Source organism: Stenella coeruleoalba, assembly GCF_951394435.1.
Source record: "Stenella coeruleoalba genome assembly, chromosome: 18".
Classification (NCBI taxonomy): domain Eukaryota; kingdom Metazoa; phylum Chordata; class Mammalia; order Artiodactyla; family Delphinidae; genus Stenella; species Stenella coeruleoalba.
The window spans coordinates 25,571,064-25,643,152 of record NC_137164.1 but is presented as its reverse complement, the minus strand read 5'-3'; the positions used below and the strand labels follow the sequence as shown (position 1 = coordinate 25,643,152).

Here is a 72,089-nt window from a genome sequence, read left to right as displayed (position 1 = left end):
GCTTGATGTGTTCTGAAATGAAAATGTTATGTTTCAAAAGATACCCTCTTTCTTTTTCTCTCTACTTATATAGTCATATAAGATGAAAATTCTGTGGGGAACACTCCTGTATCCATGAATAAAATAAAATTCTCTAAATTATTTTAAAGGAAAGGATGTGTTTTCTCAGTCTTGAAGAATATCTGAGTTCATTTTTCTGAAAACTTGGCAGAAAAACAAGTACCAACTACTGAATAATCATTCAAATGACAAGTCTTCATTAGGTGGAATTATTGAAATGAAACTATTTCTGTAATTGTCATTCTCCTCTCATCCTATAAAGCAAGCTAAAATGAACAAAATACATTTAGGGTCTAGAAAGCAGGTGCTCAAAGCCAGTTAATGCTCCCAAGCTAGTAGGATACTAATTAGCAATTATTTCTGCCCAGTGATGCCCAGGCATGCTGGGTTGCTAAATTTTCCCCTTGTCTTTAACCATCAGAGTACACTCATATAATGGTGATAGTTCTTTCTAGGGTGCTTTGGAGAATATGTGTCTGTACAATACTAAATGTTCTTCGTCATCATCCTTGAGAAAGATAAATTGTGTGCAGATAAGGAAAAGCTGAAACAGGTATAGGTTTAAGAGAGGTTTTTAACAAATGGAACTAAGTTATAATTGAACAGCAGGAGAAGGGTGAAAAGCACTAAGAAGGAAGGATGCAAGTAGAAAAGAGAGGTGGTTTAGAAAGAGATGTAGGAAGAGATGTGAGGAAGAAACAGGCAGGAAGACTGCAGTAGAATTACTCTTTTCCTGGCCCTTTCTGCCACCAGAGTGAATCAAATTGTAGTTCATACAGTGAGACCTAATTAAACAAAAAATCTCTTTCCAGGAAACTTAGAGCCCTGATGTCTTTAGTAATCAGAATGCCAAGAGAGCATTATTGGTCTGAAGAAAAGCAAATCCAATACTGAGGAAATTCCAATGCATTTTCAGGATGTTTGTTACCATAATTCTCATTTCCTCCTTTAAGCACAATTTTCCTAAAATAAATAAATAAAGTCAATGAGTTCTTTCCCCTGGTCTAAAGGAAAAGCTTAAAAATGAGGTGGGGTAAAAAAATATCCTTTTTATTTGTAGGTTACAAAGCCCCTTAAATTGATACATGAAACTTCCAGGAGATTCACTCCCAGTGAATTCTCATGGCTCGCATATTTTTCTCGTGAAGACTACATGATTTTTACCTTTATTGAATCGAATTTAACAAATTATTTATTGAGTACCCATTATATCCAAGAGAGTATGCTATGAGTTACAGGGCAGTCAGGTATAAATAGTGCCAACCTTCAAAAATTTTACCATTTGGAAGGATGAGAATGGAGAATAAAGACAAGTAGACATGTTAACAAATAAGTCTAACGAAGACAAAATAATTTAAGATCCATAAAAAGGTACAAACAAAATGAGATAAAGTGTCAAGGAGGGTGTCTGTTCAGACAGCTAAAACAAAGTACCATAGACTGGATGGCTTATAAACAACAGACATTTTTTTCTCACAGTTCTGGAAGGAGGATGTCTGAGATCATGGTTGGGTTCTGGTGAGAGCCTTCTTTCATATTGTAGCCCGCCAACTTCTTTTTGTATCTTCACATGGCGAAGACGAGAGAGGAGAAGCAAGCTCTCCAGTGTTTCCTCTTATAAGGACACTAATCCCATTCATGAGGGCTCCACCCTCATGACCTTATCCAATCCTAATTACCTCCCAAAGTCCCCACCTCCTAGTACCATCACAATGAGTGGTAGAGTTTCAACATCAGAATTTGGAGAGGGACAAAAACATTTGGTTCATAAACAGAGGGAGAGATGATATCTGGTTTCTTTGGGGGGATTTTTTTCTATTTTCTATTGTCTTTTTCTTATTCATTTGTAGGGATTTTTTATTTATTCTGGATACTAATCTATCATGTACACAGAAAATACCTCTCCTAGTCCCTAGTTTGTTTTTAAACTTTGTTTATAGGGTATTTTGCCTTGTGGAGTCAAATTTATCTATTTTTCCTTAATAGATTGTGCTATTTGATCTTTTTTAGGAATTCCTTTCTTATCCCAAGTTCATATTTTTTCCATATTTTCTACATTTTATTCAACATGCTTTTCCTGGTAGTTTTAAAATTTTATTTTTCACATTTTTGTCTGGAATTCATTTGTATATGATGTAGTCATCTAATTATTGCTTTCCTTGCAGAAACTCAGGTGTCTCAATGCTATGTATTTTACAGGATATCTTTTCCCCCACTGATTTTGATGTCCCTTCAGTAATAAGCCAAGTTCCATGCTAAGTTATTTTCTCCAGTCTCTATGCTATTCCAATGATCTATTGATAAATTCCTCTGGTGTTTGTTGGGCTTTCACTCTACTTTGTTTACGTTCCTGTCCTAGTTTCTGTCCATTAATCACATGTTCTTCATTTCCTTTATTTTCCTTTGCCCATTTAGTGTTAAACAGTCTATGTTTGTTCCTTTAGTTATTATACCTAAATTTTGCATAGATAGATATAGATATATAGTTTAATTTTTTCTATCAAAGGCTAAAGTTAATACACACATCTGCCTTCCTTCCTAATTGAACTAGGACTTTTGCATACTTTAACTCCCTTCAGAATTCCCCCACCCAACTCCCCTGCTATTGTGCTATTAGTTTTGTTTGTTCATTTGATGTTTTGGTTCATTTTGTTTTAAGCACATATTATGAACAATATTATTATTCTCATTGATTATTATTATTATTATTATTCTCTACTCTTATTTAGATTTATCACCATAATTTGTTTGTTCCCTTTGCTACTAGCATCCCACTTCTTCCCCTGAATACATTTTTCTTCAAACTAAAGTATATCATTTAGTAATATTTTTAGTGAGTGTAATCTATTTGGGTTACTGTGAACAGTAAACCTTCTAACTCCTAGTCAGCCTAAAATGTCTTTATCTTACTTTCACTCTTCTATTTAATTTTTTGAACAGGTTAAACAAGCACCTGATACAAATTCAAGAAGTACAAAAAATCCTCAGTCTTAAATAATGGATTGGCTCATTATAGATTTCTAAATTCCCAATCATTTGCCCTTAGGACTTTGGAAGTATATTCCACTACCTTATGACAACTATTGCTGCTGAAGAGAAGTATGCTGCCAATCTTATTACTGTGTAATTATAGTTAACCTTGTCATTTTCCTCCTCCATTGGCTCTCAGGATTTCTCATTATACTTGATATTCTGCACTTGCACTATTAAAAGTCTAGGTGTGGAATTTATCTATCTATCTCTTTATCGATCTATCTATCTATTTATCTCTATGTTTTCCTACATCTTAGCCAGTCAGTTGTCCTATTTTACAGTTTCTCTGCTCAGGCCCCATGGGATTGACCAGCCCTAAAATACTTTTTAAGTTACTTTATGGTCTCAGATTCTTGTTCCACATAGGTGCTATAAACTTGGACCCTATTTATCTGCACTTGATGCTGCCCTGGAGTTGTGACCTGGTACAATGGTTTCCACCCCTAGCCTGAGGCAGCAAGCTTGTTTCTGGCTGCAGCCCCTGTGTAGTGAGCAGTGTTTTCTGCTTTTTGGGTTTTTTTCCCCACTATACAAGGATGGGAAGCACATTTCTAGCCCAAAGCCTCATATGGAGCATTCAATTTCTGCGACCCTCACCCCAACCAAGAGCCTGTGGACTTTACTCCATCCCCAAGATGGTGTTCAAAACATAGCCACTAAAGTCTCTGTTGGTTCCAGGCCTCCCTGAGCAAGGTGGCTTTGCTTCCTACTCACCACTTTGGGTTCCCTTTTTGTTTTAAGCATTAGAGAACCTCCTTTTTGATTTTAGGTGTGCCTCTATTAATTTTTATTTTTTAATGTTTTACCCAGCAATTTTTTTTTTTTTTTGCAGTACGCAGGCCTCTCACTGTTGTGGGCTCTCCCGTTGCGGAGCACAGGCTCTGGACGCGCAGGCTCAGCAGCCATGGCTCACAGGCCTAGCCACTCCGCAGCATGTGGGATCTTCCTGGACTGGGGCACGAACCCATGTCCCCTGCATCGGCAGGTGGACTCTCAACCACTGCGCCACCAGGGAAGCCCTACCCAGCATTTTTATTAATTTAGATTGGGAAGCATATTTTATTGTGTTCAACCTATTCTCATGTCCAGGAGGAAACACCTTGGTACTTAATGTCACCAGGATTGGAAACATGGGAACCACACGGGATCCCTCCCTCTTCCTCAGTCAGTCAGTTACAAATCCCTGTCTGTTCTATTCTTAAAGATCTCTCAATTTCATGCCCTCTTCTCTCCATCACCCTATTAGGGTGACTAAGACAATTCCTTAGTTTAAGCTACCAGACTTCCTTACCTAAAAATTTTCTTTGTAGTAACAAACCTTAAGGGCTCTGAGTTATATTTTAACTACTAAGGTTGTATTCTTTTTCATCCCCTAATTGTTCTTCTCATCCTTTCCAATCCTTCTTGTTCAATGGCACCAAATTGATACATACTTAAAATACTTTATTTCTGATTATAATAGTAATTATTATTCAATAAACAGTATTGGGACATTACCATTTTTGAATAAAATGAATAGTTTAGATCCCAATATCACATTGTGTGCAAAAATAAACTCTATTATAGCCTAAAATTATAGAAGCATCAAAAGAAAAAACACAATTTAAATGTCCATCAACAGAGGAATGTGTAGAGAAGATGTGGTACATATATACAGTGAAATATTACTCAGCCATGAAAAAGAATGAAATAATGCTATTTACAGCAACATGGATGGACCTAGAGATTGTCATACTGAGTGAAGTAAGTCAGACAGGGAAAGACAAATATCATATGATATCACTTATATGTGGAATATAAAAAACATGGTACATGGGCTTCCCTGGTGACTCAGTGGTTGAGAGTCCACCTGCCGATGCAGGGGACATGGGTTCATGTCCCGGTCCAGGAAGATCCCACATGCCGCGGAGCGGCTAGGCTCCTGAGCCATGGTTGCTGAGCCTGCGCGTGCAGAGCCTGTGCTCTGCAACGGGAGAGGCCACAACAGTAAGAGGCCCACGTACTGCAAAAAGAAAAAAAAAAAAGGTACAAATGAACTTATTTATAAAACAGAAATAGAGTCACAGATGTAAAAAACAAACTTACGGTTACCGGGGGGAAGGGGGGAAGGGATAAATTAAGAGATTGGGATTGACATATACACATTACTATCTATAAAATAGATAACTAATAAGGACCTGCTGTATAGCACAGGGAACTCTACTCAGCAATCCATAATGACCTATATGGGAAAAGAATCTAAAAAAGGTGCATATGTGCATGTGTATAACTAATTCACTTTGCTGTACAGCAGAAACTAACACAACATTATAAATCAACTATACTCCAGTAAAAATTTTGACAAAATAAAAAAAATTTCCTAAGCAAGATATAATACCTAGAAGTCGTAGAAAAATAATTATCGGATGTTATTTTATAGAAATTTAAAATTTCCTTAAAATAAAAGTCACAATAAGCAAAGTTTACCTTTTCAGTGCCAGATTGGAAAAGTTTTAAATGTTACCTATTAAAATGACAGAAGATTAATATCCAAATTATATAAAAAGCTTCCACAAATTAATAAGGTAAAGAGTTTCAATTTTTAAAATGGGCAAAAGATAAAAATTAGCAATTTATAATGAATAAAAATGGGCAATATATGTATGAAAGGATCCTCAGCCTCATTAGTAGCAAGGAAGATGACTATTTTTTAATAAAACTTTTGGCCCCCACAATTGGAAGAAATTTAAAATATTGATAATTTCAGTCACTAAAAGACATAGTAGAAGAGTGAATCACTGAGGCCATTCTGAAGTCATTTTTGACAATATTTTTCAAATTTTTAAATGCTATACTTTTGACCCAACAATTCTACTTCTAGGAGTCTTAAAGAAATACTCGCACATGTGCACTAAAATTTATGTACAAAATACCCTTGAAGTACTGCTAATAATAGCAATTTCCTACAATGAGGGAGAGGTTAAAATAAATTACATCTATTGTATGGAATACTATGAAACCATTAAAAAGAATGAGATAAACCTGTATGTGGAAAGAGTTCCAGGACATTGCAAATGTGAAAAAATATGTCACCAAACAAAGGCAAAGCATGATTGTATCCATGTTTTTTGTTTTTAATTTTTTTGCGGTACGCGGGCCTCTCACTGTTGTGGCCTCTCCCGTTGCGGAGCACAGGCTCCGGACGCGCAGGCTCAGCGGCCGTGGCTCACGGGCTTAGTTGCTCCGCGGCATGTGGGATCTTCTCGAACCGGGGCACGCACCCGTATCCCCTGCCTTGGCAGGCGGACTCTCAAGCACTGCGCCACCAGGGAAGCCCGTATCCATGTTTTTTAACTAACAAATTTGAGTCACATGCATATATATGAATGTGTGTGCATGTGTGTGTATACATATATGGATGTACATATGTATATGTGTGTGCATGTATACATACACACAAATTCATAGAAAGATAAATGAGAGACCAAAAAAATAAACCAAACTTATTGGGAGGGAATATAAGTTGATTTGGAGAGTGGTAAGAAAACCCAGGATGTTCTCTGTATATGTCTGAATTTTTTAATACTTTTAGTAAAAATATATTCATGCAATACATATAATATTTCCAGTAACCAAAACAGGCAGAGAATTTTGAAAATACCAAAACGAAGACAAAGAAGAAAATTAAAGTCACTTATAATCTCACAGTGACCTTTCCTAATGAAAATCTGATCTATTTACAGTCATCAATGGCTCCCCCTTCCCCACGAGATAAATGGCAAATGCCTTAGCATATAATAATTTTATCCCTGCTCCTTCCTAACTTCACATTCTATTTTCCCCCATCTAGTAACCTAACACCTGACCAGAACTTGAAATTTCCTGAATACATCTGCTATTCCTTCTGCCTGAAATATACTCTCCCACATTTGTCTGGCAAACTCTTGTTCACTCTGTTCCGTTTTCTGTTCAACATGAAACTATATCTGTGAATGTTTTTTTCTCTATGAGAGAAATACTCTCTATGAGAGAAATACTCTCTATGAGAGAGTATTAGCTTATCTCTTCTGATAGACCAACAGCAGATGAGGGAAGGGGTTCATTGGGGCCTGCCCTTGCTCCCCTACCTACCCTGTGACTAGTAGAGGCTTAACAGTGGGCCATACACTAGGAGGTAAATGAGTGCAGGCATGAAGGAAGGCATGTAAGCAATGGAAAAGCAATACAAGAAAATAAGGATGACTGAGCAGAGGGGGAGACTCAGCTTGAGACATTCTACATGTCACTGCCCTAAATCCAAATTCATCATTTAACTCAGTTTCATTATGTTCTCAAGCAACACCTGACACCTGCAGAGCAGAAGTGGAGAAAAGAGGGTGGGAGCAACAGCGAAGTTTGCCTAAGGATGCAGTGATGACTAAGGGGCTGACATCATTCTGGGCGGTGCCGAGCACTGACTAGGTGACTGGTTGCCGCTGGTGAGGAAGCAAGACAGGGAGTGAAAGCCCTGGGGCTGAGGTGAGGACAAGGGAGTGATGTAAGCTAGGAGGTGGGGGTTAAAGGCAAGCATTCCAGAGCATTGTTTCCCAACAGAGTTCCAAAGTATATAAATAGGTATTTATGCAGGCAAGAAAGTCTTCCATGGCCAGATGTTTGCGAAACACTGGATTAAATAAAGATAGAGATAATTCTTAGGGCAGGATTTCTCAGACTTGACTCTGGTAAACCGTTTTATGAACCTTCAAAAGCAGGATGCTGTACCAATGTTTACCAATTGTATTTGACATAGTGTGTTAGTTTTCTAGAGCTGCTGTAGCAAAGTATCACAAACGGGGTGGCTTAAACAACAAAAGTGTATTGCCTTGAAGTTTGGGAAGCTAGAAGTCCAAGATCAAGGCCGTCAGCATAGTTGGTTCCTTCTGACATCTGTGAGGGAGGATCTCTTCCACGCCTTTCTTTCCACTGGCTTCTGGTACGTTGCTGACTATCCCTGACATTCCTTGGCTTGTAGAATCACCCCTATCTCTGCCTTCATGTTCACATGGCCTTTCCCTCAGTGTGGATGTCTGTCTCTACATTTCCCCCTTTTATAAGAAAACTTATAAAAAGGGGAAATAGTCATATTAGATTAGGGCTCCCCCTACTACAGTATGACCTCATCTTAACTTGACTAATTACATCTGCAACAGTCCTGTTTCCAAATAAACTCACATTCTGAGGTACTGGGGCTTAGGGCTCCAACATATGAATTTTAGGGGGACACAATTCAACGCATAACACAGAGTAACCTCTTGGCATGGGATACGTAGCAGAACAAGTATCCCACTGTACTCAGTTTTGGTAAGATCTGCTAGAATAGATTCTATATCCTGAGGTTCTTCCAAAAGAGGGATAAAGATAGGGGCCCTCATTCACCGAGATCCAAGAATGCAACAGGCACTCCAGAAAAGGTGATACTGTGATGACAATTTTACAAATGATAAAACAAATTGTCAACGTTTAAGACACTTGCCCAAAGTGACTGAGCTGTGATTCAAAAACAGATCTGTCTCACCACTAAACCACTTTCCTCTCTACTTCAACTCGCTATTTCCCAAAAGAATACGAACATCATTAAAGCAACATTCTTGCTATGGAAATAATGGGATTATTTTTCCACCCCTTACTAATGCTTCATCCACAGAAAGGTGGGTGGGATTTGAAACAAAGCAAAGGCATTGAGGCTGCCTTCTCATCACTGGAATAAATCTGTTTAATACGAATGAAACACTCCCGGTTAAATGTTTACCTTTTGAACCCTACACTGAAGGAAATGGTTGGCTGAAGCTTTGGCTAATCTTTTAGCAAACTGTCAAATTAAAAACTTGGGTGCTTCTTGATGAGGATTTTAACTGCACTATTGATTATAGTACAGATAGAAACCATTTTCAGTCTTATCTTCATATGGTTTAATTGGCATTCAGAAGTATTTTAATTGAAACGTTAGACTTCCTCAGTAGAACTACCCTTTGTTTCCAGCAAGGCAATCTAGCTTTTATGCTTTTAATCGCCATCTGTTGTTCAATAAATGTCAAATCGTTCCTAATGGTCTCTCTAAGCATAGGGTTAGGTTTTTTAAATTTGCTTTTGTACTCAGTGTTCGTTATGGGCAAATGAGTCCTTGCCGTAAAAGAGTGCCGTTTCTCATGGTGCTTCAGTCCTGTTAGAAGGAAGGAGTGATTAGAAATAAAGAGACGAGAGAAATGTTTCTACTTTTTTTTTTTTAATTCTTCTCAGCAGTGGAGAGATTTAGAAAGTCTATAAAAATGTTTCCTCTTAGCAATGCTGGTGAGTTTAGTCCTATTCAAAGTGTGAAAGGAACAGAGACCTCCAAAAATCTTTGAGTCACTTGAACTGCCTGAAATGATAGAGGCTAATATATAACACGAGGTAGAAGAGGGAAAAAAATCCACTGGACACAGCCAAGTTCAAGATGTACCAAGGAGCTCTTGATTTCATAAACCAACAAAGACTTTTTTTTTTTTTTTTTTTAACACCTTGTGGGCTTTTCGCAGGAATAAAGCAAAAGTGAGGCAAGAACTCCATTACCCGGGACCCCCCCAATGGACTCTGACCTGAACCAGCATACTCTCCATAGGTCTAAGAAGAAGACGGCCAGTGACTTCAAATGATGTCAGTAATGAGAGGGACGGAAAGAACCTCCCTGGGGAGATGCAATAAATGATTGGAAAAGACAAGAATGTTTTTGCTCATCCTCATTAGCTTCCTGACACCCAGCCTCCTCCATGAAAGGTCATCTTCCAAGGTTAAGAAACCAAAAGACCAGCTCTTTGGAGCCCTTGAGATAAGGATTATGTGGCTACTGGGAAAGGGGAGGCGGGTTCTCACTGAGACTTGTGTGCCTCGGGACACAATCAGCTTGCTAACCAAGAAGGATGCTTGATTGCTTGGATCAGGATTTGAAATATTCTCCAAGGGCTGGGAGAAGTATATTCTAAGAGGTAATTAGAATTGGTTGAAATACAGGGCTATAAATGGGGGACTGGTGCGATTTTGCAAGAAACAGATCATAACTCAACATTCTAATGACTTTTTCTTCGGAGAAGGTCAGCAAAGCTATTAACAAGGGAAGTGGGCATGCAGAGTTCTCCATCTCAGACTGTGACTGAACTTTGAACAAAGTACCTCCATCAGGATTCTGAGTCTAATTACCGAAGCCGGCTGCCTCTGCTCAGGACCAAATGCTGAGGGGGACTAAATGGGTAGCCAGTCTGCTCACTGACCTCCTGCACATTTCTTCCCCCAGAGCAGCAATCCCCAACCTTTTTGGCACCAGGGACTGGTCTTGTGGAAGACAATTTTTCCACAGATGGGGGCAGGGGGGGATGGTTTTGCGATGATTCAAGTGCATTATATTTACTGTGCACTTTATTTCTATTATTATTACATTGTAATATATAATGCAATAATTATACAACTCACCATAATGCTGACAGGAGGCGGAGCTCAGGGGGTAATGCGAGCGATGGGGAGCGGCTGTAAATACAGATGAAGTTTCGCTCGCTCCCCGCCATTCACCTCCTGCTGTGCGGCCCGGTTCCTAACAGGCCACAGACCGGTACCGGTCCGTGGCCTGGGGGTTGGGGACCCCTGCCCCAGAGGGATCAGAAGAAAGATGCTGACACGTTCAGTTTTTCAGGCACAATGGCCAAAAACACAGCAAATTTTGACAAAGATTAAAGTGCCCCAGAGCCAGGTGGGATTTCCCACATGGACAAAAAATGATGAGGCTTTAACAGGACCCCCTCTTTCAACCTGTTCTCTGCTCTGAGACCTGGGCAAACATGCCAACATGCACCGTGTAGCCACAGTGGGATTTAGACAGGGGACCCGGCCCAGTGCTCCAATCTGGAAACATGGAAACATAAGACTGAGGAATTTTAGAATAAGCCCTGTTCCCCCATTGCTGTTTTATGTTATTTGTGTACACATCTCTAAATTGCTCATTACATTTAAACTGAGATCAGGGAATACGTCTATTTACTTTTGTTTCCCCACTCTGCATCCTTCAATATGCCAAATAGAGCCCAGAATCTCAACAAATATTTGGTAAATTAAAAAATAAAAATTATCACTATTTTACACCATACACAAAAATCAACTCAAAATGGATTAAAGACTTGAACATAAGACCTAAAGCCATAAAATTTCTAGGAGAAAACATAAGCAGTAACCTCACTGGCAATGGTCTTAGTGATGTTTTTGTGGGTCTGACTCCAAAAGCAAGGGAAACAAGAGCAGAAGTAAGCAAAGGGAGCTGCATCCCAAAAAGCTTCTGCACAGTGAAGGAAACCATCATCACAACGAAAAGGCCACCTACTGAATGGAAGAAGATACTTGCAAATCATATATCCGATAAGAGGTTAAGATCCAAAGTATATATAAGAACTCATACAGTTCAACAGCAACAACAACAAAAAACTACCCAATTTAAAAACAGGCAGAGGGTCTGAACGTACGTTTTTCCAAAGAAGACACACATGTGGCCAACAGGCACATGAAAAAAGCTTCAACATCACTAATTATTAGGGAAATACAAATCAAAACCACAGTGAGATATCACCTCATACCTATTAGAATGGCTATTATGGAAAAGACAAGAAATAACAAATGTTGGAGATGATTTGGAGAAAAGGGAACCCTAATACACTATTGGTGGGACTATAAATTGGTACAGCCACTATGGCAAACAGAATGGAGATTCCTCGAAATATTAAAAATAGATGTACCATATGACCCAGCCATTCCACTCTGGAAGAACAAGAAAACACTAATTCAAAAAGATATATGCACCCCTATATTCATTGCAGCATTATTTACAATAAATAGCCAACTTATGGAAACAATCTAAGCATCACTGATGAATGAATGGATAAATATATGTGGTATATATACACAGAGGAATACTACTCAGCCATAAATAAGAATGAAACCCTGTCATTTGTGACAAGGATGGAACTTGAAGGTATCAGGCTAACTGAAATAAAGCAGACAGAGAAAGATAAATACTGTGATTTCATTTATATGTGGAATCTAAATAAACAAAACAAACAAAATAAAACAGAAACAAGCTCATAGGTACAGAGATCAGGTGAGTGGTTACCAGATGGGAAGGGGTTGGGGGATGGGAAAAATGGATGACAGGGGTCAACTGTACAGCAGTGCATGGTAACTAGACTTGTAGTGGTGACCACTTTGCAGTGTACACAGATGTCTAATTATAATGTTGTACACCTGAAACTTATATAATAAAAAAGACATTATTCTTGGGAAGTAGCATTTTATATAAATTTTAAATGAACCTTCTTGATTTTCCAAATTTTCTTTAATATGAATTACTTGTCTAACCAGAAAAAAAAAAAAAGTATATATACCTAAAGATTACAGTACATAGATTCCAGTGTTAAAAAATAAATTAAATAAATAAAAATTACAAACTAGGAGTTTTCAGTGGGGGCCTCAGAGCAGCTGTGAGTTCCTTCCAAATTACCCTGCTCATCCCCAGTGACCCCAGGATTTTGGGGTGGAGGGGTATTCTCTTCTTATATCCTTTCTGCTTTCTCTAGAGATTTAGCATCTGTCCTATCCTTTTGTTTGCCTCCAGGTTCATCACTGACTCTGGATGAACTATATTCTAGGCCTCTCCTGCAAGCCCAGGGCCAAGATAACCACCGGAGTCGTTGGCAATAAAGCCATGTCTAGTTGCCGCTGTCCCTTCTCACTCCCCCATGGTCTCACCAAACTAAAATATTCGACCACCAGACTCTGGAATCAAAGTCCTGTCAAAGTCAAAATTGTGAGGAACAAGAGAGGAAATACGTCTTTAGACCATCATACTTTCCTTGCAGATTATTTATCACTCCCTCAATCATAATTATTCCTATCATGGCCTTTATTTATGTCTTATCATTGCCCAATGTATTATTTATGTCCTATGATTATACATGTCTAATGTTTCTTTAGATTCTAACATCACATCCTGTTACATTTATGTTGGACTTAACTCTTACTGCTCTCAGCTTTTAAAAAATTGGAGAATTAATGAGTGGCATCCTCTAGCTCAGCTCCCTTGTATCTGTGGTGCTGCCCAGCTTGCATTCCACATTCCCGGGGTACCTGTGTCCTTGCTTCAGATCAGCTGAAGTCTGTTTATTTCCTGACCCCTGGCTTTGGACACCAAACAGTTACACTCTAGGCTTGGTTCTGTGAAATAGAGGTAGCAGTGCCATGCCTTAATTATCCTTCAGAGATGTTCATTGTAAGAAGATACCAGAACAGTTTTTCCAGCCCTCCTGCTATGAAGAATTCTAAAGGTTAAGGCCTCCGGTAAACTGTGATTAGAAAAACATCAACAGAATAACGGTATAATCACCCGCTATATTTAGCAGGCTAGTGATTTCCAGAGTAACCTGGCATTTCTGCCCTGAAGCCTCCTTCAACCCCTCAGGAAGTCTTCTGGCCAGAATAAGTGATGCTCTTCTGGCCCAGCACTTGGAGCAGGGTTCCAGGGCTTGAAATATCTTGAAATATTTCAGCATCTCCCATAATAAAGGGGAGTCCGACTCCAAAAGCAAGAGAAAGAAAACGACTTACTATAAAATGGTTGGGTGAAATAGTGCTGGTTCATAAAACGAAACTGTTATATAAAATTCCAATGAGTCTTTTTGTTCCCTTCGGTATGTATAAGGTACAGCCCCATTTCTTCAGTTGCTCAAGACCATGTGGCATGGGGTGTTGGGAAGGGGTCATGTCTTTCACAGTCTGGGATTCCATTTCTGTGGTTTCTCTGCCCTCCATGACTCCCATTCTCTTCCTTCCTTTACCGTTCTGCTCTTCCTCCCCTCAAAAAATAACCTCCTTGTTAGAAGGTCTGTCATTTACACCTCAGGATACACTGGAATTCACTTATGGGAAGAGAGAAAAGATTATTGAAATAAAAATGGCTAAGACTTACTGAGCACTTCCCATGTGCCAGGAACTGTTAATAGATGCATCATCTCTATCAATTCAGGTAAGTCTCACAACCACCCAAGGAGGTAGTTTGCTATTATTTAATCCTCATTTTACAAATGAGAAAATTAAGGCACAGAGAGGTTAAGAAACTTGCCCAGGGTCACACAGCTAGTAAGTAGAAAAGCAGGGCTTTGAACCCAGGCAACTGACTCCACAATCCATGTTCCTAACCTCTAAACTATTCAACCTTTTGATAACTTTTTACCATCACCTCTCTCATTTTTTAGGGAAGATTGGAGCAGAATGAGTGTTGTCTGGCCCTTTAAAACTGCCTTTTGATCCCTGCGTTCTAGCTGAGCCTGTTTGTAACCAATGGATCACAGGCACCCAGAGGATGAGAAGGATGGAGGACTGCAGAGGGACAAGCTGGTCTTCAGATTATAAAGGGAAGCTGAGAGCTGCGCAGTGGGGCTTTCAAATCGCTTTTCTCTACCCCAGGGTTTCATCAGGGGAGAAGGGGCAGGGCTCCAGGATCCCGGCTTCCACCAGAGCAGCTCTGCTTCTGGCTGCCTCACACACTGGGTGTCTGGGTAGGATTTTGTTTGAACACAGAAATTCATGGCTCAGAAAGGTTTGGAAATCCCTGGGGATGGAGCAATCACCTAGGTGTCAGGTTCCTTAATTGCTAAACTCTCCTCACAGCTGATTCACACAGCGCTGTACTCCCAGGAGGAAAGGCAGGAGGGTGTTGACCAGGGCACAAGCTGGAGTCTGTCTGCCAGCACCGTCTCTGTGACTGAAGGCTGTCCTCGCCTAAAGTGGGGAGAGCGTCCCCAGGGGAGGTGGACACATTAGGAAGTTCTGTGACTTTATCTTCCACCCAGATAGGCAAGCCTGAAAAAATGATTAAGAGTAAATGGAAATCAGATGAATCTGTGAGAGCCTTCCAGCAAACACAACGTATTTGGATGTCCATTTCTTCCCTTGTCTTCCAAATTCCTAATTCAGGGACGCTGCTGTGTCCTCCTGTCCTCACACTATTTCTCTCTTCCTGTCTAAGCCCCATGAAATGCTTAAGACCCACAAACAGGTGTGTGTGTGTGTGTGTGTGTGTGTGTGTGTGTGTGTATACATGCGCCACCATGCACATAGAAGATTTAAACGAGGCCAGCTCCAGACTCCCAGTTGGAGTTCCTACTCTGGGTCCATTTCTTAGCAGGGCTTCTGTGGATCAGAGGACCAATATCCTCTTCCCAATTTGCATCCCAATTCATCACATATGTCATATTCAAGGCACCCTCAGATTTGCAGGGTTCAGAGAGGCCACAGAGCACAGTGGTCAGTGCCAAAGCTGGACTCAGATCCCAGTTCTATCCCTTACAAGCCGGGGACTTCAAGAGTCTTCCTAACTGAATCTGCCTGTCCCAGGTTTTTCCATCTGTAAAATGGGAATAATAATAGTGCCTGTTGGTAGGATTGTTGTTCTAAGCATAAAGCACTTAGTACAGGGCCTGGTGGCAAGAGTTCAGTCAGCATGAACTATCTATAGCTATAGAAGCTCTCACCAGCCCCCTGGGGCCCTACTCTGTCAGCTCAGTCCTAATTCCACCCCTGCTCGGGTCAGATCTCCTGACTACTATTGCTGCAAAGTACAGACAGCCACAGTTACAGAGGAGGCACAGCAGCCAGCCTTCCTGGAGTCAATCAGAAGTTACAAGGTTCCTAGAGGAGGCTGGTACTTCATTAGGCTTTCTTCCTAGCATAACTTAAAATTGAAAACGCTGCCTGAAGCATCTCGTGATCAGAATAAATATTCTTCATTCATTCACCACATATTTATTGAACACATCTTAAAAATAATAGCCAACTCCATATCAACACACCCTGTATGCACGCTGTACTAAGTGCTTTCCATCCATTTCCAACAACGCTGTAAGGGAGGTACTGATAGTCTGTCCATTTTGCATATGAGGCTCAGAGAGGCAAGGTAACTTGCCACAGGTCACACAGCACTTGGCAGAGCTAAAATTTCAGCAGCTTGTGTTTTTTCTCTCCTCTGCCCCTCTCATCTGTGAAATGGGAGGCTACAAACCTCAATTCCTTTTCCACTAGCTCATAGAAGAATCCCCGGGATTCCATCTACACAGCACACTGAAACCAGAAGGGAACGAACGATGTTGGAGTACACATCGCTCTTTAGCCACACAAAATCCAGGCTTCAGTTTAAACTTTGCACACAAACATCCCAATCTCTGCCACCACATTCAGACAAAACATGTGAAGAAAGCCTTCCTTGTTTGCAAGCAATACAGATGTAATTGTGATAAAAATTGTCTTGGGTGTGCCTGTCTTAGCCATTTATTTTCTAAAAATCTGGGTAGGTATTTTGGGCTGCTCAAGCAAAGAGAAGCTTCAGAATCCTTTTTTTAGAGAAATGAAATCCTTTGTTTATTGTAATTAGCAAGGAGTATTTTGTAAACTGAGCAACAACACTAGGCCCAAAGCACAGATAGTGTAATTACAGAGGATTCAAAAGGTCTCTAAAAATATTCATAGTGACATCAAGTCAGATCATGCTGTCCCACCTCCATCTCCCCAACACATTCACAAGGACGCCTGGCTTGGGAAGTTAGCTACACAATTTCCATTCAAACTCAGTGCAAGTTATATAGCTAACATTCCATGCAATGCTTTGAAATTTTTATTAATAAAAATCCATAGAGCCAATCTTGTGGTTAAAAGCATTTTTAGTACAGAAGCCGAGACAGGAGGAGCCCCGAGGGGTCCCTGCAACGCAATGCTGTTCGGACTTTTCCTTATGGGCTCCTGGTCCACAGTGCCCCCTCTCGGCAAGTAAGGCCGCTCATAGAGCGTCGGGCATCCCAGCCTTCTGTCGGCCCAGATGCCGGGCTGACCGGAGGCTCCATTAGGACCACAAATTTCCGTGGGGGCCACGCGGTGGGCCCAAGGAGCATGCACCCTGGGTACTGGCACTCCTGGTACTGGGGGCATGGCTTTGCCTTTGGCTGGACTTGAGACTTGGGACCTGTTCCTGGACCTCCCTGAACCTCAGTTTCATCATGGTTTAGATGGTGACAATAGTACTTACCTCATAGGGTAATTGCGGGATAAAAATGTTCTTATGACAAATGATGATGATGATGGTGATGATGATGAAAACAGAAGTGAAAGGAAACTTTGGGAGGCGATGGATATGTTTATGGCCTCGATGGTTGTGACGGTTTCACAGACGTATATTTATCCCCAAATTCATCGGGTCTGTATACATTAAATATATCCAGCTCTTATACGTCTGTCATACCTCAATAAAGTGGGTTTTTTTTAAAGGAATAAAAAATAAATAAAATACATAAAAATACTTGGTAAATGTTCACTCAATTTAAGTCTTCTTGGTTGCCTTCCCCGTCTATGTAATTTTCCCTTCTTTTCCTAATGGAATTAAGAATTGAAATGGTTGATTAACTAGCTTGGCAATAGTCTTCAGCAAAATTCTGAAAAAGGTGAAGCTGAAAGAAGAATGGTGAGCTAGCTGCAGAGAATTAAGAATTCATCTCGCCTATAGCTTCCAAAGGAGGAAAAATCCACACAGGAGGAGGGAGGGCTGGGCCCTGAGGTTGGCCTTCTCCTTGGGATTTGAGGGCTCTGTCCACTGCCTGCCCCACTGTTCTCAGGGGCCGGTATTTCCCCTTTGTACTCCAGCCCAAACATGGACCCTCCCCCAGCCCCTTGAGATAAAGCAGAGACCTGGCCACAGCATTTTTAGGAGATTACACTAATGGCTTAGGGATCAAAAAAGATAAATCAACAAAAAGTAACAAGCAGCCAGATCATCTGATTTACACCATGTAGTTTATCCATCTTTAGTAAGTGGCCCCTATGGGGATGCCTGCCTTCCCGGCAGTCCAGCTGCCTCCATGTTGTGGAGGCCACATTTAGCCCATGCCATCCTATAGGGATCTCATGAATTTCTACACCAGAGATGGTTGACTTGTAGCCCACATGTGTCATGTTCTCCCTATACTGCTCATAGCAGACATCACCAATCAACCACAGAACTCTTCCTCACTGAGAGCAGAGTAGATTAGGTACTCTAGGTGTCAACTACCAATCCGTCCAAATTAAACCAGCTTGCTTTACTCACTCCTGCTTTACACTCCTCAAAGTCCTTATCTAAAAGGCCAGAGCTGGAAGAAAGCTAGAACATTCCTTTTCCTGCCTGCCTAAAGCCCACCTTCCAAGTTCTGGTTTCCTCTGAGGACCACCTTGTGTCAAGTGAATGATCTGCAGGAAGAACTTATGCCAGAGATGCTCACACCAGCCACAGAGATGCCCTTCTAAACTCACCAACTCAAAACACACATTCCTCTGAAAGTCAGTAAGATAAGGCTCTTCATAGGAGTCTCCTCTTGTACTTTCCACCTAACTCCCAGGTCCAGAATCAAAAACACCAGATGCCACAGTACTGGCTCAAGATGGACATCTTTATCATGCTGTCATTATTCCTCTATGGTTATCCTCACTGGGAACAGAGGAAACTGCAAGCCACTAGCTGGTGAAAAGAATTACTTTGTGCCCCATAGTATATCTCCTCAAGTTTCCAACAGGAGGAAAAATTTTCTTCCCTAAGACTAGGTGAGCCCCTATTTAGGGATATGGAGATGCCAATTCTGTGGGTGCAGTTCCACCAGGGCCCCAGCTGGTGCCCGAGAATATGAAAACTCTTCCTTCCTTTACCTCAACTTTACCCACATACTGGTTTTGGGGAGAAGAACCAAAAGTCACTGAGGGCCAGCATTTTACTTATGTCATTAAATTTTCACACTGACTCTCTGAGATATGTATTCTTAATGCTCATTTGACAGATCAGACAGTTGAGGCTTAGGTTATAAATCTTTCCCAAGGTTACACAGTTTGAAACAGGCACAGTACGTCTTCGAAACCCATGCTCTTCCTACACCACCCTGGCCGTCATGTCAAACCCCAGAAGGTGTGGTCAGAGGCCACACACAAAGCCAGACTGGTCCATGGCCAGGATCCTATTGCCATCATCCTTGGCCTTAAGAGGTACAAGAAGAACTCTGACCCCTGAAAGAGGACTTTGATAATATTGCTCACCTAAGTATACTGGGGTAGTTCACAGAAGCAGCTGGCAATGACCAAATGCTGAAATCTCTCGATGACTCAAGGATCCTAACTTACTGCCTCTGTAGTCGTCCACTCGACGCTGGTACATGAGAACAATGGCTTATGACCGTTCTTTCAGACCAAAGATTCTAACCACAACCTGCCTTCGCTCCCACCACCCCGATCCAAGCCCTATCCTATCTCTTCAGGAACAGTGCAATAACTCAACTCATCTCCCTGCATCCACTCTATTCCACACCCTCGTCCCCACAGTCATCGAACTCCCTGCTTGAAGAAGCCAATGGCTGCTCTTAGAATAAAATCTAGGCTCCCTGTGATGGCCTCCAAGCCTCTACCTGCTCTGGCCCCTGCCTGCTCACCTTATATCTTATTTATTTACTTATTTAACCACTTTTGTATCCGTTTCCAGTAGAAAGTTTCTGGTGGAAAAGGATATCTTTCTGTCCTGTGCCCTTCTGTAATCTCAATATCTAGCAGAGTGCCTGCCTTATGCTAAACACTTAAAAATACTGGTTGAATATCTGAATGAATGTTACCTGTATCATGTAGAGGAATACAAAATCTCCCCTGAAACAGCTTGCTATATTTGTTGGCTTTAAGGGCCAGAAAGCTCTCATGACCTAGAAACCAGAAGACTTGGGTGTTAGTCTTTGCCTTGCTACTTAAATTAACAACATGAGTCTAAGGAAACTCCTTAACTGTCCTTGGCCTCAGGTTCCCCGTCTGTTAGTTTTACCCTTTCCCATGAACTGATGTTATGATCCTATTCATTCAGCAAACTTTATTGGATGACTATTTGCAAGGTCGGTACCAGTTACTGGCAAGGCCAAGATGAGCAAGACACAGCACTAGCCGAGAAGGAACGCACAGACCATTTGGGGGCAGAGGTGGAGGTACGTCAATAATAAGCATGATATCTTACTATGTGTTCTAACAGAAAACCAGTGGAGATATAACGTGCCACAAAGGAGCAAGTGGTCGGTTCCATTTGGTGCTCAGAGCAAGGACCACTCTTTTTTTTTTTTAAACATCTTTATTGGAGTATAATTGCTTTACAATCGTGTGTTAGTTTCTGCTTTATAACAAAGTGAATCAGTTATACATATACATATGTTCCCATATCTCTTTCTCTTGCATCTGCCTCCCTCCCATCCTCCCTATCCCACCCCTCTAGGTGGTCATAAAGCAACGAGCTGATCTCCCTGTGCTATGCGGCTGCTTCCCACTAGCTATCTATTTTACGTTTGGTAGTGTATATATGTCCATGCCACTTTCTCAGTTTGTCCCAGCTTACCCTTCCCCCTCCCCATATCCTCAAGTCCATTCTCTACTAGGTCTGTGTCTTTATTCCCGTTTTGTCCCTAGGTTCTTCATGACCTTTTTTTTTTTTTTTTCCTTAGATTCCATATATATGTGTTAGCATGGAGAACAGTATGGAGGTTCCTTAAAAAACTAAAAATAGAACTGCCATACGACCCAGCAATCCCACTACTGGGCATATACCCTGAGAAAACCATAATTCAAAAAGAGTCATGTACCACAATGTTCATTGCAGCTCTATGTACAACAACCAGGACATGGAAGCAAGCTAAGTGTCCATGGGCAGATGAATGGATAAAGAAGATGTGGCACATATATACAATGGAATATTACTCAGCCATAAAAAGGAAGGAAATTGAGCTATTTGTAGTGAGGTGGATGGACCTAGAGTCTGTCATACAGAGTGAAGTAAGTCAGAAAAAGAAAAACAAATATGGTATGCTAACACATATATATGGAATCTAAGAAAAAAAAAAAGGTCATGAGGACCACTCTTGAACGGGGCTTTGACGGTGTAGAACTCCTCCATAGGAGGGTCAGAGTTATGCACGGAGCACGCGCAGAGGCTTGATGCGCATGCCCAAGGAACAGGAAGTGGTTCTAAATGGCCGGTTAGGGAGCGTTTGGAGTGGCACAGGTGCAAGATGAGGTTGGACTAGTAAACTCGAGCATGGAGCTTCTGTGCCAGATTAAGGAGTTTAAATCTTACGCTGATGGAGAGGGGTTTTAAGCAGAGGCATGACCTAACTAAATATGTATTTTAGAAAGATTACTCCGAGAGCAGCCTGGAGGGTGGATTAGGAGGGAAACACAGTGGGAGCAGGGACTGTGGAGAGCAAGCTGTAATCCAGGCAAGCAGGGTGCCCTAACGTGTTGGAGAGAGCGAGAGAAGAGGTAGAACACGCATGAGCACTGGAGATCCGCAAAGTCCCGAAAGCCTAGGACAGTTGAAGTTTTCAGGCTTGGGGGATTGGTTGAGGCCATTTTCCCAAACAGGGCACAGAGTGGGAGGAGCCTGTTTAGGAAGAAATATACCAAATTTCTTTCTGAATCTGTGAGTCCACTCCTGCCAAAGCACACTTGGGCAGACGTTGTGGCCGCGCTCTTGTTGTTTTAGGGTGGCTGCGGGAGCACTTTTACCAAGTCTGTGTAGTTTCCATGGCTTGTCTCCTCTCAGGCAGGAGGAAAGCGAGTTACGATCGCCTCTTTCCTCATGGGGGTGCAGTGAGGCTTTGTTTAGCTATTTCGAGAGCAGTGCCACATCCAGATGAAAGGAGGTCTGTTAGTGAGGAGCAGAAGAGGGAGGACAAAGAAATGTCTAAAAAGCTGCCTGGGGCTTCCCTGGTGGCGCAGAGGTTGAGAGTCCGCCTGCCGATGATGCAGGGGACACAGGTTCGTGCCCTGGTCTGGGAGGATCCCACATGCAGCGGAGCGGCTGGGCCCGTGAGCCATGGCCGCTGAGCCTGCGCGTCCGGAGCCTGTGCTCCGCAGCGGGAGAGGCCACAACAGTGAGAGGCCCGCGTACTGCAAAAAAAAAAAAAAAAACTTTCTGAAGGGTAAGAGACAGGCTTGCAGGGGGTTCCTTCTGGCTTTATAATGATATTTAAAGATCCAGAGATGAAAAACAAAAGGTACGGGTAGCAGAAGATATGGATTCGTTCTCTCTCCAGATGGATTAACATTTGCATTGTTTTTCCCAGATGTAAATGGTCAGGATTAAAAACCTACCATGCTTCTCCCGCAAGGGGACAGGCACATGGAGGCAGTGGAGACCCAGGGGGCTCCTAAACAGACAGCTGTCAGGTCATCAGCCCACCCTGGGCGGTGCCGTCTGCAGAGGTGTGGGGCCTGGGACCAGTCAGGCTTCAGGCAGGAGATGCAGCCCTTCACCAGCCCGGGGGCCATCGCGGGCCCCTCCACCCTTACAGAGCACCAGGGGACGGCTCACCAGGCACCACACTCCAGATGCCTGGAGAAAACAAAAAGAAGTTTGCTTGGTACTGAGCACCAGATGGTTCCCCTTCAGATAAGACTTTCCAGGTGTCCACAACATCCTTTATCTCTGCTCATCCCTGAGGCAGCCCCTTCCGACTACACCTGCCTCCTACAAGCTGCTCCTCCCCAGGGGCTCTGGGAAAATGGGTCAGACCTTGCGAGTTCTGGAAAAACAACTTCTGCAGGTTACCCCTCTCTAGAAGCAACGGCACCCTCTTCTGCCTGCCTGACCTGGCTTCTTCAAACTCACTCTTTTCCTCTTCACCCTTCCCTGCCCCGTCGCCAGCACTTGAATCTTACACATCCTTCAAGACCCTGACAAATCACAGTTGCCCCCAAAGCCTTCCTAGATCCCCCAGTAGGACTGTGTGTGTGTCTCTCTCCTTGTCCTCCTGTTGGGCTTTATTTGAAATAACCCTGAGTTAAATCTACTTGCATTATAGTTGCTGTGGTTCAAAGTTTCTCTCACACTCTTTGATTTCGAGCCCTTGGAGTGCAGGGCTACAAGGGACTCATCCTGTTCACCTCTGAGTCCTGCCACTTTGAAGATGTTCAGTCAGTGTTTGTTGTGTCCATTTGAACAGGTGAGTAGAAGCTGCATGTTGTACTGCTGTCATGAGGAGAGGACAGTGTTCTCCAAATGAGTCTGTTTCTGCTAGAGCTGCCTGGATTTCATAACCCAGCATTATTGCAGGGGGACTTAGGGATGGCTGGCAGGAGCCATGGTTATAGGTCCGGGCACATCCACTGACCAGGCCCGCTGGTGGTTGGAAGGGGCAGCTTCGTGCCCCTGGGAGGAGTTCTGGCTCAGGCACGATGGGTTGAATCTGGGCTCCCTCTACCAATGTGAAGCCCTGGAAAAAAAAAAAGTCTTCCCTTCTCATCCTCAATTTCTTCATCTATAAAGTAATGATAGTCATTCCTTACCTTGCAGATAATTGTAGGTGCACAGTGTCTGGCACCTAGTAGGTATGCAATTAGTTCTCTGAATGATTCATTCATCATTGATGGAGAATAGTAACTAAAAGAAGGCACAGCCTGAAGACAGGGGATCTACAGCCCATGAACAAGGCTGGTTCTTGTGATACAGGTTAGTGATAATATCTAGGTGTCGATGCATCTATTACCTGGGCTGCTAAGACCTGAATTCTGTCCTGGCAACCCTGGTGCCCCCAGAATTACTTTTCTGAGCCTTGACTACACCAGGTCAAAGCTGTGGTTCCCACAAAGAGTTATCACAGTAATAAACCACCACAAAGCTATTGAGTCTTTTATGAAATGCTAACATATTGCACAGCCCTGCGCTCAGCCCCTAGTAAGCAAACCGTGAATAAGGGTTAGCTTTTACTAGGATCTTTTTTCCCTCTAGACTTTAAGCTCCATGGAGTCAGGAACTGTGTGTATTTTGTTCCTCACTCTGTACTCAGATCCTTAACACAGAATCTAACAGATAGGAGGGTCTCAATGACTAATTACTGAAGAAATGAATTAAGACCTGTCTGGCATATTTTAACTCTAAAGCATGGAGGCCATGATGATCTATAATGTTTATTTCATTCTATGACATTTCATGATTTCTAGTCAGATCGGGGGAGCACCAATTCAAGTCAGAAGTATTTCAGCTGCTGAATCTGTGATTGCATTGTATCATGAATAAAAAATCAACATTTTTCTTCTCTTTCTCAATCTAGTTATTATCTCTGTGCAATAATTGGGGATTGGGAGAAATCCTATGTTCCTTCTTTTTTAATGTTGACCAACAAATTTGTGGACTTGAATGCATGTTAATGATCAGTACTGATTAACTTGATTTACAAGGCTGTGCAGATAACTTTTGTTGGGAATTCTGCAAATTTTCTTGACCACGGCCACAGATAGCCAGAGAACAATGTGAATGCCTGACCGCTATGAGTTTCCCCTGAACCAAAGACGCACATTTCTGACCCTGCCCAATCTCATGGCTCCAAGAGTGGAAAAAAAGATGGACGCTACAATTCTTAATGTTCCAGGCCTTGTGCAAGGACTTAGCATTTGTATCACAGTATTTCTTGTGGCCCACCAAATAAATATTCCGTGCTCTTCTTCTGAGCACACTTCCCTTCCCCCTCAAGGTTGGGTTTAGCCACGTGACTTTCTTTGGACGATGAATGACGTTTGAGCAGAGGCAATGCACGTCACTTTCGATGAAGTATTAAGAGCCAGCCTGTTATTTTCACACTCACTTTCCCTTTGCCAGGGCAACGTGCCTCCTTCATGGAGCCTCCTTCAGCCTGGGACCCAGAGTGAAGATGACCTGGAACAGAGTTCCCAGCTGATTCTCCCTGAGTGGGTGACAGTAGCAAGATATACCTCCTTGAATGAAATAATGCCAATTGCAGCAACATGGATGGACCTAGAGATTATCATACTAACTGAAGTAAGTCAGAAAGAGAAAGGCAAATACCATATATCACTTATATGCAGAATCTAAAATACAACAAAAATGAACTTATTTATAAAACAGAAACAGACTCACAGACTTAGGAAAAAAACTGATTATCAAAGGGGAAAGGGGGTAGGGGAGGGATAAAATAGGAGTTTGGGATTAATAGATACAAACTAATATATATAAAATTACCAACAAGGTCCTACTGTATAGCACAGAAAACTATATTCAGTGTCCTCTAATAAGCCATAATGGAAAATAATATGAAAAGGAATATATATATATATGTAACTGAATCACTTTGCTGCACACCAGAAACTATCACAACATTGTAAATCAACTATACTTCAATTAAAAAAAGAAAAGAAATACATCTTTGGAGGCTTAAGGCACTGAAACTTGGGAAGTCATTTGTTAGCTCAGCATAACCTGAACTATCCTGACTGATGCAATATGATAGTTCATTTGATCCTCATTAAAAAACAAATCTCAGAAGCTGTGTTAGGAGATGATTCTTCTTGAGTTTCATGCATTTCTGCACGTCTTACAAGCAAAGCAATAGATCCCTTTGTTCCAGAATATCTTCTCAAGGATATTTGTATAGCAAGCAGAGGAAAGGGCAGGCATGCTTCCTGCCCATTATAAATTTAGGATCCCTAAGCCTGGGGTCTCTTTCTTATAACACAGCTCTCTGTGTGTGCAGGCACCCATCTGAGCCATTTGCAAGGGAAACTTTTACAAATATGGTGATGTTCATGTTTTGCTGTGCCATGAGTAATAAAGTCAGTGTATCTGACCCAGAAGTCCATGTCTTCTGCCAGCATCTTTAAAACTGTGGCAGACTCACATGTTAGCTGAAAGTAGGGTAAAGTTTTAGACTTTTCACAGTTCTTGACAGCCAGTATTAGCATCACCATTTTACACACGACTAGACTGAGCCTCAGAGAGAAAGTTACCCAGAGTCATACTACTAATAACTGCAAGGTACCGTTTTCTCCGTTATTCCCCATTGCTTGCCATGAAAAAACAAGATTGTAAGTATCATTCATTCATTCCTATACAGTGTATTCCTGACTTCATTTACTCACTTATCCAATTAATGTTTCTTTTAAAACTACTTTATTTCAAGCACTATGCTAGGATGCTGTTTTCTAGAGTTCTTTAAAACTTAGCATTGAATAATCCGAACATACCCAGTTTTAATGCCTAAAGTAAGAAGTTTGATATTGTCGTAATCTTGGTATATACTGTACCCATTCAGCTGTCTTCCCCCCAGCAAGCAGATGACCTGGAGAGTGTAGCAGGGTCAGGTTTCCCATAGTTTAGTGTCAAGAGTACCTTTTGCTCACTGTTGCAGTGATAGGTCTGGAAGCTCTGGAGATTTCTGGAGGAAGCATAGAGTATGTGTAGAGTCAAAGATCTTTGGATCCTTATAAATTACGTGCCGCTCACCAAAGGCACTCGGACCCAAGGAGGGGCTCTGCTCCACTTCCCTGTCCTCTCCTAGCCCTGCAACTTGGTCAAGAGAAACTGGGGCTTAGCATAACTAAGCCACATAGAAGTAAGCACTTCCCCACCGAAAAGCCTCAGGGTGTTAGATCTCAGGAACATTGAGCCAGAGCCTCCCATCCACTCCCTAACTTTAAGTCATCCTTTTCTCGTGGGACTTACTAGAAAGGACTTAGGCCAGTAGATCTGGCTTCAACTTTTGACTCCAACTCTGATCTACAACTTTAGGGTTTATAGTGCAGGTTTTTTAACCTCTCTAAGCTTCCATTTTCTCATCCATGAAGTAGAATAATAATAGCTAATGTATAAGATTTTTATGAAGATTTGTAAGTAAGATCTTATATGTAAAGGAGAGTGTCTTGCACATAGTAGCAACTCTCATTACCATCATCATTTAACTGAGTAGACAGAATATCCTTTTAAACAAAAAGAAAATTAGAGACTAGGTGCAGAGCCGCTGGCTTAAAGCCAAAGAGGGAAGATAAAGCGTGATAATTGCCTCTCCAGGGAAAAGCAATAAATCCAGGCAGCTGTGCAACTCCCACTCTGTGGCAGCATGAGAGGGGGGCTGTGTCAGAGAACGTCTGTCTCAGCACAAGCGTCCCCCATGGACAAAGCACTCTGTGGGGTTTTGTAAGGGGCAGAGGGAGCAGGCACTGTCCTGCCTTCCAGGAGGTTATTATCTACGGAGATTGGGACAAAGGGAGGATGAGATAATAAGAGGTAGATAATAAAGGTTGGTAATCTCTATTATCTACCAAGATTGGGACAAAGGGAGGATTAGAAATCATTGTATTATGACAGAAACTGAGAAAAAGGAAGTAATGTGCACAAGTGTTCATGGTGGGTGAGCTTTCGTGCTGGTGAAAGGACGTTAAGACAGGCTTCAGATAAAGGTATTTGGGATGGGCACTAATAGATGAAATTTTGAGAAAGACATGTGAAAAGGAAGGGCAGTAAAAGCCAAGAGGAAATGATGAATTGGACCAGGATGGTGTCAATTCAGGAACGGAGAGCCATGCGGTTTGGCTGGAAAGTGTTATGGGGTAAGCAGGAAATAGAGGCTACACAATGGATGACCTTGAGAGTGTGCTTAATCTGGGCCTCAATGAAGAGTGGCAGCTTCGGAACTATGTTTAAGGAAGATTAATCTGGCAACTGGGGGTAGGACGCATTGAAGGAGGAAGAGGTTGGCAGCAGAGAGATTGATTAGGTAAGGATGCAGCGCCTGAGGCACAAAGAATGGGCACCCTGGATGGGGGTGGGGGGTGGTGAAGGCCAGTGAGAACAGAAAGGTTGATCCCAGAAAAGGTAATGATGCTGGATCCAAGGAAGAGAAGCTGAGCAATACCTAAGCCATGTGGCAAGCAGTCCCTGTGCTGGACCCAGAGATGTAGCAGCAAAGCACACCTGTGACATGGTCACAACCCACCCTGTGGAGAGAAGATGTGCACCTGCAGAGCTCTGCTTAACAGGGAACAAACTGGTCAAGGATTTGGGGGGTAAACTTAAGCAGTGACTTTCTAGCAAATGAGGGGCATTAGCCAAAGAGCAATAGACTAAGCAAAGGACCCATGGACTAGACTTCTGAAAGCTTCTAAAGGTGGACATGATGGAGGATGCCATTCATTCCACTGATCAGAAGACTGGATTAGATCGGCTGAGGTCTCAAGGTCAGCTCGGGTTTGGGTAACTCTCCAAACCGGGACACACGACTTCCCTAAGAGGAGATTCCAAAGGACCCTCGAGCTGGGGACATTTCCAACTCCCATATGCAGCCCAGGAGCAGAAGGAGAAGGAAACTGACTCTTGATTAACCAAGGATGTTAGTTAAGTATTTGATTGCCCCTCTCACAGAATCAGCCCAGTGGGAAATGTCAACATGGGCAGCTTTGGAGAATGAGTTTTACGAAGTAAAGCACAGCTTCTTTTTCCAGAGCAACTTGGGAGTTTGGATCAAGATTCTGACATATGTTTATGTTTTGACCCAATAATTTTACTTCTCAGAATATCTCCTAAGTAAGTGATCAAAAGTGCAGACAAAGATTCACAAGCCAGGATGTTTATAAAAATAAAAAAAAATAGGGAAAACAAACTAAATTGCAACAATAGGGAAATAGTTAAATTACGGTCTATTTATAAAACGTTGTGTAGACATTAAAAATCATGGATTTGAAGAATAAGGGAAGATGTTTATAAAAGAATGCTAAATGAAAGAAACAGCCTACTAAATTATACATACATTACAATGCTCCACAGGGTGTTGAGAAGCAAACTCTCAGGGATCAAACTGAGGCAGCTTCCTTCTTTGTACTTTTAGGAACTTGCACATTTTTCTACAAATATGTATTAACAACAGCAATAATAATAACCTTTACTGAAAACTTACTATGTGCCAGAACTTTATGTATATACCAACCCACTTAATCTTCATAACTCTATAAAACAGGCACAGTTATCAAACCCATATTACAGCTGAGGAAGCAGAGGCTTAGAGACTATGTTCAAAGTTATCTGGCCAAGAAAGGGTGGAGGCAAGGCTTAAAGTCAGACCCCTGGCCCCCGTCTCCCTACACTGATTTACCACTTACCTCTCCTCCACGCTCAGCAAATATATAGGTGTGTGTAATGCTTCTAATTAAAAATGTCCTTCTTTTTCCACTGCATTTTACTGAATAAGATAGTGTAGGGTGTTGAGTAGAGGAAATCATGACCCTCAGGAACTGGACTCTGGTTTCCTGCCAAGTAATTCACCTTTTATGCCAGTGTCACCAAAACACTGATGAGTGGAACTTCTTTTCTGTGGGAGGAACATGGATTATAAAAGGTCAAAGAAAATTACTTTCCACTGTTAACAATTAGCTAATTCAGTAAATTATGTTCAGTACTTAACACTAGGACTATTTGTTAGCGTTTATAAGTAGACTAAGAACAAATAGGAATGTGGTTTTTACTTTTGAATAAAATGAAATGGGAAAGAGCTGCCCATTTTCCCCTGGGAAACCTAAAAGTCTGTTTATTTCAGAGTCAAAGCAATGCCCTAGGATGCTTACCTGGACCTAGGGTCCAGCCCAGACACTGACCAGCTGTGTGAGGACTTGGGTGTGTCATTCACCTTCTCTGGGTCTCAATTTCTTTATCTATGGAACAAAGGAGTTGGTCTAGATTAGTGGTCCCCAACCTTTTTGGCACAGGGACAAGTTTCATGGAAGACAATTTTTCCACAGCTGGGGAGATGGTTCAGGAGGTAATGTAAGTGGTGGGGAGCAATGGGGAGCAGTAGGGAGCGGTGGGGAGTGGTGGGGAGCGATGGGGAGCGATGGGGAGTGGTGGGGAGAGGTGGGGAGCGATGGGGAGCGATGGGTAGCAGTGGGGAGCGGTGGGGAGCCATGGGGAGCCGTGGGGAGCCATGGGGAGCGGTGGGGGGTGATGGAGAGCGATGGGAAGTGGTGGGGAGCAAAGGGGAGTGATGGGGAGCGGTGGGGAGAGGTAGGGAGCGATGAGGAGCCATGGGGAATGGTGGGGAGCGATGGGGAGTGGTGGGGAGCGGTGGGGAGCAGTGGGGAGCGATGGGGAGTGATGGGGAGCGATGTGGAGTGGTGGGGAGTGATGGGGAGCAGTGGGGAGTGGTGGGGAGCAATGGGGAGTGGTGGGGAGCGATGGGGAGCAATGGGGGGTGATGATGGAGAGCGATGGGGAGTGATGGGGAGCAGTGGGGAGCGATGGGGAGCAAAGGGGAGCGATGGGGAGCGGTGAGGAGCGGTGGGGAGCAATGAGGAGCGGTGCGGAGCGATGGGGAGCAGTGGGGAGTGGTGGGGAGTGATGGGGAGTGGTGGGGAGCCATGGGGAGTGGTGAGGAGCGGTGGGGAGCAATGGGGAGTGGTGCGGAGCAATGGGGAGCTGTGGGGAGCGATGGGGAGTGATGGGGAGCGATGGGGAGCGGTGAGGAGCGGTGCGGAGCGATGGGGAGCGGTGCGGAGCGATGGGGAGTGGTGGGGAGTGGTGGGGAGTGATGGGGAGTGGTGGGGAGCCATGGGGAGCGGTGAGGAGCGGTGGGGAGTGATGGGGAGCGGTGAAGAGCGGTGAGGAGTGGTGAGGAGCGGTGCGGAGTGGTGGGGAGCGGTGGGGAGTGATGGGGAGCGGTGGGGAGCGGCAGATGAAGCTTCACTCGCTCGCCCTGCTGCTAACCTCCTGCTGTGCAGCCAGGTACCTAAGGGCGGCGGACCGGCATCGGTCCACGGCGGGGAAGTTGTGGACCCCTGGATTAGATGATGTTTTGGTTCATTTCTTGCTCTGATTGTCAATATTTCTATGACGCAATCAGGATAGAGGATAAACCTATATCTGAAAAGCCAGGAGGCTACCAGGCACAGGAATCCACCCCTTCCCATGACCTTCCTGCTCTCGAAAGCAGGACCTCTTTCCCTTCCATCCTAGCAGCCCCAGCTGAGATTACAAGCCTTAACCAAAGCTTGATGTGCTTATGCAGCCAAAGTGGGGTGACGCTAAGGAGAAAAAGTGAGATCAGGGCGGGTGGAGAACTCTTGGGTGCTCTAAAGATGGTCAGATCACATTCCTACCCCGTGCTTCCTTTCTGGAACTGCCAAGAGCACTGCGTTCTGATTTCTTTGTTTTTGGTTTCTTTTTTTTCTTTTTTTCCTTTTTAAGCACCATCTATGGGGGAATGAGGGTTCATAATCCCAAGGATCACTGAGCTAATTTATAAAATGAGAAAAGAAGTTGTTTTCTGTGCATGGAGCGTGATTTTCCCCCTGACGCTGTACACAATGGGTGGCAGCGCCTGGCTTGCTTCTCCTCCACACCAATTGATATTCTGCTCACGGCACAGAACACAGAAGAGTCAAGGCCAAACCCAGATGATGCACAATAGAAACAGGCCAAGCGCAGGCCATTTTCTGGGGGACAGATCCTATTATCCTTAATGTTTGGGGACAGGAGAACACAGAAAGAGCAGCAGGCAGTGTCTTTAAGACAAAAACACCCTTGTTAACTCTCTACAGGAGCCATCTGCAGGAACCTCAAAGCACCAAGACGGAACTCTGAGCTGCAGGCCTCTGCTACACAAAACAGTCTCCCTGCTCCCTACCCGATGTCATTCCCTCATTCAGCAGCAATTATTACACATTGAGCCAGCCAGGGGTGGGCACACACAAGCCCTATGCAGTATACGAAGTTGGATGATTTGGAACTAAATAAAGGATTGACTGTGGGCAGCCTCCCTTAACCAGAAGAGCACATTTTCCTTTTCTGCGAGCCTCTCCTGCTCAAATTAAAGGTTCTTTTTTAAAAAATTGAAAGATAGTTGATTTCCAATGTTGTGTTAGTTTCAGGTGTACAGCAAAGTGATTCAGAAATATATAGGCATGTATATATATACATATATATACACATATATATGTATTCTATTTCAGATTCTTTTCCATTGTGAATATTCTTATTCACAAGATATTGAATATAGTTCCCTGTGCTACACAGTAGGTCCTTGTTGTATATTCAACCTAAAGGTTCTTAAACACTAGAGCTGGGCTAAGGAGGAGAAGTAGCTGGTGACACCATTTATTTTCTGACCCTATGGGTTAGACCTGGAGCTAAGGGCTGGAAAATATTTTGTCAGTTCATTCTCAAAAAGAAAACTGAGATGCCGAAAGTTTAAGAAATCTGACCAAGGTAACACAGCTAGTAAATCATGGAGCTGGGAAGGTTTGAACCCAAGTTTGATTGCCCCCAAACCAGATTAGCTTCCTTTAACAGATCACATACACTATCACCTCCCTTCCATATGTTAAGTGCCTGCTATATAGCAGATACTATGCGTGGAAGTGTGTGTGTGTGTGTGTGTGTGTGCCCATGTATGTACACAGATCTCCAAACACCCTGGGAATTGAACACAGGTCAGTCTAGCAGAGCAAACTGCCTAGAAGCCCAGCTCTGCCCATCTTTTCCTAATTTTAAGAAACCTTCTCCCCAGTGGAGGCAGCCAAGTCACATTACCAGCCTTCACTTCGCCACTGGAGCTAGGAGCCGATGTGATGGTGACTTACCTCCACTTTGCGTACCTCTGTCACAGGATACCCCTACCACATAGCCACATCTCCAGCATATTCCACCCAAAAAAGTCCCATTCAGGCCACCAGGCCATCAGCAGACCAGCCCACCAGGGCCGTTTCCCTGATGCTCCCCCCTGTGGCCACCAAGATGAGCATTGGTGCTGAGTGAGCCTCAGGGGCCTAAAGAGGAACCAGGAACCCCGAGTTCCACCTCATTCTGCATCGCTGTAAAGCCTGATTTCTTTCAGGCTGGCCATGGTTTTTTTCCAGTCGACTCATGTTTTTGCTTGTCGCTTCATTGCTGTATGAAAGTAGAAGCATGTGTCTCTTTGCTGCTTCCTCCAAAAAAGTAAAAAAAAATTTAAATGAAGAGATTAAACAAAAGAGACAAAACAAATGATATTTTCCCATGAGATACCTACAGATAGGGTGACTATATGATTGCTCACACTAGAACCTTCGAAGAGTGAAAGGGGGCCCACTAGTCACAATTACAGCAGGGCAACAAGCGTAAACCGACCAGCCCCAGCAAAACAAGATGTTCAGGCAGAAAGTAACTCTCAGCGAGCAGCGTCTATATCTCCGCTCTTTTCTGTGCAGCCTGGAGCATATTGGAAGGTGGTCATAGTGGTGGTGGTTGTTTTCAATACTATCAATAAAAAAAGAAAAAAAGCAGGTGTTTTCCCAAGGGGAGGTGGTCAGCAAGTGTAGGTAATATGTGTGTTTCCTGCCACTCTCTCTCCTTCTCCCAGCCTGTAGACTGTCAGAGACTCCCCCATATACACGTAGCCCCACCTTCAAAGTCTTCAGGCTCTCCGTTATTCAAACTTTTCAGGCAAGGTGTAAATAAAACAAGCCATTCTGAACATATTCTCTTTGCCAAAGCATTTGCATTTTAACTGAGAACAAATCCCTAAGGCACGGAGTGACCTTCAGCAGCCGGGTCCTTGGAATCCTATGAGGCAGGAAGATGCCTACCCAGGTCTCTGATCAGGTGAGGTTGATTCAGAATGAAAAAGCACCTCCTCTTCTTCTCTTTGCCGGAGGGCTTAAGGGGAATAACCTGGCACTCACGAGTATTGAATCCCTAGAATTAACTGGCTCTGAGTTTTGTCCATTCAGGATTCATCGGAGGCAGATACTGGGAACACATGATGTGCCGGGCTGGCATCCTCCCGCACGCAGGAGAGGGCCAAGGGAAGTGTCACCTCTGAGATGCCCCATCGGTGCGAGGCCCACTCCAGAATCTCCTGTCTCCTATTGACAAAAATGAAGTTTCTCTCCCTGCAGGCAGTGATGACAGCTAGGCAAACCTGAGCTCTGCTGCTGGCCGGGTCTGTAGCCAAACGACAGCGGAACAGCACCAAGAGAGAGCTTCCAGGCTACTTCTTAACTGGGTGCACGGAATCCAGGGTCTACTAAGAGCCGTTTACATACCAACACCATTAAGTTGCGTCGCTATAGAACTACCCACCAGATGCGTAACAACCTTATTTACTGGTCTGTTTGCAGCTGGTTGTACCTTCTCCGGGATCATGCCCCATTCGCTCAAATGGCTGTTTCCCCATCTGCTTAAATGAGAGCGCACGCTCTAGCCCCGAGCCATGGGGTCCCATGTGCTCCCACACGATGCCCAGGACAGGGTCAGGAGGGAAGGCAGTGTAGCCATCAAATGACTGCAACCATCTGATTTTTATTAAAAACAACATTTAAAAAGAACAACCGTTCTGTTGCCACCAGAGTATTTGATTTTTCTGCCGGGAGAAGAAAAGCTCTCCAAATGTTTTATTCAGCAGAAACGGGAACACTGTTATTATAAACTTTCTTCCCCAAACAAATTCCCTGAGCTTATGCTGCCAGAATCCCTCCTCTCCAGGGCAGTTCTGCCTTCACTCATTGACTCCTGAGATCCTGCTAGAAAATCTGCCACCCTGGCTCCAGCAGGCAGCAGATCGTCTCAGGGGGGGCTGTGGATCACAGCTGCATACTCACTGCATACTCATACCTGCCGGGATTCTCTTCAGGAGCAGATCAGAGCCTACGGAAGGCCCTGGGGTGTCCCTATTTGCACTGTCACCTCCGAAGTCTGGATAAAGCATCACCTCCCAAAAGCAGCCCATCAGCCCAAGGACCCCCTAGGTCCGCTGGGGGTAAATATCAGCCAATACTTCAGGGATGATGAACAGGGGAAAATGTCTTACCCCAAATTCTGGAAGTTTCTGGATGGTACCACAAATAGAAGAGATTCTTATTCTTACCCTCGAAAAGGAACTGAAGAGCCTAAGCCCTTTTTAGGGCACTGGTGGGCCCACAAGATGGATTCACCATGGGTTACCGTTCCAATGTCTCTGATAGAGTTTGGCATAGGAGCTATAAAGTTGTAAAAGTCAGGTCCCCTTCTTAAGCTCATTCAGAGTGAGCTGCTGGAGCGGAAACTCTCCCATTACGGTGGCATCAGGCAACGCTATCACTAGGTGTGAGCATAAAAAAAGAAAAAATTTAAACGGTGATGAATGACCGGGGACGAAGGATGTGCTGAAAGAAATAGTCACCAGAGACAAAATGGGAGCAGCAGAAATAGTGTAAGCAGTGGTCACCGAATGAGGTTGCTGTGCAGACACTGTCTATTGGCACTGGCATCAATTCCAAACTTTTCTATCATCTTCCCTGTGTCACAGGGGAAGGAAGAATAAACTGCATTTCCCAGCCTCCTGTGTAGATACAGTTCTGGGCTCTTTTAGGGTCAGTGAACAAGATCCACTTTGGAAGGTGGAAGCTTTCCAGGAGTACAAGGGGTTAAGTGGGCCCCAGCAGAGGTGAGAGTTGGCAGCAAATGGACTCCATGTTGTAATGTCTGGTACCAGTTTGAAGGGGGGTGGAGACGACACCAGTGGTTTCTGTGGCTGATGTGGTAGTAGATGTGGTTTCTTGATCTCTGTGTGGTTGGTAGGAGTGTGACCTCAAAGCTAAATGCTAAAATGGCAGCTTCTGGTTGTCATGCCTCCAGCCTTCCCAGTGATTTTGTAAAGCACCTAAATCCTTTTCTCCTTGCAATACCTGAAGTGGTGAGGCAGCCTGGCCACCCATTTCCTTTTCTCCTATGTACCCAGCTGGGCTCTATATCTCCTAGCCTCCCTTGAAGTTGGGCGTGGCCCTATGTCAATGGATGGTGAACTATCATGGTGCATCACAACTGGATACCCCTTTCAGACCGGAGCCAAACAACTTCCACCTAAGATCTTGCACACTCTTCTCCCTTCTGCTGGTCTGATGCAGACAAGCACAGTGACCTCAGAAGCTATGTGTGAAGATGCTGGAGACACAGGAGGGAAGGAAATGAGTCTGGGTCCCTGAATCACTGTTTGGAGGGGAGTCATCTTGGAAGAGAAGCTCCATCCCATCATAGTGGCAACTGGTATGCAACTGGTATGTTAGGGGGGAAAGTGGTATGGTAGATGAGGAAGATGTTATGGACACAATCACCAAGGATGAAATGGTGAAAGCAGTGGTCCCCAAAGTGAGGGAGGAAAAACCTGCTCTTATGCTAAGTCCCTGGGATTATGAGATTTATCTAATACGGCATTAGCAGCACCCCAGTTAAAAGAGGCTCTTTCTGTTTCTGCACTAAACTCTGACTGATAACAGCCACCAGGGTGAAAGTCAGAGTAAGTCACTGGTAATACTGACATGAAAACATTATAGGCCACAACCAAAAAGAAAAGAAAACAAAAAAAAACAAACAAACAACAATAGGTAAGCTGGCAGAATCCAACTAAGAAAAGAGAGAGTTGGAGGTCAGTATAAATTTCCTGGGTGGAAGCTCAGGAATGAAGTTCCTTTGATCATATAAACCCCATCACTCCATCCTCATCCTCCACCACCCACCACATACACTGAGCACCAGAAAAAACACATAGAAGCCCCCAAATAAACCATAGGTCTTTCTTTAATATTCTTGAGGGGCTGAAGTCTGGGGAATCATCCTCATAGGGGAACTCCTTGTTCCAAGGTGTCCAGGGAGGGGGCCCAAGAAGAAGCCTCCCCTCTGGACAGAGTGAAGGCCATCTTTCTCCACAATGGACCTTGATTCCAAGGGCTGTTGCCTTTGAATGCATTCCAGGAGCGGATGCAGATCTCAGAGAAAAGTGGGCACATCCCAAGCTACAGATGTGAGGCCTGGCAGCTGAACTGACAACTCAAATAGCATCTCTCATGAAGGAGCCAGGCCAGCTGGTCTGTTCCCCTGGCTGGGAGCAGGCCTCAGAAACGTGCCTGCCTTTCATTTTCTGATGTGTCACAATTTACCCTTTTGTTGTTCCAGAACATTCTGGAGCACAGAAGGCTAATCATCCTTCATGGTGAGACACCTGCTGGAGGTGGCTGACAGCTTAAGCCCAGTACCTCCCAAACATCATCCCGAAGGTGGCCACACAGTCACCCTCAGTCCGTTCACTGCCATTGCCCTTTCACTGCTTCACGAATCAAGAAGAGAGGAAAACACACTCTTGAGGCTGGCAATGACAACAAATCCCCAAAAGATAAATGATTTTATTAAGAGTGAAGCACAAAATAAGTACCCATGCATGTTTTGAGAGGACGGACGTGCTTGTTGACTCCAGCAAAGCCAGTAGGAGAACATGTGCATCTATTTTGGTCCCATCCAGGGCTTGATGAAAGCCAGCCTTCATTTAGGTTTTCAGTGGCTCAAAAGCCAAGGGAAGCAGCCTCAGTGTCTGTTGCTCACGTCAGTGTGTCTCTTGGAGTCAAAAGATAGAAAACGTCAACTCTGAGGATCAATCTTGGAGCTGAGCACAAAGAGAGGATGTCCCAATGGATGGAACTCTTCCAAGCCAAAATGGTACCTGCTTAAAGAGTTACTACTTGCCACAAGTCTGATAGCGGAGAGGATATAAACTCTGGTCCCAATAAGCTTTATATCTCGTCAACTCATTGAGCACTTTGAACCTAAAATTCAATATGAGAAACAGGGATAATAACTCTTTTTTTGAGGGCAGAGCGTGAGCTGAACACTGAACTGCGTACTTCATATACTTGGTATCATTGAATTCACCCAAGAGGACTCCGAGGTAGGTGGTTTTATCCCGTTATACAGAAAAAGACATTGAGTGTCAGAAAAAATTAAGGAACTTGCCCAAAGCCATACCACTAGTGAGCACCAGAACCAAGAGTCAAATCCAGTTTTACTTGACTCCATATCCTGCCCTCTTACCCACTATGCATCATTCTTCTGTTTCAGGACCCACCTGGGTCGAGATGCTTATGGCACAGGGGTCGAGATTAGAGAACAAACATTGAATAAAGCTGGTAGCAAGGGAACCTCCCAGTCTGGGGAGTGATGCCAGATGGGCTTGACTGACCACTCCCATGGCAATTTCAGCTCACTAGGGAACACTTGTAAAAGCAGGAGCTCACCAGAGCTCTCCACAATCCCCTATCTAACCTCCCCCCAGATAATAAAATGTAGGGAAGCCTGAGAGTCGCTGATAATGTCCAGTTACCCTCTGCAGTAATTTGAGCCCACTCGTTCTCTTTTTCAAGAGGAAACCTGAAGAAACCAAACTCAAAAAGCTTCCTGTGTGTGATTCCACAGAGATAGAAAACAGAGCAGTGGTTGCCAAGGGCTAGGAGCTGAGGGGCGGAGTGGACCACAAAAGGCACAAGAGAAATTTGGGGGGATGATGGAAATGTTTTATATGGTAATTATCCTAGCTATTACACAACTGTATACATTGGTCAAAATTCATTTAATCATACACTTAACATTGGTAGATTTTACTGCATGTAAATTACATCTCAGTAAAGCTGATTTAAATATATATACACATTTTTTTCCCAAAAGGGTGCTAGCTGATGAACCTTGAGCTAAAATTCCCATTGTGTAGCTACATTGCAGTAAACCCTCGGACCAGAATCCCTTGGTTGTTCAAACTTCCCAGCGGGGAGATTTCCTACAGGCAGCCACTGCAGGGTGATACACCAGGTCCAGTGGCAAGAAGGTTTGGAGGGGAATTTTCATGCAAACGCTTCTGTAGAAGTTTAAATAAAGAGCTGATTGCTAGAGCTATCTTGGCTTCCTGTCTCCTTTCCTGAATCTTCAGAGGTCATACTGTGTACTTGGTAGAAACATTCATCTGGAAAATTGCCTAGAGCCAGATTAAATATAACATCACTGTTTTTAACTTCTATGTCACATGATATACCTGTCTTTATCTTCATATCTTGTTGCATTTTGAAGGCCATACCTGTCTCTATGCTCAGCCCTGAAAGATAGAAAAAAAGTCTTGCTAAAAATACTCAGAAAGCTTGGCATGGATTAAAAATAAGCCTTTCAGTAAAACTCACTCCACTATCTTACCTCTCCTTTCAGCTCTAGGTCACTTGTGCCCCGACACATTCTTTTTGGGGAAAGGTATTCTTTCCCCAGTGTGGCCAGTTAGTCTCTTTGCTTTCTATCCAAGACCTCCTGTTTGGGGAAGATCTGGAAGCTTCAGACCCATGTTGATAGCTCAGTTGGAAAAGGAACATAAGCCACACAAATATAGTCTAACATTGGAAATAATCAGATCAGTCATGCAAATTAATGAGTACATAAGATCACATCCCAAAAGAAAAGAGTGCAGGCTCATACAACAAAAGCTGCCAGAGAGAATGGATTTTAAAGGGAAATGAAAACTAAAGAGCCAGCCCTGACTTTGGAGTCTTAAAAGGTATTGATGTTCTTCTCTGCTCTTAGGTGTCCTGGCGCTTGGGAGGTAGCCATTCTCTGAACCTCACAGCAAAGTGTGGACTGGTAAGAGGGGTTTTTTATAGTAAAATAAAAGTGAAAAAACACAAGAGACAACACTTTTTCAAACCACATTTTAATCATTTATTAAAAGGGGAAGAATACAGCATTTAAGGAGCCAGTCCTATCAACGAAGACTTCTGAACATCAAACGAAAATAGACCAAGACCGGATGATAAAGCCATTCAAAAGCACAGAAGCACACACACCTGCAAGGTTTTCAAATTGCACTGATTTACTACATACTTTCAACTTTTTTTTCACATTTCTTCCTCAAAAAAAATTGAAATTTAATTTTCTTACAAGTTTCAGGCTTAAAGACAAAAATTGCATGAAGCCATTGATGTGACTTAATACAAGTCTAACGTATGCTCTAAGGGCTTTACTATAGAACCAGATAGGCTATCATTTTATCACGGCCGTTTGCTTTTCTTATGGTCTTAAGAGTCGTGAAAGTAAAAGTTCATAATGAAACAAAAGAAAATTAGTTTTGTTTATCTTATATCTGTTCCATTAAAAACTGGTTAATTTTTTTTTTTTAAGTAGGAGTTTGGGGGAGGTGTGAGAGAAATTGATTGGTAAGTCTGGTTCTAATCTTCTGAGCTGCCTTTGGAATGAAGTTATGAGGTAAGAGTCTTCTACTGACTCTTATGAAGGTCAAAAGAGAAAAGAAAAACCCAAGTACCTCCTCTGCAGATCCATCTGGGACTGATTAGATAATTTAATGCCTAAAAGGACCTTTCTCCAGAAAACTCAGAGCATTTCACAGATAGAATACAAGCACACTGAATTTACTTATCCGATACATACAAAACATCGTTCCACATGCTAGTAAGAAAAACAAAGTTGGAGATTTGGACCCTCAAAGAGTTTCAGATATTAATCTGCCTAATTAAGCCCCAGATTTCTTTCAGGTGTGGAAGAATTAACCAAGCTATATGGAGGGGAACTGGTCCTTGAGCCCTCTCTTTTGTACAAAGAATCCCCAAAGCCATACAGAGTTCTCTAAGTTCCTTAATTTCCAGATGTCACCTCACCGAAGGCTTCCTTAGAACCATGATGCTCCAAGACCTCTGACAACCCGCCCACCCTGAAATGACCTTATTTCAGTTGAGAAATGCATCCCAGGAAGCAGGTGGCTTCCAAGAGAACTCATCCAATCAGGGCAATGTCCTAAGTCTCTAGTGTGGTAGAACTCTGCTCCCAAACATTACAACTAAGCAGATACACTTTTGAATCCTGAGCCCCCCCCCCCCGCTTCCTCATCCCTCACTCCCCCACAGATACCTAAATAAGTGGAGAAGACCATTTTTTGTCAAAAAAAATTTTATTTCTCTCCACCCTAACACATAAAAGTTTACTGGGGTATCTGTTGGAAGACAAGATCATAATTCAGAAGGTAACCATCATTATAGACAAAAAGTTTCTGCTCGAAAGGATGATAGTTAATACTCTGCAGTTTTTCCTTCACCTTCTGCATTAAAATGTTAAGTTTACCCTCTTTCCCTGTGCTTGTGTCATAGTAGTAGAAAATCTCTTCTGTTCTGGTGTTCAGAGTACGGGTGGCATACAGAACCCCACACACCATGAATGTGTTAGTAACAGATGGTTTATACTGCTTGGTATGCCAAGTGTTTAGCACCTCAAGTGTGGTGTCGTTGAGTTTGCTAATCACCATGTTACCAGTGCTGGCTTCAGTTGCATAAGTCACCCACAATCCATTCTCATCCACAGCCAAGTCGATATCTTGCCAATCAACATTAGCATAAGAAAAGCGGTTATTATAGGCAGCATCAGGGAGAGTTTGAGTCAAAGCAACTGAGGCAGTGGTCAGGTTAACTTTGGCAATGTTCGGGGTGTTGTACCAGTTGACATACATGTTATTCTTATAAACTACTATACCACCACCTTGGCCATAGGTTATCCTGTTCTCTCGGGCATTTGTGAACAACAGCAAATCATCCAGTGTATTGTAGATTCTGTAATATTGCAAACGTCTCCCATCAGTATCCAAAGGTGCCACCCAGTACCGCCCTTTGCCTGGGTACTGAGGAGAGTAATCCCGACCCCAGGCGCCGTACAGATAGCTAAATCCTCTCCAGTTGAGCTGAACTATAACCGGCCTGCTGATGTTCACCACACCGCCGTGAGCACAGCTCCCTAGAGGAACAAGCAAATAAAAGGGCATTCTTAGAGAAAATGAATGACAAGATACAAACAGTTTAATATCCTAAGAACCAAAGGAATCCGTAAACATTTTTCTTGTCAATGTTCAATGACAACCGTGGTCCTGATGGAGAAGAGGCAAAACCTACTCTTGGTTTCTGTCTCAATGCAAACCCGCTGCCAGTTCTAGAGAGCACTACCTTCTATTTACATGAATGAGCTTTCAATCTGGAAAATGGGGATAATGAAACTCCCAAGAGCCATATTAAAAAGCGTTGAGGGCCCAGAAAGTGGAAAGGAGGACTTGGTGAATTTAATATATTTTCTTCTACGAGAAAGCATTTTGCCAATATTATTTTATTTCCTTTTCCTTATAGAGAAATCAAGAAAGTAAGATCAGATGAGAATGCTACCCTATTTTCATAAAGCCAGAAGTTGCTATTCACCAGGGTCAGGGAGAATTGGGATGAAGGAGAAGTCTGTCCTAGGCAAGTCTTTCTTCCCTTCACCCTCTGCCCTTCCCTGGGACCCCAAGGGCATATCCACACCAGGTACCAATGATGCCCCAAGCTACTCTCAAAAGAGGAAGTTTGTACTATGGCATTTTAAAAGATACAGAAAGATGGTCTCCTAATGGACCTCTAAGAGGTCCTCTAACGGTCCTCTAATGGTGGGATTTCAGCCTTGAGAAGCCATGGAAGTTATTATAGGGCAACATTGCCTGCTCTGTGCCCAAAACATAGCCGATCGCATAGATCACTTGGTGACCCATCTCACTGCACAGTTACAAGTGGGCCTTGCTGTTCATAAGCCATAGTCTACTGTGCCACAGAATGACAGGCAAGCACTTCGTCGTTCCCATTCTGTTGCTGTCACTGTCACAACGTGTACAATCAAGTGGGACCAGACTCACCGGTCCCTGAATCTACATTCTCTGTAACACTTGGGTGCATAACTCAGTCTGGGCAATTTGGCCCTTTGCAGAGCCCTCCCTTTGAAATGCCTGCCAACCCAGACCATTTATGAGCTATAAAAAATAAAATAAAATTCCTCCAGTATTTTTACAATAGCTATCTAAAGATTTGAACACACATTTTCTGGAATCTTAACAAATACCCTTAAAAAACTGATCATAAATTTTATTGGAATTACAGAGAAAAGTCAACTTCAGATACATTTGAGATCATTTTCCCTCCTCCTTTAAATGCTTGGAGGGAATCAAGGAGCCATGGAGAGTGTGTGAGGTGGGCTTGGGCCAGAAGCAGAGCTCCAAAGAATTGCCCGAGATTAACATTGTGGGGAGCAAGAGGGTACAAAGCATTCGCCTCTGAGTCCCGGCCTCTGACACATATGGAAAGACCCATTCCTTTCCTTGCTAAATGCCTCCCCTTTCTCCCCTCCTCATTCAAGGACTGTTCAGAGATGAAACCATCACTAGAAATCCTGCTTTTATTTTTCCAATCTGTTGGGGCTTTTTGGTCCTGGAATTAAATACGTGCTCCCTAAATGCTCTCATAAATCCGCAGTTGGTGGGAAAGCCAGCCAGCCGTACAACAGGTAGAGAAATGAAACCACTCTGTACCCAACCTCAAATAATTTTGCATATCATTAAGCAGAACACAGTCACGGCTTTATTTTAATAATGCATGCACCATTTCATAAATAAAAAGCAACGTGTGTTCAGCTAAGAGACTGCTCTCCTCTAAAGAAATAATAAAATTATAAATTATTATTTCCTCTTCTAAAAGTGATCTCTCAGATGAATGCTTGTTTGCTTTTGTTTATGAAACAATGCATGAATTATTAAAATAGAGTTAGCGGTGTGTTCAGCCTAATGATAACAAAAACTGTTTGAGTTTCCATATGTTACAAACTGGATTTTCTAGTTAAAATACCTTCCCGAGAACTTATTTATTCAACTACATTTCACTCTGAGGAAATAAACGAAAGTCACTTTTTCCTTGCAGGTTAGAAGACTCAGGCATTATTTGCTTAATTGAATCTTGCCCTCCTTGAAAGGAAAGATTCCAAACCAACAGCAACAAATTGTTTAAGGAAAGCTTACGAGGCATATAACACATTCAAGTATTTTATCATGGGATTAAAGAAAATAAACTATTCTGTCCTAGATGTGGAAATCCTTAGATATGAAGGAACCAAAATAAACTTCTCTTAAAAATCACTACTACTACTAATGTCTCATCATTTCACAAGTTGACCAGGTGATTAAAATTGTACCTGGTATAAATATTAAAACTGTAGGTCATTTAAATCTCTTCTCCTCACCCCACAACAACTCTAAACATCTCCTGTCCTTTCTGTTATCCTCTATCTCCTTTAGACCATTTTTAGAGCCCTGGCTCTCATCAAAGGAAGTGGAAATAAGAAGAAAACTAAGTATTCTTGTCCATGCTACAGATGTGGCTACAGCAGTGACAAACTGCTGACAAGGCTATGGCGGGTTTCCTCGACTCCTGGCGACAAACCGTCTTAGAAATATGAGTGAAACTGACAGCCGGCCCAGTGCCCACTGCTCTAGAATCTAGCGCAAGCAGAGACCCCATCCGCCCACCCTTTCTACACCAAGCTTCTCCCCGCCCTTTCTAATCTTGTACCCTTTCCCAGCCTGCATTTCAAGGTCTTAGAAATACTCCATTCCTTTCTTTCTTTATGCCAACTTTATCCTACCACTGGAACAACAGCCCACTGCCCAACCCTGACCCGAGAACTATGAAAAACCAACGAATCATTTTGCACTTCCTGATGGAAGAGAACACACCATAGAAATGAGAACGAAGGTACCCTTTCAGCTACTCCGCAAGCAAAAAAGCCAAGCTAATTTGGTGTTAATCAGGTTGGTGACTTCTTGCAACTTTCTTGTCACTCTAGGAATCACAGGTGCACCTCTCTCTCCATTACAGCATCTGTGGAGGGCAGCCTGGTACACTGAAAACATTGCCAGATTCCAATTCAAATCCTGACTCCAGCACTTATGAACCGCGTATCCTTGAGCAAGTTACCCAACCTTCTGAGCCTCAGTTTCCTTACGTTAAAGGAAAAATAAGAATACATACTCTGCAGAATTGTGAGGAAGAGTAGACAGAAGACATGTACATTTGACTCAATAAATGATAACGGTCAGCATTATAATCACATCCATGTTACAACTGAAGGTTTACACGACTGCTTCCCCTCCAAGATAGTGGTTTCTGGAGGTTTCTGTACTTACCCTGATAACCCGAGTGCCCAGAACAGGACCAGCTACCCAATGACACCAAATTATGTTTGTGGAAATAAAAACTGATTAAATCCCCCAAACTCACCTTACCCTTATTTATAAAACACTAGCTCTTTACCCTGGTACATAACTGAAAGTTTCCAAGAGCCTGGTATTCAATCCACTGAACGTAATGCAGGGAACCCTCTACACCGGATAGCCTCGGTTGGCAATCTCTTCTTTGTCATGCAATTTATTAGATATTGCCATGGTATTCTGAAAATATCCTGGGAGGCCACATGGTGAGATTTTAAAATACTCTAACTTGGCTTTTTTAAAGTCTCATGGCCAGTAGCACTTTTTTTTTTTAAAGCTAAAGATTATATACCAGCAGAGGAAACTTAATCTTGGATCCATCAATGCCCTCTCTCACCTGGGCCAGTGAACTTTGAGCAAAGACGATAATACAATTAAAATGGTTATAATCATAAAATGATTAAGATGAAATGGATATGTGTTACCTAACACTCTGCTCCTCTCTAGGCTTGGAATTTTGACCGGTCACCCTACATCTTTCGTGGACCATTTACTGTGCACCTACTATGTGCCAGCACAGATCCTTGCATCTTTGAGCACAACAGTGATGACCCCTGGGCATTCACATCCCATTTTCCTATCTGCAGTCCTTTAGATTCAGGGGGAGAACAGAGAGAAACTGAAGGCAGTTGTTTTCAGGAAAAACAGTTAATGAGCACAAGGCCAATTATTTTAGATTAGAAAGTTCTATGAAATGAAGCAGAAAAGGATGCCATTTGCAGCAGAAGCCATCTATAAAGCACATTTTATTGAGCCCTAATGCTACGTACTGGCTCTCAGATCAAGCTGACCGCTGGGGTAGCGAACTGCAGCTGCCCGGAGGGCCCAAGAGAGCACAGAATTACTTTATAGCTGAAACTTGCATAGAGTGTTTTTTGTTCCGCGCAACTCTGCAGTGAAAAAAAGCAGACAGGCCAGATTTTAAAGTCCCATAATAGTGAGTAACTTTAATTAAAGTCTCCACAGGCTCACAACTTTGTGGTGCCTGGGGACTTTCCAATTCTGCATTATCAACCAATCCAAACAGAAAGAGAGCAAGTGAAAGAAATTGATTTCAAAACATGACAAAAAGTCAGTTTAATATAAACATCATAAATATAATATGAACAGAGCTGGAGGAGGGCCAAGTGGCTTGGCTGGGATCCAGCTACAGCCAAGGTTGTGGGAAAGTGAGAGGAAATCTCGTCCAATTTGTTTAAACAACACAGCTGGGCTGGTCTGGCTCACAAAAGTCTAAGTGTGAGGACGTGGGGGAAAGTTCTAGATAAAAAAAGGCTAACAAAAATAAGAAAACAGACTCACTGTTTTCTTCCTTAGATACTAAGCCATGTACTTTCTCCCCCACCGCCGGCCTTGAGTTACTGACGCCTAACCCTCGAGGTCCCGAGATGACAGGGAGCAAGGGGCCTTGCACTTCGGCCTCAGCTCTGTCACCAGCTGCCTGTGTGGCCTCAGGAAAAGCGGTATCCTCACCACTAAGTCCCCTCCTCTGAGACATGACAGCCCTGAATGTTCTTTCCTGCTCTAAAATGTCCTCATTCCAAGGGATGCATAGAAAACTGTGGCAGAAAAAGCTATTTCATGAGGACAATTTGCTGAGGTTTAAAAAGAGAGAGAAAGAAAAAAGGACAGGAGGGATAGAGGAAGGAAAGAAAGACTTGCTCAGGTAGTATCAGGAGTGGTCGCTGCTTGATTCCTGCCCTCAGGGAGCCCTCCGTGGCCCCGCAGAATGAGCTCTCATTTCCGATGACGACGTTGACACCTTTGATCCCAGACCACATTTAGCCTGGTTTGTTAGAGGACAGAGCATGGCCTTTGTCCCAAACCTCCTCTGCATGTCATACTGTGACAGATTCCCAACTGCAGAAGGAGGGAAGGTAGGGCTCTGAACAACACCAAGAGGCTTATAACTGTGGCAGTATTTAATTAAAGCCTTAAAGAAACCAGCGACACTGACAAGGATCCAGAAACCCATGGCCCAAAAGGAAGCAGGTTGTGACAACAGGAATGAACGAGAATAACAAGAGCTGTACGATTTGATTAACAGATACTGTCCCCGTTCAGGCTGAGATGCTCAGGATGTGCAAAGAGAGCTTCCCTATGACCCTGGCTCCAGGGCTGGACCCTGCGGCTTTAGTTCTCCTGGAGGGACGTGCCGGAACACACACGGATCTAGCACTGCTTTTGTTTGCAGCAAGGTGTTCACTTCAATTATCCTCATTAACAACAAATAAAATCGCCAGTGTATAAATGCCGATCACAGAGCTCTGAGTCTCCCAAGACTTGTTTTATGAATCCTCACAGCAACGCTGCCAAGTAGGTATTACTGTTCTCCCGTTTTACCAAGGAGGAGATTAAGAACCTTTCTGCTGTGGCTACATAGCTGGAAAGTTCAGGCCTTTGGGGTCACAATGCCACGCCCCTGACACCTACACTCCACCAGTCCATTCAAGGAGGTATTTATGAGCACCCACCTCTACGCTACACTTAACCCCCTCCAAGGATGATTCCTTAGAGAGGAACACGCCGTCTTTGCCCTGCAAGAACTCACAGTCCACGAGGGACGGCAGGACACACCCTCACATACTGGACATGTGGAACCATCCGTTAAATCCTCACTGAATCCTGGGAGGCACTCCACAGCACGTGCATTTAAGGAAAGCAGGAAGGAGAAATAAAGAGGTGGACGGAAGGAGGGAAGGAAGGAAGGAGGGATGGAGGATTCAAGGCGTAACCCAGCTCATCACATAAATGAGCCAATCAGCCCTTACAATCCACAGGACAGCCCGGAGGGGAAGCCAAGCGGATTGCGGAGGCTTTCCCCGGGCCCCTGATAACCAGACAATCACCGTAGAGACATTTCTTCTGTGCGCCCCAGGACATGACAGTACGTAGAGCTCTGGTAGGTGAGATTTAAAAGCGGGGAAGAGTAAACTCAGAGCCGCAAAAATCCCATCCTTCCTTCACCTCCACAATCCCAGAGCCCTTCCCCACCCAACCCTTAGCTCCTAATGGGGCCTGGTAAAAATGGGGCCCCCTTACCTGGTGCAGGGGGAGGGGGTAGGGCAGGAAGGTTTCCGACTTTAGAGTCCTCACATTCCTTGAGTTTGTTCTTCAGAGCCAGGATTTGTCGGCGAATGGCAAGGACATTGTTTTTGTCTAGCGTCTCAAGCTTCTCCACCATGAGAGTCATATTCCTTATCTAAGGAAATCAAAATTCAGAGTGACTTTATATTATTGTGCAATTTCCTTCATAAACATTCAGGGCTGAATATGTCACTTAGGGAAACATTGCCAGAGAATACACCTGAGATTCTTCTGACTGGTTTCATTTGGAAGAATACATTTCATGGTTTAGCGTGAATGCCTGTCAGATTGCAGGCCGATGTGCGTGACAAGAAGAAAATGGCAAAGATCTTCACAGCTTTAATAACAGAGAACAGGCTCCGTCTAAGTATCCACAAGTGTCCATTAAAGTTCATCTCTAATAACCTTCCCCTATAAACTCGTGTTTACTCATGTCGTACTATAATTAAGTTTCTAATGAATGGTGAGGGCCAGAGAAAACCTAAATTCTAAAATACAGAACTGGAATTCTCAATGATAGCCCATGTCATGACTGTGCTAGTAAATTCTCGTTGATATAAATCACCCAAGCAAAAAATCTACAAACAATAAATGTTGGAGAGGGTGTGGAGAAAAGGGAAGCCTATGGCAGTGTTGGTGGGAATGGAAATTGATACAGTCACTATGGAGAACAGTATGGAGGTTCATTAAAAACCAAAAATAGAACTACCATACGACCCAGCAATCCCACTACTGGGCATATACCCTGAGAAACAATTCAAAAAAGAGTCATATACCACAATGTTCATTGCAGCTCAATTTACAATAGCCAGGACATGGAAGCAACCTAATGTCCATTGACAGATGAATGGATAAAGAAGATGTGGCACATATATACAATGGAATATTACTCAGCCTAAAAAGAAACGAAATTGAGTTATTTGTACTGAGATGGATGGACCTAGAGTCTATCATACAGAGTGAAGTAAGTCAGAAAGAGAAAAACAAAAACCGTATGCTAACACATATATATGGAATCTTAAAAAAAACAAAAAGGTTCTGAAGAACCTAGGAGCAGGACAGGAATAAAGACACAGCCATAGAGAATGGACTTGAGGACACAGGGAGGGAGAAGGGTAAGCTGGGACGAAGTGAGAGAGTGGCATGGACATATATACACTACCAAATGTAAAATAGATAGCTAGTGGGGAGCAGCCGCATAGCACAGGGAGATCAGATCGGTGCTTTGTGACCACCTAGAGGGGTGGGATAGGGAGGGTGGGAGGGAGATGCAAGAGGGAGGGGATATGGGGATATGTGTATATGTACAGCTGATTCACTTTGTTATAAGGCAGAAAGTAACACACCATTGTAAAACAATTGCACTCCAATAAAGATGTTAAAAAAAATAAAAAATAAATTACCCAAGCATAACATTAATGGGATAGTGTTTATCCACAGAGCTTAAAAGGCTTCGCAAAACATCCTCACAAGAAACTCCTTTAAAGAGGCTTGTGGAGTACGTAGAGAAGCATTCCAAGAGGGATCAGGACTGTGTGATCATTCAAAAGGAGAAACAGACCTAGCAAATCCAAAACTGTGGTCTTCCAGTCCCATGAGGATAAATCCAAAACAGAGAAGACCCCTTGATCTAGCTTGGCCATGGAGTTGTTCACACTTATGTCATCTCCTTTCTAGAGACACTGAAAGGCCATTTGGTTTTGGGGCAGGACTCTGACCATTAGACAACACCTACTCCTCAATCAGCATGTTCCCAATGTGTGTAATTTACTGTTCAAAGCCAGGTGTCCATCCAAAACAGAACACGGGCCTTGCCAGGCGGTCATGAGAGAGTACAGCATTAGACGTCAGAAGAGGGACTCCGATCCTGATCCTAGCACTTGCTCACTGAAGAGACATTATTAATGCACAAGAAGCGATTTCATTCCTTACCTCCACTTCCAGCTGGTCGACAATCACTGAGCTTCCAACAAAACCGACCTTCAGCTGTTCGATCAGTTTCTCCATCTCCTTCACTTCTACCTTGATCAGCTCAAAGTCCAGTTCAGTGTAAGAAATGGTATCTTTTTCCATGATCTCTATTCGGACGGTTAGGTTTGAGAGTTTCTTTTCATACACGCTGATTAATTGCACATACTCCTTCACCTAGAGGGGAATCAAACAGCTCAAGTCAGTTTTCAGAGCGATGTCATACAGCTTTCCTCCACTAACCAAGTCCTTGGGAACTATTTGATTGCCTTCGATCTTTTTTAATTAAAGAAATGGATCACAAATATATTTACCTAAATATTTTTTAAAATCTATCCAAATACAAAGAAGTTATTATTACAGTGGGGGAGAGGGTGGATTTTGCACTTGCCTAGACTAAAAATAATTGTGCTGCAGAATCATCATTCACAAGTACATTTTAATCTCCATTTTAATGTTTGAAGATACTAGCACCCCAAACTAAACTCGTTTGAATCAGTCTTTTGCCCGCCCTCCTCCGCTTAGTACACATGCTCTAAATCAGGGTTTCCCAACCTCAGCACTATTTACATTTGGGAATAGATTGTTCTTTCTTGTGGGGGGCTTTTTTGTGTAGTATAGGATGTTTAGCAGTATCCCTGGCCTCTAGATGCTAATAGCACCTACCCACCCCCCAGCTGTGACAACCAAGAATGCCCCAGACATTGCTAAATGTCCCTCAGGGGCAAAATCACCACCATCATCCCCTTCCCTCCATTTAGAAACACCGCTCTAAATCTAAGTATTTTCTAGAAGAGGGAGAAATGCTCTGAGAAGAATTCCTTTGTTGATCACCAAATGCAATGAGTTCTGAGCCCCTCTGCCTTCTATAGAGTGACATAAAGACTCAACTTACAGATTATGGTTTTCTCCAGATATATGCCCGGGAGTGGGATTGCTGGATCATATGGTAGCTCTATTTTTAGTTTTTAAAGAAACCTCCATACTGTTCTCCATAGTGTCTGTACCAATTTACATTCCCGCCAACAGTGCAAGAGGGTTCCCTTTTCTCCACACCCTCTCCAGCATTTAGTATTTGTAGACTTTTTGATGATGGTCATTCTGACCCATGCGAGGTATTGTAGCTTTGATTTGCATTTCACTAATAATTAGCAATGTTGAGCATCTTTTCATGTGCTTTTTGGCCATCTGATATCTTCTCTGGTGAAATGTCTATTTAGTAACTAACAAGAACATACTGTATAGCACAGGGAACTATACTCAATATTTTGAAATAACCTATAAGGGAAAAGAATCTTAAAAAAATACATATATATATATGTGTGTGTGTATAACTGAATCACTTTGCTGTACACCTGAAACTAACACAACATTGTAAATCAACTATACTTCAATTTAAAAAAAAGATCCAACTGACTCCACAATATGTGAGGGTATGTGCAACTGTAAAGTGCACATTTCATTAAGTGCACCCACATATTTATTCCAAGTTTATTCCAAGAACTGATTATTGCAATCAGACCTTTAAATTACACATTTGTTGCATATTTTTGAATGTCTGATCATTAAGTTAAAATACTTCCAAAAATTCCCATGGTGATTTAGTGTATAATTGGAATCTCCAAATGGATATTTCAATAAACACAGTTGGTGGTTCTTTCCGTATCTGATCTCTAAAAGAAATGCCATGGCTTTTTTAAGGACCTGCTCATTAAGAGTTGCCGGTTTTATATTCTTTTTAAAAATGTGAAGAGAAGTAATACTTTTCCCCCAAACTTCACTAATGTCAAGAAGCTGATCCACAGGGCCTGGATGAATTCAGAGCCAGATGTCAGCCTCTAATCTTTCTAATACCAAAAGCAGCCCTAACTTCTGTCCTTTTAGCCTTTCCGCTTAACCCCACTGTACAAATTAGACACATAGGCCACGAACCTAAAGGGCTAGGGCTTCAGGCAAAGAGGATTTTAATGAAAGTTGAAAACGCAGCCCTTGGCACTGCTCGTGTATCTCCTTCGGCAACTGATGCTCATTGCCATCAGATGAGGCTGATAAGGCTGGTGACATTTTGGTGGATAAGGAGGTTAAAAAATATATATATATATATATATATATATATATACACTTAGCAAGTCCCACTCAAAAGTACAAACACATATATAAGGTAGCCAGGTTTCAATTCCTCCAAAAATCAGGCATAAAACATTGGCTGTGAGAAAAAAAATAATAATAATGGAGTGCCAACCAATGGCAGAAATGGAAGTTTGCGAAATGAATATTCTTGGCATTTGGTCTTGCCAGCTCTTGGAACGAATGAAACACCCTCAGCTTTCCTGGCACATTTTGGTGGCATATCACAGCTGTTGTTCTATAAAAAATAAGTGGTTCGACTGTCATTTCTGCTAAATAAAATGTGGCTCTCCCAGATTCTCACTGCAAACCTCAGAGAACGTATGGTGGGCCTGCCCTGGTTCTGCCCCAAAGTAAAGGGTCTCTACAGATCTGTTTGGGGGAAATCTTGAGGTTCCTTCAAGAACTGGGCTTCACTGGAATGTCAAGAATAGCTCCGGGATGTTCAGGAAAATTGGAATCGTCCATGGAGTTACAGAAGGCAGGAGAGAATTTGAGAATGGGCCAGAAAGGCTTCGTGGTGTGAATGTTACTAATTTAAATCGATTGTGAGTCTAAACTCTTCACGTGTACGGATCTCTAGTGTTGAGATGGAATGGACAATTCTGGAAACATCCCAACTCTCCCTGGGAGGTGCAGCCTCAGCAGAGGCGCCCAGTTTACCTGGGAATGTGTAGCAAGAATATGCGTCCAGCCCTACAGGGACACTTCCCTATGTCAACATTTTTCGTGTAAAGCTCCCCATCACTACAAGTTTGAGCTTCAGACGACTCATCTACACTTGCCCTCAAACGCTCAGCCCTTCATTCAGAGCTCCCATTCTTCTGTTCGTTATGCACGTATCATGTCATTGATGGGTTCTAAGCATTAAAGTCTCTTTGGGGGGTTGTTGCTCTATACAGTCAATGTGGTCTTGTAATAGATAAGGATGCAGCCCAGGTGGCTATTAAGCTAAAGAATTAGTTGGCTTGTGTTTCTGCCAGTTCCTCAAAACCTGTGATCCTCACCATAGCTAGATTAATTGAAATAAATAAAGGTACTTTGCCACATACTGTCATTTTAATATATTTTTTAACAACAAGATTAGTTGAGCTTGAATTGGCCGTCAAGACATATGAAGCACTTTGCAGCTAGATCCACCTAAGCTCAAATCTGGCTTCAGTACTTCGTGGACAAATCACTTAATTTCTCTAAGCCTTCATTTCCTCCTATAAATCAGAGGTAACGGTAACAAGCTCACAAGATGATTGTAAACTCTAGAGATAATGTATATTAAGTGCCTGGTGTAATGGATGCCCTATAAGTTACAGCAATTATTAGACAGTGATTTCAGGTTTTTTTCAATCTGACCTTTTAATTTATTATATTTCACTGCACAAAACGTGGCTCCGTAGACGCTGTTTGTTTATGGGTTGCCTAAATGTCTCCCAGGCTGCCTCAACCCTCTTATGCATGAGGAACTATTAGCAAAAGTGTCATATTAAATAACTCGCCCCGAAGACCATAACCCTCTAGAGAAAAAAAAATTCTGAGTTGTCTCCTTTCTAAGTACAGTTACACAGGGACATCTCATAACAACAGAAAAGTATAAAATGCTTTCAGCATCTTATGCAGAGGCCGTCCCTGTCTTCTCCATGTCCTGACAGATAATGAATCAACGTAAGACACTCCAAATCCTTTTTCACTGGCCTGCCCAAACGGGCGCTCCCCCAGGCCTCTAGATAAACAGTGATTTCCAAGGCTACCTAGGGACAGCTATAGTAATTCACCTGGAAACTCAAAAGCCCTCAGCTGAAGAGATAATTTTGGATGGAAGGCATTACTGACCTGGTGCATCTCTTCTTAGAGCATGATAACCGCACGGCAGAGAGGAAAGATAATGATTGAAAGAGAACGATTCCGGGGCTTCCCTGGTGACTTAGTGGTTGAGAGTCCACCTGCCGATGCAGGGGACACGGGTTCATGCCCCGGTCCGGGAAGATCCCACATGCTGCGGAGCGGCTGGGCCCGTGAGCCATGGCCGCTGAGCCTGCGCGTCCGGAGCCTGTGCTCCGCAACGGGAGAGGCCACAACAGTGAGAGGCCCGCGTACCACAAAAAAATAAAAAATAAAAAAATAAAAAAGAAAGAAAGAGAATGATTCCGAAGACCGAGATTCCTGACCTGGCTTAACCAGACAAAAGACCTTTACATTTATGTCTCTTTACCCTTATGAGCCTCAGTTTTTCCATCCCTACAATGGGGAAAAGAACACTGGCTTGTATGCCTTAAAGGGTTGCTTGAGAGTAGAACGGGAAAGCGCAGAGGGAAGCTATTACTGCTATTGTTGTTATCCTCACCTGTCACACCCCGAATCCATTATGCAAATCTCAGTGGGCAGGTCAATTCCTTTCTTAGGCTTCAATCATGAATTATTTTTAGAACCAGCTACTGACACTTTCCAACTGAAAGTTTTTCCACCTACTCCACACTTCTTCCCTGCCAATTATTAGCAAGGCAGATACCACCTGCCCCCCCTTAACAGGATTGGAATGAAATGTCCCAGACTCATAAAACTCTCCCTGGAGCAGCCTGGGGTTTCAAACTGCCGTTCACATCCCTGCCAGCCAAGAAGACATGCAAATCAGTAGCTCCCACTATTTCAAAGCAAATGACTCTAACTGAAAAGATCTTTACCTAGGATTTCCTCCACTTGTTATGTTTTTATGCATAACTTCTTATCTGTACTTGATTATGCTATGAATATTAATGACTGGAATTTATAATTTAGTTCTGTGCCTTTTCTGCTGATTAATTCAAGGACATTTTATTTCTTAAGAAGCTAGGTTCCTGGAGTTGTCAAACACATTTTCCTGGACCCTTGTTTAAACTTAGAATATTTATCTACCAATTGAGGTTGAAAGCAGGGGCTCAGCCTCATCAGAACTTTTGTCTTAAAAGAGAGCTAGGCTCGATGTTGAGGTAGCTGAGCTGAAATTTCTTGGGAAAACCTATTTTGAATCTTGCAGGGAAGCCAGAGCTCCTTGTAAGTAAATTAATGGAATGATATTAAATAATGCATAATGTGATGATAGCCTAGCTTGGACTTCACCTGTACAGAAGATGGAAGTTCTTTTGGTTGATTTTTAACTTGGCTAAAAAGGTTAAAGGGGTCAAAACTGGAATGTCAAGTTCATTGCTCCAGCCAGCTCAGAGAAGGGCTAACCCGTGAGATGACTTCCTCTGGCTGGAGAAAGCAGTAATCAGGGGGTCAAGTGGAGGTTTTTATCAAGGCTGAACCACCTACTAGTCTCATTTCAAATTCCCAGGGAAGCCTTCAGTTTGGGGCTAATGCTGGATGCATCTGATGTAATGTCCCTGCTGAGACAATAGAGGCTAACCCCAAGAAAGAGAGAGAGGGAGAGAAGAAAGAGAGTGAATTGAGAAGAGAAAATAAGAGGAAGAGAGAGGAAAAGAGGGAGGAAGGAAGGAAGATGAGAGGGAGATTTGTGGGAGGGGTGGAGGAGAAGGAAGGGGAAAGTCCAAAAGCAAGAGAAGACCAAAAAAAGTAAAAAACAAAATAAGAAGGAAAAGGGAAAGAAAGGACTGAGGCAAGAGGAGAAATAGAAATGAAGGAAAGGAGGAATGGAATAGAATAGGCTGAAAAAAAATGCAAGGGCAGGAAGATAGAACATAAAGAGGACAGAGGAGAGGAAAGAAAAGAAGGCAAAGCTGGAGGAATAACCAAGAAGAAGACCAAAAGGAAGAAACCACAAAACCAAATACAGATTTCAGAGTTGAAATTTACAGGGAGAACTCAGGCTTCTTTCCAGCTGCACACACACCATGATATTGAAGCGAGTTTATCCTGTGGCGTGACTCATCTCCATCCCATCTTCTCCCTGTGCTCTCACTCTTCCTGCTATAAAGAACTCCATAGGTTGCTGTGAAATAAATGCTAAAGCTTCCATTAGATGCAAATGTGCTCTTTGATACAGTGAAGAAAGGCTGCTTATAAAGTCCTGGATAAAAAGTATTTTGTTTGTTCTTAACAAGATATTGTTGGAAGAGGAAAAAAGAATACAATACTTACTTTAGAAAACTCTTTCTCGAACTTCTGGGAGATAGTTTGAGCTATGATTTCCAAGCGTTCCACTCTCTCCACAGGAAAGGTGGTGTCTGGCAGGATAACAGAGCACTGGCAGGTCCCACGGTCATCCTTGGAGCCAGTGAAGTTGGAAAACGACTGTAAATAAAAATAAGTTCAACATCAGTAATAAGCCGGGAAATGAGCCTTTGGCAAGGGAAGTGACAGAAACTGGCTTGTCAAACAAGTGCTCAGAGGCAAGCGAGTGGAGTTCAATACATAAATGAATGGAATCATAGAAACACCCCAAAGCTGCTGCCATGTCTCCCAAGTGTAGCTCAGTGTTCAGTCACCTCTCCACCTGTTAAGCAAACCATATCATTCTCCTTTCTGGAAGAGTCTTTAAGGAAACTACTATTGTCCCCATGTAAGGAAAAAGAAATAAAGAAATGATGAGAAGACTTTCCTGTTGGCGCAGTTGTTAAGAATCCTCCTGCCAATGCAGGGGACATGGGTTCGAACCCTGGTCCAGGAAGATCCCACATGCCGCGGAGCAACTAAGTCCGTGTGCCACAACTACTAAGCCTGTGCTCTGAAGCCCGCGTGCCTAGAGCCCGTGCTCCGCAACAAGAGAAGCCACCGCAATGAGAAGCCCACGCACCGCCACGAAGAGTAGCCCCATTCGCCACAACTAGAGAAAGCCTGCGTGCAGCAACAAAGACCCAACGCAGCCCAAAAATATAAATAAATAAATTTATTTAAAAAAAAAGAAGACGCGATGAAAGTCCTAAGTTGGCAATTCTACCACTTACTGGACCTGAATTCTCTTTAAGTCTCTGTTTCCTTATCTGTCAAATAGATATAACCTGCTTCACAGGGTTGTTCCCAAGAGGAACAAAGTAATGTAAACCAAGTCCCTGGCACGTGGTAAGTGATCAGTAAATGTCACTCTCCTTTTCCTTCTACACCCTCATTTCCTTTTCCACACTTCTACCCCAGCCCCAACCCAATGCCTTTCAGGAAAGTGAGAAAAACATCAAGGATGTGGGTTACAGTGAAGCTATGCAATGTACATTCACATCCTCTCTTCACCTGGGAAAGTGTATAATTAACATCCTTCAAAATGGCGACAAACCAGCCATTTGTTAAAAACTGAGCAATGTATGAGTTTGAAGATTTTGTGCAAATTCTTTTTTAAGTTTTCCAGCTTATCACTTGCAGAAAAGTCATTTTTAAATATTTGATGTTTCTTTAATATATTCAGGCTCCCACTTCGGTGCCACTGAATATTTTAAAATGACAGGTTTGAAAGATCCTGTTTTTCTTTTGTCCCCTTTGAGCTTCCCCAAGGGGATCCCGGCACAATTAACATTTTTTTATTGCTACAATTGCCTTACAGAGTAACTCTTGGCAGCCGACTGAATGCCTTTCAATGATCTTCTCTGACGGCCAGCCCAAGACTCACCTGTGGAACATCAGCCCGAAGGGTCTTTTTCTGAAACTACCAAGGGGAGAGCGATGGTTTTCAGAGTTCGAAGAAATGCAGGCTACACTTCTCAATATTTCAGAGGTCAGCTGGCTGTAGCTGAGGTTGTGTGCTCTGTGATTTAATGTCTACCACCTTCCCTGATTCTTGAACAAGCTGGACTTGGATGCTTCTATAATCAAGATCTAGTCCATCAGTGACCTCTGAACCAATTAATTCAGGCTTTTGCAGCCAAATTGCTTGTTATTTTAACCTAATCTTCTATAAGATGAACAAATACACACACACACACACACACACACACACACACACACACACATATTTGTACCCAAAACTCTCTATGCCACATTAATTCTTGACATTGGCCTCAACTTTCTTTGCCAATCACACCCCACACCTGCAAAAACTGGGGAGTAAGGAGGAGGGACAAGCAGGTTTATGCTGAACACTGTGGCTGGGAGGAGGGTAAGGGAAAGGTCTTTGCCAGGGACAAATAAAGACTAGACAAGCCACACCAGGAGCCTGGCAGAGAGCAGCTTCCCTGGGAACCAGTTTTATCACTCCCACGGAAGGTAGAAAGACCTCAGCTCAAGCATGCCAAGGCTTTTGCAGGAGGACCTGTCCATGCCATCATGGACTTTTGAAGAAATAGCTTATTATAATAACTGTCTACCAAAAAAAATGGTCTTGCATCGCATTTTGACAAGGGGAGGTCGATTAGCTGCACAAGACAGGGTTGGACCATTCTGAGAGTTCTTGGAAAAGCTCTGGCAACTCCATAAACAGTAGAGATCATCCAGCAGTCTCTAGACAATCAACTAGAAACTACTAGCTCACAACTTTTGCATCCTGAAGTTCACCTGAAAGGCAGGCAAATAATTATGAGACCTGCTGATAGCCATTCCGCTATCTTGTATTGCACATCTCCGTCCTGGCACAGTGGACTTCCCGCCTTCCATCCTTCTTATCATCAGCCCAGCATGCTCAGCTGACATCCAAACGGTCCATAAGTTTGATCAGTGTTTCCCATTAGAGATATTTCTGTTCCTCGCACTCAAAGACCATGAAACTAATGGCGATGGGTCTCTTTCTGTGGCAAATGCTTAATCTCTATGTGAGTGTCACATGGGGGACGGGAGACAAAAAGAAGCCCTTGTCCCCTTGGCCTTTGGAAGGGTATGTGATCCCCCTGTGGGGATCACAGACACCTTACACTGATCAGTTCTCACTCGGCCTGTGTTCAATTCACATTTACTGGTGTCTACAGCTTGCCAGGCTCTGGTCTGGAGCCGGACAAATAAGAGACAAATAAGACCCACTTCCGGCCCCGTGAATCAGGCCCCTTGTCATTATGAAAGCCTTAGTGTCTTTTTCCTCAACAAGCCCTTTAGCCTGATGACAAAAGCATGTGACTCGAGGTTCTGGCTCTTGCCAGTTGCTGTGTGAGGCGAAGCACCGAGGCTTTTCTTGCCTGTGAGTTGAGGACCGTGATAGCAGCTCCCCTCTTTGGAGGGCGACACCTGAGGCTGGCGGAGTGCTCTGAGCACGCCAGCGAAGGTGCGACTCACATTTGGGATCTCAGGTTGCAATTGGTTCTAATTAGCAGCCAAGTCTAAGTGCCTGTAAAGATTCAAGGCATAAAATAATGGTACTCCACATTTTCAAAGTACAGAAAATGATATGTTTGGAACTTGCTCAATGACAGTTATAAAGGGGGATTCCACCACTTTCCAAAGAGCTCATCAAGCAGCCCTAGAAAACTGGGTTTATAGCAGAAGTGACACCTAGCCTGCTATAAAAAAGAAGTTGGAGTCGTGATATTAACTCACCAGAGGGAGATAAGTAAACCAGGAAGGAAATTAAAAACTCTAAGTATAATTTAACTACTGTTAATGGTAGTTAATATTTATCTTATCTTTTAAATATTTATCTTCTTACCAAACAACAGACACGTTGAGTTTCTCTGTTTCTTGACCTATATTTTCTTTTCTATTATGTTAGCTGATCACCTTACCTAAAAGCCGGTTTCTGATTGGTGATAAAACCTCACAATATACTATTAATTTTCATTTTAATTTTTTTTAAATGCTAACCAGTTCTCATTGTCCCCAGAAGTCATTTAGTATCATGGAATAAAATGATATGTCTGATTTCTGGCTACAAAGAATCTTGGTTCATATTCATGATTCCCAAACCATTCTCTTCTTCAAAATAAGCACTTTAAATCTATACTCCATGAAAATATAGAAGGTTGCATGGAGAGAGATGGTGAAGAGCATGAACAACTAAGTTTGAGCTGTATCACTGGCTCATTTATTGACTTTAAGCCAATGATTTCATCTCACTAAGCCTCAGTTTTCACATCTCTAAAATGGGACAATTAATTGTACTTACCTCTGAGGTTAAATAAGATAATATATATTATGCACTTAACGTAGTCCTGACATTTATAAGGCACTCAGTAAACATTGTTACTGCCACTTCTGAGCCCTATCCAAACCATTTCATTTCATAATTGACAAGTTTTCATTGCCTTTGAGGTTCTGATGGTGAAAGGAAAACAAAAGTCTTTTCCTCCTCTTTTCCCGTTGGCCCTTCCATTCAGATGATCCTATAAACAGTGACCTGACCTGTGAGTAAAGATCATAGAAGTACAGAGGACAGCCTCAGGGGGAGTTAAGACTCCCCCACCCCAAATCATACCTTAGCAAGGAAAGCCTAGGTTTCTCAGAGCAGGACTCCTACAGAGAAGCCCGGAGCTGATGGAGGGAGGAGCTGCTTCCTGCGCCCTAACTTCTCACCCCTCTGTGCCTATTTCCCTTTCTTCAAAGGAGATCCAAAGAGGGCTCATCCCCTAAAGAACGAGGCTCACTGCACGTTGTAGAGATGTGGGCTAGCTGGACCAGTTCCTTTCTAGTGCATGCTTTGTTTTTCATTTGTTTGTTTGTCTTGTTTGTTGCTACTGCTATCGTCATTTTGAACTGGAAAAGGCTCTTAAGATCTCTTATAAGAAAGACTGAAAAGAGCTAACACTCCTCCAGGGAACTATGCATGTGTAACAGCACTTTCCCAAGGACCAGGGATTCCTCCTCTTCCTTCTGTCACCCATCTCCCTTACAAACAGGCTCAGAGAAACTCTCAGGTCTCCAACCAAAGCACTGTGGGTCCCTGATAGCCGCAAATCAATTAGACATACTTTTCTGGAGCGTCTACTGGCAGAGCTCATCCCCTAACAGCTGGTATCTGGGAGAGAACCCAGGCGTCTTCATTTTTCTTAGTCCCCTCCGCCCCGCCCCGATTCTAAGGTGCAGCCAGGTTTGAGAACCTCTTGAAAGCTTAGATTCTTTCCCTAAAGCCCCCAGCCGGAGAACCGAAAGGCTGTCTCTCCTGCTAACAATTTAATTATTTTACCCAGGTTTTAATTCATTTTCAGGGCACCTACAATTAACAAAGGGAGTCGTAACTCTGCTCCAGTGTTCAGGCCTAGCCATTCGTGAAATTATATTCAGTTCCCCAAAAAGCCAGAGGAAGGGAAGGAACGCAGCTATCAGACTCTGGGGCATCCTCACCTGGGACTCGGAGCCGGGGGTGGACCAGCCAGAGCCAGAGGCGGAGGTGGAGCTGAAGTCAGAGGTGAGTAAGGAGGTGGAGGCGGTGGTGCGGAAGTGGGTAGAGGTGGTGATGGTCCCACCGACACTCGCAGTATCTGAGTGGAGGAGGCACAGAAGGGCCAGCAGGCAGGGGAGGCCCGGCTTCATCTTGTGCTCTAGGCTGGAGCCACTAGCTGCTGCAGGAGCTCCAGGGCTTCTTATAGTGCCCAGTGGGGATTTCCCCCCGGGCCAGTGTGCAGGGAAAGAGGAAGCTGCCAGAGAGCACGTGACCACCCAGGAAGGTGAGGACAGCCGGGAACTTGCGTCACCTGCACATCGGGTCCTGAGCCCCACTCTGCCAGCTGCCCTTGAATCTGGGTCTCTCCTACCAAATCTTAGCTCAAATGCGCTTTTGCAAGCCCAATATCTGCTTTCCGACTTGACGCTTCCTTGAAACAGATGGGATGAAAGTAGTCTTTGTGGATGAAGAGCTTGGGGACCCCAGGAAGGAAAAGTAAGCCTCAATCTTTTGCCCAGAAGCCATCTCTATTTGTCCCCTGCCCCCCCATTGTCCTGAATGCGGCTTTCCAGGGAAAGCTAGGGAACTCCATCTAGAGACTGTGACTCTCCCCAGGGGATTCCCTCTTCACTGGCTACTGCCCAGGCTGTCTCTGACAGCTCCCTTGCAGTGTCTGCTTCCACACAGAGTTCTCTCAACAGCCCCACTCAGAAGGAGACACCAGCCATGTGTCTGCCCTGGGACTTCAGTCAGGGCTCTGCGCTGTCAATCACTCGGCCCTGTGAGCTTGACAGAGGAGAAAGAACCCAAGCAGGAGGCTGCCCCAGACCCAGTTCAGGAGGCCCATGGTTGAATAGTTTCTTTCTCCAGAAGTTTCTCTCTTGACTTCCTTATCCCAGACCCTGTTGTGAGCTGGTTAGGCATTCAGGAGCTCAAGGTGTATTCCTGAAACTGAGAGATAGGGGTGGTCTTCAGGCCCATTTACACCCCTCCACCATTTCACACACCTCTGTGACCTCTGCCCTCCTTCCTGCAGGGGAAAAAGGGTGTCGGCCTGAATATTCAAAACCAGCTCTCTCATTTAGTCAGTGGCATCAGGCAAATCACTGAGCCCCCTAGTGTTATAACAATTCCTAAATCATTAGAATTAAATGAAATATTGTATAAGAAGTTGCTTATAAGCTTTGAAGTGCTATACAAATGTCAGATCTTTTTGTGTGTGCTTTTTTGGTTTTATTTTTAATTTCCTAAAGCCCAGCTCAATATGGAAGGTGTTTGGGTTCGAAACAGGGAAAGAAGGTCCCTGCCCCTCACTGTCCCCACCCCCAGGCCAGGAGCAGTGCGGAAGACCTGGTCTGAAGGGTTCTTGCACCTCAGGGGCTGCACAAACTCTCAGAATCAACACTGTACTCATGTGAGAAGCAGGGTCTTCATTGAAACACACCTGACCAGCCACACAGGGCGCCTTCTCAGGGCAACTTTATACCCACATTCACGTGGACGTGGTGATAGGCAGTTAGAGCAGGCCCAGGAAGGTCAGGATCATTTTCCCAGAAGTTTTCTGGAAGCAACGGGGTCTGCTTACCTTATCTGCTCTAAGGCAATGTGCAGTGAAGATGGAGGTCAGGGACAGGGGATCCATGGCCATCTGTTAGAGGAGAGGAAGAATATTTTTTTTCTTTTTTCTTTTTTCTTTTTTCTTGAAGTATAGTTGATACAATGCTGTGTTAGTTTCAGCTGTACAGCAGAGTGGTTCAAATTTTTATATATGTGTGTGTATATATGTATATTCTTTTTCAGATTCTTTTCCATTATAGATTATTACAAGATATTGAATATAGCTCCCTACTGCTGTACAGTAGGTCCTTGTTCTTTATCTGTTTTATATATAGTAGTATATGTATGATAGTCCAAAATTCCTAATTTATAAAATTAGGAGGAGTGTTTTGAAGCCCCTACCTCTCCTATTCTGCCCTATAGTGGGTTGTCAGATTTAGCAAACAAAAATACAGGACATCCAGTCCAACTGAATTTCTAAAAAGTAACGAATCATTTTTTAGTATAGGGATGTTCCATACGATATATGTGGGACATACCTGTGCTAAAGTAATGATAGGCTGTTTACTTAACGGTTGAATTGAACTGGATATCTTGTGCTTTGTTTGGGAACCTGACCACCGAAGGCTGCTTGCTCCACCTGGGCAGGGCCCCCTGGGAAAGGATGTGAACTGTGAAGCTCACTGTTCCCTACCAAAGCAATTCAGCTTCGGCCCCTTTGGCAGAATGGTCTAGCCACTGAGACGTCTGGCCCAAGACAGGAAAAGCGGATGGCACGTGTGAGAGTGGAAATTGGTGAACTGAACCCATTACCCTGAGATTGAACACCATGACTATGAATAGAGAGAGGAAAGCTTCCTCTGCTTCCCATCGTGGTTTCCCTCTTCCTCCTGCTTCCCACCAAAGCAAAGGGCAAAATCTCTTCTCTTTTGCTTGTAGCCTCTGTCTGTGGGTATAATGAGCTTTCCTTGCTCCTTTTTTCAAGGAACATGTCAGTGCCCTTGTCAAATAAATAAAAAATCTCATTAACAATGGCAGCCCGTAGTCATGACTACCTTTAGAGCCCTCTATGACCAATCCTTTAGGAGACCCTTTTCCAGAGGGGCTGCAGTCCTGCAGGAATGAGGCAGCAATTCTCTCAAACACAAGTGTGCCCTAGGCAGGAAGCTACTCCCCCTCCCCCTCCCCCCTCCCCACTCTCCCTCCCTGCCTCCCCCCCACACCCCGCCTCCCTGCCACTGCCTCACAAGCTGCTTTGTTCCTGTGTGCCTCCATAGTTTTCAGATTCTGTACTATTTGGTAGCAGCAAATGCACAAAAGCATTGATGATGACTCAATAATGAGATTATTAATAATAAGAGTTTGATCAGCTCTTCTGCAAATACCTTTGTCCAAAGAAACAACAAGTTTCCTGGTAATCTGACAGACTGAAAGACAGGAAGAAATTATCAGCACTGCAAAGCAAACAGTGTATTATTTATAAAAATTTGTTCTGACAATGGGCTCCTTCTAAAGGAAGAGGTCACTGAAATTCACTTGAGTAACACTGTATTCTTCACTGACAGCTTGAAGGAAAGTTACTGTGTGTGCATTTCATTAGGGGGATTCCCTAAAGCTGTACTTTTTGACCAGTTGCAACACACAGGAAAAAATAATCATATAGATAAAGCCTTAATTTAATCCCCTGTCATTAAAAAGCAATGCCAAACATACCATGGTACTTTCAGAAGACAGTGTCTTTAGGGTATCTGGTCTATAAAAAGACAATAGAGGCCAGTTTAGCCAACAGACTGACTACAGAGGTTGTGCTGGGGTGACCCTTTCCACGTCTGTTGACCTCCAGACAAGGAGATCTGGAGGTTGGAGGTGGAGGTGTTCAACACCTCCAACAACCCTCGAATTGCTGTTAGCAATACTAGAAATGATGTGTAAAAATAATAATCGACTGACATCATTCATGTACCCTGGAAAGAAGGTTAATGGTGTGTATGAGTCCTTCATTAACAATGTGTATCAGGCCCCACTCTGTACAAAGTATCAGGCCCTATGAAGACTTAAAAAGAAGGAAGAAAGCATAATTATTGCTAATAAAAATGTCCGGTCACTCAGGGGAGGCGGGCCACTTCAGAGAATATCCTAGGAATGAAAACAACAAATTGGACTCAAAGCCAATGACATGAATACTGAGGAATGACCGGATGGATGATGGGGACCAGTCTGAGTGAGCTGATGTGGGAAGAATTCACCAGGTGTTGAGCTTCTTAAGGATGGAGACAAAGGCCTTCTTAGTTTTGAATCGCAGCACCTGGCCCAGTGCTTGGTACTTGGTGCCCAATAGACATTTGTACACTGAAGGGACGTATTTAATAAATATATGAGTGAATGAATGAATGAGTTGATTCAAGGAGAATTGTGAAAAACTGTGAATTTTTTAAATTATTGGAGGAAAGGGAGTGAGTTCCCAGCAAGAGAAATTACATGAGTACAAGAACTCAGGCAACCTGAATTCTCTCCAAGGTCATGGTGCTGGCCACACCCCTGTAATTTCACATGGCCACCCTAGCAACTCATCCTCAGATCAGAATTCCTAAGGTTGTTCCTCAGCCTGACCCAAACCCCGAAACACTCTAATTCCCTAAGTATATCCTGTATAAGGAACTACACAGACTTAGCCATCCAATCATGGTTCAGAGAATTCCAGCTCCAAAATACAGAATTTTCAACCAAATACTTATGGTTTTAATCTGCAGCAAAATCATTAATGTTGGCTGAATGAAGAACCAAGCTAGTCAAAAGCACAACTGATGGAAACCAGTGCAAAGTTCTGTGCAAATGCTGAAAAGCAAAAACAACAACCAAAAAATGTGTTGAAAGTCAACATATGCTAACTTTTTAGGAAAAAGAAAAACTCTACATCCTCTGAGACAAAGCGTGGACTAATGAGCCACAAGTGTGCTCAAAACTATTTCCCTTAGGCTTGCTGGTGTACAGTCAGGAAACACCTGCCACCGTAAGGGGCCAATGGACTCAGGAAGCACCACACCCCAGGCTTATCTCTGGACCCCTCCAGAGAGACTCTACCCAGACACTTGGGACCAAGGATGGCCACGTAAATTCCTCTTGCTGTTTCCTGACCACTGCCTTCACTTCATCCCAACAGCAGCACCTGAGTTTCCCACACCAGTTGGATATTGTAAATCACCCAGTCAACCTCAAATGGCCAGATGAGTTGGTTTCCCCAACCAGAAGTGAAGGTGCATCCTCCTCTTGCTTAGCTGCCCCACTACAGAAGCTCTGCTTGCCTCACATCCAAACCACCTGAGTTAATGATACCAGCTGTCTCAGCAAGGCCCGTTTTCCCCAGCGTTACTTGCACATGTTCAGCCTCATGCACCTCTCATGGTGAGAAAGAAGCACACTTTCTGCACCTAAGAGGAGTTGTCACCTTGAAATCCTAAGTGTGACCCCTGCTACTCCTGCAGCATTTTCAGATTTAGTCTCGTCTTTTATTTTTCTCTTTCCATTACTTCCCTGCCTGAATCTTCTCAAACCCTACAAATGCCAAGCCCAAGTTAGGTGTCAGGATTCTGCACTTAGAGAAAGGTCCATGTACTGAAAAAGGCAAAGAGTCTAAAATACTGAGCAAAACTATTGGATCTACCAACTTCCTAGCTGAGTGACTTTGGACATGTAAGCACAGCAGGACACGTCAAACCTGAGCTTTCCAATAAAGTAACCACTAGACACGTGTGTCTATGGAGCAGTTGAAATGTGGCTGATCCAGACGTAAGTGTGTTATAACTATAAAATACATACTGTATTTCAAAGACTTAGTATAAAAGAAAAGAATGTAAAATACCTCTTTAGTCATTTTTATATTGATCACCTGTTGTAATGGTAATATTTTAGGTTTATTAAATTTAATAAAATATTCTAATTAATTTTACCTGTCTCTTTTTTATTTTTTTAATGTAGCTCCTAGAAAAAATTTGATGACTTGTGGGGCTTACACTAAATTTCTATTGCTATGATGGAGAAGCTTCTAAAGGTTACAGAAATGTCAGAAGTTGTACCATTTGGCCCTTCCCACTGATAGGAGGTTAGCTAAGCAGGTGTGTTGCTGTCATTAGATTTCAAATTTAACATTTCTTCGTAAGTGTTAAATGTTACAGACATTCTCTCTAAAGAGCCTCAAAATGAAATTATAGATTTTTTTTTCTTTATCTTAAAATGCTTATCATGTAAGAGAAAGGAAAAATATTGGAGAGCTATTTGGGACAAAGTGAGGGAATCATGTTAAGAATTACCTCTACAAGAATGGTCACATGGGGGCTCCCCTGGTTGTAAAGTGGTTAAGAATCCGCCTGCCAATGCAGGGGACACGGATTCGAGCCCTGGTCCGGGAAGATCCCACATGCCGCAGAGAAACATCCCATGCGCCACAACTACTGAGCCTGCGCTCTAGAGCCCATGAGCCACCACTACTGAGCCCACGTGCCTAGAGCCTGTGCTCCACAAGAGAAACCACTGCAATGAGAAGCCCACGCACTGCAACAAAGACCCAACGCAACCAAAAACTAATTAATTAATTAGTTAAGAATGGTCACATGGCATTTTATTTGAGCCCACATTTTTAAAAACCAAGAAATTTCACATAAACTCGTATGTCTGGAGTTCCTTTGAGGGCAAAAGAAAGTTCTAGTGACAGCAGACTTACACTCCCCGTATCAGTGAGCTGGAGCTGGGAAGCAGCTGCCCCGTTAAACCACACGCCTATTCCCCATTTGGCCACGTTCCTATCATTCACACCTGGTCTATTTCCTTTATGTGTATGACCTATCTAGCCTTTATAGGACTTTTGGATATGCCATTATTGTTCTCATGATTTCAGATTTGAAAAACAGCTTTTCAGAGGCAAAGAACATTTCCTCAAAAAAAAAAAAAAAAAAGAGAAAGAATGTGGCAATTTAGATATGGCATTTCCCCTATTTCATCAGAAGAACAGCATCATGTTAGAATGTATTACCAAGGATTACATGCCATATCACTAAACTTAGATTTATGAGTTTTGGAAAACTATCAGAACACAGTGAAACAAATTTTGAAACTGCTATTTAAATAGAACTAAATTTAATGAATCATAAAATGAAGCCATAGGCAAACATGTGCAGGAAATTCATGCAAATATGATCACAAAACTATCAAATAACCCAACGTCATGTATGATCAGTTAAACATAATTGAAGTTGGCTCTTCCTTGTCCATCCTGAGCCTCACTTAACACTCCCTACCTAGCTCAGCTATGACTTACTTATCCATGAGGCTTGGCCCACGTGTGGCCCAGTGCAAAATGAAAATGTGGACCCCTTGTTCAAAAATGATTAAGAATTTTAAGGCAGTGATAGCAAAGCATAAAACCAAGTGCAAAACCTTTCTAAGTAGGGGGCCTTGTGGGACCGCACAGGTGGCATGACCATGAAGCCAGCCCTGACTACAGCAAGGGACATCTAGCCAATTCTGGAGGCTTAAGGAAGTCTTCCTATGGGAGGTGAAATCCCAAACTGATACTTGAAACCTTATTTTCTAATCTGTACCACCTAAAAATGGACTTTGCAGTATCAGGATAGAAGGGGTACTCTTTGATCTCCTCCTGTTCCTATCCAGCGGCCTTTGGCAACCAGCAACTAGAACTTGAAGGCGCCAGCAATACTGTGATGAGAGGAACTGAGGCTTCTCTAATTTAATCTCGCTTTTAAGAATTTCCCACTCTGGTTGCTATATAATGACACTTTACAGTTTCAACTTTTCTTATAGGATGTAAAACTTAGAGTTAGAAGGATGGTGACTTTGATGTCTTCATGAAAATTAATATTTAATGAAAAGCTTCCAAGATTATTTGAAAAATAAGTAACATGTATAAAACATTAAGCTGAATTCTTTTTCAATTTATTGCTTAGTTACAACCCTCCAGTGACCAGACCAACCACTATCAAATATAAGTAGTTTCTACATAATCTTGACCCTGCACTGCACCTCACCCACTTCTTTGGGTCACACACGTTGGTTATGCCATACCTGTGTTTAGTTAAGTTTTGTTTTGTGTGTGTAGGTATCTATAGGTGTGCATGTATGTTTGGTGTCACTTTGGGTCCTTACTGAGTTCCCAATTCTTTCATTCATAGAAAGGAGAAAAGAATAATAATTCTTCTTAGTTAATAAAACTATTCATTCATTTATTTACTAATCTTTAATGAGTGTGTCCTACGTGTCAAGCACTGCTCTAGATGCCAGGTGATATAGGAATTAAAATTAAAATGCCTACCCTCATGGATCTAACAGTTTAATACAAGACAGGCAATAAAAAATATAAATAAGTAAAATACGTAGTGTGTTAGATGGTGTTAAGTTCCATGGAGAAAAAATACAGAAGGAAAAGGAAATAGGGAGATCAGGGGTTGCGTGTAGGAAGGAGATATTTGAGTAAAAGTGCAAATGAGGTAGAAGAGGAAGACATAAGGCTGTCTGAGGGGAGAGCATTCCAGGGAAAAGCAAATGCAAAACCACAGGGCAGGCATGTCACATGGAATTGAATGATGCAGCCTGAAGGCCAGGCTGGCTGGCAAAGAATGAGGTGGAAGGGACTTGTCAGTGGTGTCAGAGGGAGTGCCATGTTGTGCTGGGCTTTTAAGACCATTACAAAGATGTTGGCTTTGTCTCTGGGTAAGTGGCGGCCATTTGAGGAGAGGAATGACATGTTCTGATTTCTCTTTTAGCAGAATCACTCTGATTACTTGGTTGAGATCAGACTGTCCTGAGCTGATTGTGAGACTTCTGAGATAATCCAGGCAGGAGATGATGGTGTACAGACCAAATTGACGGCAGTGGAGATGGTGAGCCGTGGTCATGTTCTGGATGAAACTTGATGTTAGAGATGAAAATATCTGCTGTGGGCTGTAAAAGAAAGAGAGGAGACTGACCCTGCAGTCTCTGGTCTTAGCAAATGGAAGAATGACGTTGGCATTAACTGGAATGGAGAAGGCCACAGAAGGAGCATGTCTAGAGGAGAAGTTCAGAGACTCACTTTGAGATTGTAAAGTTGGAGGTGTTTTTTAGACATGCGAGTTGCAATGTTGTGTAGGCAGTTGGATATAGAAGTCTGAAATTAAGAGCAGAGGTCCAGGCTTATAGAATTGTTGGCATATCAATAATGTTTAAAACCATGGGACTTGGTGAAATCACCAATGAAGTGTTTATAGATTTCTTTTTTTTTTTTTTTTAATGTCTGAGATCTAAGATCTAAAAATCTCCAAGGTTAAAAGTCAGGGAGTTGTGGAGGTAACAGCCAAAGAGATGGAGAAGAAGCTGCCTGTGAGGTCAGAAGAAAGGCGGGCAAGTGTGACATTGTTGAAGCCAAATGAAGAAAGAATTTCAAGAGGGAAAGAGCAACCAACTGTGTCAAATGACTCAAATGGGTCAAGCAAAATGAGAAGACTGAGAATTGATGATTGGACCTAGCAATGTGTGGGTCAAGGTGACCTTTAACAGAGCAGTTTTAACAAAGTGGTGGGCCTTGAAAGCATGATTGAGGACATTTAACAGACAGAGAAGAAAGAAACTGAAGCCACAAAGTACAGACAATTCAGTCAAAGAGATTTGTTTAAAAGGGCACCAATAAAATATAAGGACCAAGTGAGATACCGTGTGTGAAAGTGCTTTGGAATTATAAATGCACTATGTAAATGCTGGCTATGATTGTAAGAACCTGAACCTTCTGTGTTCTAAGAATATGGCTTTCAAAATGTCAGCCAGACTGAAGCATTTCTGTGCCCAGTTAGAGCTTTAGCACCTCAGAAGATTGTGTTCTCACTACACCCATGGCTGTTCCAAGCAATCACTAAATCCTCAAAAAAAATCAAAGATCAAAGACAGTGATAGCATGGTCTATTCAACTCCCCTTCGCAATCTGGTTTTACAATCAGCCCACAAAGTACAGGATGAGGAAAAAGTCAAAGTTCTATACACAAAAGAAAGCTACAGATAGTCTTTAAGAAAAGAGGTCTTTGTTCTTCAGGGGTACAGAGCCTTGGGAAATTCCCTAATCAATCAACTCCTCTTGATTATGACATCAAGATATTATAAAATGAGTTGTTTCCAGTAAGAGAAGTGCCCTCACCCACTGCTAATGAGAGACATGGCCCAGATGGCCATTGAAGGGCGTTGCGACCGTTCAAAATGAGCATCTACCCTGTTCCCGATTCAGGATGTCAAGTTAATACTTTATTCCTGAGGATATGGACAAGGTGCACCACACGCCTGCAGGACTGGACCCATAGACTCCAGGCAGCATGTTTCACCTCAATTTTCTCCATCCCTTGGGGATCCAAGCCAGCTGCAAGACTGCCCAGCTCAGAACATTCAGCATGAGAGGACCATGGGGTCACACCTGAAGCAGTCAGATCTTAAAGCAACATGAGCTGAGGCTGAGGCGAAAAGACGGTCACCTATCCTTTCCCTTTCCTATGCATCCATCCACCAACTCATTCACTCAACAGATGTGCCAGGCTATACACTCTAGGCCAGTAGGGTTCAATAGAGATATAGTTCGAGCCACAAATGCAAAGCCTCATATGTGGTTTTAAATTTTCTAGTAGCCGCAGGAGTAAAAAAATACAAGTGAAATTAATATTAGTAATATATTTTATTTAATGCAGTATATCCTAGGTCTTATCATTCCAACATTAAAAAAAATTATGAACAAGAGTGTAAAATTATTTTGCATTTTTTTGTACTAAATGTTTGAAATCCCGTGTCTATTTTATAGTTCCAGCACATCTCAACTCAGAGTAGCCACATTTCAAGCACCCAGTAGCCACAAGTGGCCAGTGGTTACCATATTGGCCAGTACGGATCTAGTCACAGGGGATTCCACAGGGAAAAAAAATCACAGGTCTTGCCTTGGAGAAGCCTGCAGACTAGTAGGGGTGGAATCACACAAGTAAGCAGGCTATTAGAATTGTACCAAAATAAAGGTCGTATGTTAGTGGGCTGCAGGAAAATAGCTCCTAATAAGATCTGAGTGGCGGGGTCAGAAAGACTACCCCAGGAAGTGAAGTCTTAGCTGAGCCCCCCAAAGGATGTAAGAATCTAAGAGAAAGAGAGGCAGGAAAGGGCACAGGAAATGCACTGAAGACAGAGGAGCATCATTTGCAAAGTTCTGGGAATAAGAGAGAACATGGCATATTCTGGAACTGGCAGGCATTCATTATCGCCAGAAGTTGGAATCTAAGAAGGAGAACAAGAAAAAGCCCTCAAGGTAAGGAGGGACCAGACCACAAAAG

General features: G+C 43.1%; 1 protein-coding gene across 1 annotated transcript; it reads right to left on the bottom strand.

Moving 5' to 3' along the window:
• Nucleotides 1-40,730: 40,730 nt before the first annotated feature.
• On the bottom strand, nt 40,731-61,343 carry OLFM4 (olfactomedin 4; the record flags this gene model as incomplete). The annotated part of the gene is made up of 5 exons (XM_079902933.1): nt 40,731-41,533; nt 47,895-48,054; nt 49,872-50,084; nt 56,106-56,258; nt 61,155-61,343. The coding sequence occupies 5 exons, from the start codon at nt 61,341-61,343 to the stop codon at nt 40,731-40,733; spliced, it is 1,518 nt and encodes a 505-aa protein (XP_079759059.1).
• Between the last annotated feature and the right edge of the window lie 10,746 nt (nt 61,344-72,089).